Genomic DNA, 57,827 nt, shown 5'->3' on the forward strand with positions numbered 1-57,827 from the left:
ACTGCCTATTTATTTTTGTAACCATATTCAGCAGAAACCCTTGGTACAGAGACCCTCTATCCGCAACCCGAGGACGCGTTCGGTGGCTTTGTCATAGGCCCTGCAGTTTGATTCTAGAGGAATCAAAACCGAACCGAATATATATATCGAAATTCACCATTTTGACATTTAAATTAAATTTGGTTGAACATTTGAGATTCAAATTATACGTAAATTTTAATAAAATCCTTAAATTATTATAAATATATGATTTTGAAGTTATATTAAAATTTAAAATAGATTTTAAATTTCCAATAGGGCGTTTACATTTGTTCAACTAATAAGAATTTCCAATTGAAACCATTGAATTTTTAACATTCTGAACATTATAAAATTGTAAACTGATTCCGAATCGTCTTGTACAATCAATTATTATTTACTTTTTGAACCTAAAATTACAATTCAATTTAAAGAATAATTAATTAAATAATATTTACATTATATAATCTAAAATTGTTTTTTATAAAAAAATTTAGATTTTAAGCGCTTCTAATTTGTAAGAATGAGAATGTGTTCATTAAAGCCGAAGGAGCTTTAACAAAGGAGAATTCACAATCATCCAATTACTGTTGTCAACTGATATAACTGTTTTGTAGAAAAATCTTGTTTTTGTCTTGAGAATTCAATAATTTTGGTTTTGAAAACTATATTATTCGGGTGAAAACTCGTTTGTTTCTTAAATTAATTCAATTGTTTTTAATTTATAATTGAAACATGTTTTGCCTGAAGTAACAACTACTATATTTTTTATAAGATTCATCTTTTTCGTAGAAAATTATTATTTTTATTTTTAAACACCAGAATTTGTTAGAAAATTGAATTATTAGGTTAATAAAACAGGTGAATCCTCATAAAAAAATATAAGAGTTGATATTTCAACCAAAAAGATTTTACTTAAAAATTGGAAGCAGTTGAATTAATTGTTTAAAAAACGAATTTTTAATAAAACTTTTGAATCCTGATCCTACACAGATTAATTTTCAACCGAACAGTTGCATTGTTGCTTAAAAAGGATAAAATTTATAATTAAAAATGATAACTCTTCGTACTAAAAAGACGAACTTTTAAAAAAATAGTTTATATATTATTAAAGAAAGATTTTTCAGTAAAGACAGAACAATAATTCTAACCAAACTATTAAATTTTGAAGTAAAAAAGACGAGTTTTCTTTAAAACAGTTGTATTTTACACTCGAAAACATAAATCTTAAACAAATAGTTAATTTACTTACTTGATTCAAAAAAGTAAATCGATAATATTATGCTTAATGATATTTATAATATTTTTAAAAAATTAATAATAATAAATTTTAACGCATACGTGTTAATTTACATTGAAAAATCAAATTTATAAGTCACTATTTCACTATACCTAAGCAGTTGGCAAAATTTGTGGTTAGAATTGTTAAAAATATGTTGCAATCGTTTAAAATCTCTTCAAAAGAAAATAAATGAATTTATGCCCTGAAGATCCGCAGAAATCTTTTTTCAAAACGGAAAAAGAAACAGGAGAGAGACAAAATAGTTTTCGAGTCCCCTGATATAGGTCCACCGTCAACCTCAAACCTGGCACTAATTCCAGGTTTTACTGCCGTTATTTCTCATCACTGTTCGGATCCTGTTAATGGTTTCATTCTCGTTTCACTCGAGACTGTTTTTTTCTAAGTCTTATTTTAATATCTGGCATGAGGACTTAAATTAAATTTTTTACAGAAACCTTGGATACGTAAGAGTGCTGAAGACGTGTGGAAACAGCATTGGCAGTCTGTAATAAGAAGAAGGGCCGAAGGATATCAGCATGCTCTAGATGCTTTTAAGAATGATCTGAACAAATCTGTTCGCAAACGTAGGCATTAATTGACGAAAAATGTAATTCAAATATTTTGAGATGAAATTTTCTGCCAAATACACACGATCCAATTCCTAATTTTTTCAATTATACAACCTAAGTACACTCGGTCTCCAAAGATGAGAGCTGCAAAGATACGAGCGTTTCACAGAAACAAGCGTCCCGACTCCTAAGGTGCCAATGGAATTGTTTCCCTTCTACCCCCGCCCTATGTGAGAGTCAGGCCCGAGAAAGTGTGCGCTGCCTTGAACTGGCGTGCGCCTGCGCGTAGTAGGGCAGTATGTATTCTCACGCATTACCCGCGAAATCGTCGTGGAGCGAGCACTCCTTGCACGATCGTATCTTTGGAGGACCTTATCCTCGAGCTTCTCGCATCTCTGGAGTTCAATTTAAATTTCAATTACTTCTAAGTTACTTTGACGAGTTTAGTGAAGCGGTGGGGTGGGGTTGATGGACTTTGCCATAGAATTATGATATATCTATTATCTTGCCAAAAAGTTTCGATGCCATGATTTTTTGCAGATTATAGCGAAAATCTCACCAGAAAGAATTTCTAAGAATACTGGACAAAGTACATATACACACTGTTTAAAATTTTCTAAAAATTCTGAAACATTTAAGGTACTAAAGTAACTGAAATTTACGAAATCCGGTTGCTGAAAACGAAATGCAGTAACTTTTATAGTAAATTTATAAATTTTTATTTAACTTTAGAAGCGGTTTTTGAAAATTAAAAATAGTTTCCTAAAATCCCTAAAGGGTAATAGGAATAGAAATTCCATTATTGTCGTAAAAAAGTTGACTCGTTTTTTTAAACTTGCATTTTAATGCTAAAACTCAAACTAAAATCTTTTTTGGTTGAAAATTTAAGAATTTTTTCGAAAAAAATGTGTATTTATTTAAAAAATTCACCTATTATAATATAAATTGCATGTTTCTTCTATCAAAATTCCACAATTTGCTTTAAAATTCAACAATTGGGTTAAAAGGTCATCTTTTTAGATAGAAAATTGGACTATTCTCTTAGAAAATTTCTTACTTATTTGAAAATATTTATTGTTCAGAAAAATGTAGAGAGTTTAAAAGAATTCGGTGAATTCAGAGAATTCAGAAAAGTTCAGAGAATTCAGAAGATTTCAGAGAATTTAGAGGAATGAAGAAAAACTTAGAAAGTTCAGAACAATTCAGAGATTGTGAATTCTCTTTTGTTAAAGCTCCTTTTGGTTTTTACAAACACATTCTCATCACGTATGTCGTGCTTGATACTCTATATGTAAAAATTCGAATTCTTCTAGATTATGTTCAACAATATTGTTTCAAATGATGTTCCTCCTTATTTTCCATTAAATTTTTATCTTCGCTACGCACCCTTTAAGAAAAAAATTCTCTAACAATCGCTTCTCTGGGAATCGAACCACAGAACTTCCGATTGCCGATCGGAGGCTTTTCCGATTAAGTTATTAGAGAGATCGAAAGAAAAATCTTTTGTCAGAAATATATAAATACATAATTATCGATAGCAAGTATTTTGCTGATAATACAGAAAGTCTATGAAATTACTTGTATCGCCTAGCTTGAGATAACGTTCATTTCTAAAAAAAGATTTTTCTTCCGTTTTCTCTAATAGCTTAATTAGAAAAGCACCCGACCGGCGATCGAAAGTTCTGTGGTTCGATTCCCAGTGGAGCGATTGTTAGAGGATCTTATTTCAGAAAAATCTAATTTTAAAATTTTTTAAATTTATTTTCCATCTTGTCAAAATATGACGTTAATTATATTCTGTTATTTGCAAAGTTAACTTGATCGATATTGTTGATTTTTATTTGCGCAATGGTATGGTGACATCTATACTTGTCGATAGGAACTACTCTGATGATAATACAGAGTTCCTACAATGTTATTATTTACGATTTAAACTAAGAATACGCATGACACCGTAAAGTGGTTCTAAGAAAATGTGTAAATATAATTTAGGCAAACAATGTTGTTAAATAAAACGTTATAGCAGCTTGTGCCGTTTTTCAAAAAGCTAATTAATTTATATTTATTGTATTTTTATATAAATTTTTGGGTCAACAAGTTTAATATTTTAATTTTTTTCATCGGTTATGTTACTGATACAAACTTTTAATTGTTTTATTTTTTACGAATAAAACAAAAATTACGCTTATCATTAAAAATAAATAATTATAAATTAATTGATATTTTTTGTTCACAAATTTTGTCAATCTTTTTCCGAACGTTGCAAAATTTGACTTCATAAAATTCTTAATTTTTCAAAATTTTTCGTGCGATTGAAATTTGGATTTTTAATTTTTCAAGAAAATTCTAAATGTCGTCTTTACCACTACCCTAATCCGCATCCGCGAATCTTGATCAAATTTCTCGATTTCCCTCGCATAGATGTAAACTAAGATTTAAAGTGGTCTTGAAATAACACAAAATTGTTTTTAAACTTTTCCAGTTATGCTTCGACCTGGTGTCTACTAACATAATTTAGGGATTTACATAAATCAGATATTGCATTTTGCGCAACATACAATAGAAATCTGAATAATTTCCTGCATGATTTGTCTTAAATTATGGTGTTTCTAGAAATATCTTCGTGTAGTTAAATTTTTATTGGTGTTTTCACAGGTTTGCAATCGTCCATTCCAAGCTTTGGTATAACCTACTCAAACTTATTTTCTTTTTTGTTCTTTCAGTTTTATTAGAACTACTATAGAGCAACCTTAAATTTTTATTTTAACATGGTTAACACGGAGGAGATATAAAGAATTATTATTTTTCTAGATTAAAACTCCTGACTCGAGGTTTTTACTGTGGGTAAAGAGCAGCCTAATTGGCCTGTAGCTAGATATTTTAAAATAAAATGTTGAATTCCGACTATTCTCAGTGATTTTTTAGGTCTTGTTTTAACCATTTTTTTCACTCCCTTGGCGTTAGTGTAATTTGTGAGTTCGGTTTCAGTTTCTGTATTGTTTATATTATTATATTTATCATTTGCATTGATGTTATTTTCATTTTCCCCGTAGTTTCCCGTTAGTTTGCGTATATTTTCAAAGTTATTTGCTATTGCTTCAACTTTATCTTTGTTATTAAGAACTACACTACCATCTTTTTCTAGAGGTGGTATGAATCTGTTTTATTTTCCCTTAAAGATTTTAGCCATTTTCCGTAGGGAGCAATCCTTAATATTTAGTTTTTCAAGTTTTGCAGCCCAGATCTTATTTCTATCTTCTATTATTTCTTTTTTAATATTTCTGTTGACTTTATTGAGAATTGGATTCAAGTATTTGTTTCTTGTGACTTGGCATATCTTTCTGAGTTTCTTTTTTCATTTATTTTACGCTCTATCAGTTCAGGAGGGGGGTATCCATATTTGGTGATTTTAATTTTGGGCATGTGAGCCTCTATTGCTTTGTTTATTATTTCTGTAGGTGTTTCTACACTGCCGTCAGTATCGTGTATAGTTTAAAGTCTGTTATTGATTTACAAGTTTTTGTCGATGTCTGTTTTGAACCTGCTCCAGACAGATTTCTTATAGTTAAGTGGTAGAGGGCGATGTGTTTGTTAGAGGGTAAAGTCGTGTGAGTACTCTAAAGTAGGGGAATTTTTCTCTATAAAATTAAAAAGAATAAACCCTTTTAAGATTTTTGTTATAGCAGTCTCAACTTTTCTGTTTTGAATTAAGGTCGCCTGCTGCTATTATTGTGCTATTTAGCGAGTAGATGTGCGCTAGATCTTCTCTGTATAATTTTTTAGGAGCATAGAGTACGATTATCATTAAGTTAGTTTCAAGTTTTATGGAATGGGTTGCGGTAGTTTTCAGCTCAGTAAGATTAATTTCTATGAATATGATGAGATGTTCTTGAAACAAGGCTACCCCCAGAGGCTTTCTTGCTATTTCGGTTCTTTTGGTAACATTTATACTATGAAGGAGGTTTCTGCTATCTTTGCTAGGGAATCATGTTTTTATAACTATGAGTATGTCAGCGTCATATGTTTGGAAGGAAATGGTTAACTTTTGTATTTTATTGTTCAGGCTATGGGCATTCCAATAGACAATATTGAGGTTTTTATATTTTGACCTAATTTTCATCAACTTCTTAAGCAATTTGTAAAATTACTAGTACCCTATCCATATCTGTTTTAACGGCTTCGAGTCGGTCTCTTGGATTAGTAGCGAATATTAGTAAATTACACAGGTGGGGAGTAGCGGACATCCTTCTTCGTTGTCTCAGCATTGGGAAGTTGATCAAATTTTGATCGGGTACCAGATCCCTACTCGGTACCGGCAATGTCCTTTTATGTTGTATTAGCTTTCTCCTTTTCTCTACCTTTGCAAACTGTTCAAGATAAATGGAGCATAATCTGTAGTTCGCTGTGCGTGATCCGTTGCTATTAGTGCATTGTGGGTTGCTTCTTTCAGGTTTGTCGCAGCTTTCTGTGAGATGGATTTGATACATTTCACACACCCGGGTTCAAGGTTGCAGTATTTTGATCCATGTCCTAGGGGCCAGGGGGGTTTTGTGACGGATGGAGGTCCCATGGAACACCAAAGCTTCCTACACGTATTTTGACCTCCTGAATCCGAATCCTTTGAGGAATGCGTAAAAGAATCTCTTCTCCCCGGTGGTAAACGTGTAGTGCTGTATTCCCTTTTTTTGTCAAGAGCATGCATAGGGTTTTCTCGATCAGCAAGATTTTTGGTACTGAAAGAGGGATTGATATCCGGATGTACTGGGTAACAATAATTGTAGGTGGTCTTCTCGTCTTCATTGCTGCAGATGCCATCATCTTCTTGTGGTCTAGTTTACCCGCCTGGATTGCTGTTTTCCTTTTTTTTGGAGCTGTCCACTAGGTGAAAGTCACTGGTATTTACAGTGTCTCTTCTTCTTTCATGATCTCAGAGTTGTCACTGTTTGGGTGCGCGACACATGCCTTCATCTCCGGCGCGCGCCAAACGCTTCCGTAACAGTGCTGTTGGATTTCGAATTTATTTCTTTGGTATGTATTTTCCACAGCTGTACGATCAGTATCTAAGCATTGATCTCTACTCGAAATGATCGTTTGCTCAATGCCCTTTTGGACCCAGCATTTGCTTTTTATAATCTTTGCGGGTTCGCGGCGGCTCTAGTTGTGCAAATAGGAGCCGTCGCAACTGCGCGTTCGCTTACGATGCTGTGATCCATTCGCGGTCTAGTTTAACTTGTAGTTACTTTAAAGATTAATGACAACCACGTATAACAGTAGAAATATTTAAGCGTTATTACATGTATAGGTTTAGAGACATTTGTCTACTTTGGACCTTTTCAAACCCAAACCCGATACGAAGTTATCGAAAGGTTAATTCCAAGCTCGTGCTGCTTATTTTAATTCCTAAATTAATTTTATTCAGTAAGTTTCTTCAAAATCAAATCCCTTTCTTTGAAAACAGCCCTTGATCACTAGACGATCTTTTTATTTGTCCACGTTGACATCAGCATCTCGTTTTATTTTAAAATCCCTTTTCCTGATCACTAGATCCCTTGATCACTAGACGATCTTTGTATTTATCCACGTTGTCATCAACATCTCGTTTTATTTTTAAATCCCTTTTCCTGTAGGCAACTTAAAGATTGACCATGCCTTGTTTTTATTAAGTCAATCCATCTCTTCTTCAGTTGCTACGAACCATTTGTCTCTGTCATCTTGTCCTACAATGTCTTCAAAACCTTCAGATACATCCTCTATATATGTTTCTGCACTCAGAGTCAATGCTGCATAATTAATTAAATATTGTGGTCTTTTCTTTGTTCGAGAACTTCTGCGAGGTTTTGTGAAATCTTCTTGATGCTCTTACGATATATATAAGTTTAGAAATTTTAATTCTAACTAATTTAAGTCTGCATATCCAGAGTTAAAATTATTTTGATTCACACATTTGCATAGATTTAATCTGTGATGCGATTTCCTCTATGTTAGCAGGGATTAATGCATTTGTCGGCGCTCTTGAATAATCATTAAAACATAAATAAATTTGAATTTAAATATTTTCCAAATGTGCAAGCCACAATAGATTAATTAATGAAAAATAGGTCAAATGAATGATTCCGTTAAATTTTACTTCGACGATTGAGAGGAACAGGATTTGTACTTTTTATTTTCCCAATGAGAGATTTTTAGACGGAAGAAAAATCGCGGATTAATAAAAATAAAGATTTTTAATTCTTCTTAATTTAACGCTTATTACCGAATTCTTTTCAAATGAAAGATCGTTGAATCTAGAAAAACACAATATTTTTTTATATCATTGTACATGCCCATATTAATACCCATGTTCCTTTTTTTTATTTTTTTTATTTTTTCATTTTCATTAAAAAAACTTTAAATCAATTTTTTATTAATCTGCAAAATTATACAACTAGTGACACAATTGGAAAATCTTCGATTACAGCAAAAATATAAACTAGTTACAGATCATAACAAATGGAAATTCCTGGATTTCAAGGAATTCTTGAAATTCATGGAATTCGTGGAATTTTCGAAATTCATGGAATTTAAGGAATTTGCTGAATTTATGGAATTTAAGGAATTCGCGGAGTTTATTGAATTCAAGAAATTCGCGCCATTGGCTGTAGTCGCGGAAGTTACGAAATTCGCGAATTCATGTAACACCCGCAATTCACGAAATGCACGCGATGCGCAGAATTCACGAAATTCAAGGAATTAATGGAATTCGCAGAATCCATGGAATTGCAGGAATTCAAACAATTCATGGAACTTGAGGAATACGAGGAATTCAAATGATTCACGGAATTTATGGAATTCAAAAAAATCTTGGATACCCATGAATTCCATAAATTCTGAATTTCAGAATTTCGTTAGATTTTATGAACTCATTAAACTTCATAAATTCTTTGAATTCCTAGAATTCCTCGAATTTCATGAATTATATGAATTCCGCTAATTCCACAAAATCCGTGAATTAAAGGTGTTATAATAATTCCACGAATTCCGTAAATTCTGTGACTTTCACGAATTTCTTAAATTTAATGAATTCCACGAATTTCTTAATTTCCATGTATTCCTTAAATTTCATAAATACGCGCTTTATATACTGTATACTAACAAAAGTTTTAGCGCTGACAGAAATTTTTTTGCCAGGAACAGGACTTTTTTATAAAATTCCAATACATGTAAGGTTATATACCATGAATTCCTATAATTATAATTCCTCATCCTCTTTGGCTGAGGATAAAATTCGCTGCGAGTAGCTTTTCGTTGCTTATTTTACTTGATTGCCCGCCGATCACTATATGATAAGGTCACCATTTCGAAATGCCCCTTCCCCCATAAAAATCGGTGATTCCTTCGACATAGTAAACTTTATTATAAAAACTTATCCAGCTTGTTTAAAAAACAAACCCGAACTTCAAACGGAATAATCCGCTTTCATGTATGAATATAAACAACCGAACCATATGGAATTGGTTAGCGAATTTTCTGAAACGGATTCTTCTCAAACTATATACCTGCCTCATCATCCTATCACCCGTATTTTCATATAGATCAGAATTTGTTAATAGACCTAACTTTAGTTATTTTACGTTGGCGCATGCCGCAATTTGTCTTCATAAGCGACATGAAGAAAATTTTCCGACAAGTTAAATGAATAAAGGCGGAAGAAGGATTCCACTGAAGAGCTTTTGATTTTGTTTTAACCTTCATTTTGAGTCCAGTGTGAGGGAGTTGTTTGCAAATAGCTTTGGACTGAATTCGGGGGGATCCAAACCTAAACAGTCAGGGCCGCTTGAACCGTTTCCAATGGGTCAGCAGTTCTAGAAAAACCAAGAGAGGGGGGGGCTGAAACCTATAGTTTGGAGTAATAGTTGAATCTTGTGGATTCAGGAGAAAATAGAAAGTACATACAAGTCATTTATAATTTGGCTCAATTACATTGGATCATTCACAAAACCTTCAAATTTAATTAAAATACAATTTAAGACACAAGCAAAATTTTCTAAAAATATTTTTATTGCATTTTTCACCAATTAGAACCGACCTTTTGATCGATTTACATATGCCGTTAGCTGAATTCGATATTCTTGTAGCCTACGCTGATCTTCTTCTACTTTTCTTAATTTTTCATCCTCAACATGTTCCTCATACACTCTATAAGCACGGAGATATATCCAGCGATTCTGTAAAAAAATTATTCTTTCATTTCTCATTTTAGGTATTAAAATAAAGCTCGAAAAAACAGTCGAAATTCGAACTACGAGTAAACTGAGACTATGATTGGAATCCCAGTAGTAATGAGAAATCACTAGTTTATTTCAAGAAGTTAAGTATTTACTTTATGAAATAAATAATGGTAACTGAGTTTCTTTTTTGAATAAGAAACGATTTGGTGATATGCTAGACTTATTCTGTAACTGCAACTGTGACAATTCTTACTTCTTTAGTTACTTTCGTGATGTGGGTCACCCTTCACGAAAAATATAGTATTTTAAGGAACTTCGTCAATTTAAAAGGATTTGATTGAATCTCCACAAATTTCAAGGGATTTCTAGAGAACTTTAGGGAATGAATTTGAAATATGTTATTTTCAAGAAATTTTAAATTATTTCTAGAGATTTCTACTTACAGTCGAATCTCCCTTATCCGAGCTATTGTGGACCGGCCCCAACTTGGACAATCGTAAGACTCGGATAAAACGGATTTATAAATAAAAGAAAGTCTCAGTACAATAAACTGAAATTATATTCAAATAAATATTCAATTTGTACAACTACATGCTTTAAAAAATCAAAATTTATTGCAGGTATCATTGCAATTCCTTAATAACATTCAAGATACATTCCTCCTGCATCGATACACTTAGTCCGGCGCGTCCGCCACTCGTCAAGAGCCCGCTGGAAGTCGGTTTCCAGAATACTGTTGAGAGCCTTTGTTCTCGAAGCTTGAACCGCCTCAATGGAATCAAATGGACGTCCTTTGAGCTCTCTTTTCATTCGGCGAAACAAGAAAAAGCCAGGTGGAACCAGGCCTGGGCTGAAGGGGGGGGGGGGTAACGTTGCCACGCCGAATTTCGCCAGCAGATGTCGCACAACAAACGTACCGTGGCACGGCCCGTTGTCATGATGAAGTTTCCAATTCTTCGCAATGGCTGGTTTTGGACTGCTGCTGGTGAAATTCAGCCTGGCAACGTCGCCTCGCCCCCTCCTTCCCCCTACAGCCCAGACATGGCTCTACTTGACTTTTTCTTGTTTCCCCGAATGAAAAGAAAGCTCAAAGGAGATCGATTCGACTTTATCGATGCGGTTCAAGCGGTGACGACAAAGGCTCTCAACAGTATTCCGGAAACCGACTTCCAGCGGGCTTTTGACGAGTGGAACGAAGAAATGTATTTTGAATGTTATTAATTAATTGTAATGATACCTGCAATAAATTTTGATCTTTGGAACTAGGCTCGATACTTATTGAACGGACCCTGTATAGTTTTGTTCCAGCCTCGGATAATCGCGAACTCGGATAAAGCGGCCTCGGATTTTTGTTTGGGACAAGCTTCCACATTCTTTTTCATTATTCGAGTGACAGGAAATATTTTATTGCGTTTTTCGTATCATTTTAAAGAAGAAATTTTTGACTTGAATTTGGCATAGTTTCCATTTTTTCATTTACTAGCCTAAATCATACAGAGATTAGAATTTGAGAATCTAAAATTTGTCACAAGAGGAAAATAGGTCGGTTTTCTCACATTCTATATCAATCCATAATTGTGAAGTATACTTTAAGTATTGTATTCTTCTAAAATAGGCAAGAGTAACAGTTCTGGATTATTAATTAATTAATTTGTGCATACACAAATTGCCAGTTCATGCAAAGGCACAGCTATCATTAAATAAATAATAAACTTTAATGTCGTGTATAACTCTTATTAACTTATTTATTATTTGTGAATATAATGACTTTAAATATTTTTGTATTCACAGCTCACATTCTCAATAGTGCCGCTCTTAATAGTGCTATTAATCCTAATCCGGCTTGGGCTCTACCCCCACTTCAGTGCTTTCCCCTACTCACCCAAAGTTCGGATCCGACTTTCTCAACAATGCCGCGTAATGCTTTTAACATCGATTTTTTTATAAACGGAATAAAACATTATTTAAGATACAAATTAAAAAATTTTAACAAAAAAAATAAATTCTTAACAAAAAAGTACCATAGTTTGTATTTCAATTATAAAAGATGAGATTCATTTGAAGCAAAAAAACCCTTTTATTACGAAAAAGCCGCATTTTCAAAAAATAAAAATTTTTTACTTAAAAAAGAAATAAAAATTTATCTAAACATTCGAACCATAAAGCCAAAAAACGAATTTTCTCTGCAAAAATTGAATTTTCAGACCAAAATATGACTTTTATGTTAAAAAATTAATTTATTCGACCAGTTGAATTATCAATTGAAAGATTATTTTTTAAAAAAATAGTTAAACTTGAACCTAAAATATGAATTTTTAGCAAAAGATGTAAATCTCCACAAAAAAATATGATTCCTTAAGAAAGTGATTCAACCAACTCTTTCCAACATAAATTCGAATATTCAAACAAGGCATAATAATTCTTAAACAAAAAGTTGCATTTTCGTAAGAAAATTATAATTTTCAAAAAATAGTTGAATTTTAAGTTAAAAAAGATTCTACAAAAAAAATTTAATTTTTAATAAAAAAGACGACTTTTGAACCAAATAGATAAGTTTTTAACAAAATAGTTGAATTCTCCACCAGACAGTTGCATTTTTATTGAAGAAAGCTGCATTTTCTCTTAAAACAGATGAATTTTTATTTATAACTTTTTTAGTGTTTGAATCTTTATTAAAAAAAGATTCCACTTGCCTTTTTGAGACTTGATTTTCTGCTAAATAGTAAAATTCTTCACAGAAAAGTATGATTATTTAAAAAAATTATTCAATTTTAAACAAGCAGTTCCATTTTTGTCCAAGAAAAATAAAAATTCTACTAAAACGTGTGGATTTTTAAATTAAAAAGACAAATTTTCGAAAAAGAGGTGAATTTTCATCCAAAAAGATTTCAGATGACTGCAACACAAAAATAGGAATTCAAAGGAAAAGAAAATTTTTTCTCAGGAATAGTTCAATTTTCATTAAAACAGTTGCATTTTCCCATGAAAGATGCAATATTTATATTGAAAAAAGCGAAGTTGTAAATCAAAAAGTCAAATTTCTAGAAAAGTACTCATACAAAAAATATTTCTGTTGATTTATTAGCAGCAAAATATGAATTTTAAACAAAAGGTAAATTTTTTACAAAAAGAGCTGAATTTTTTAAAATCAAAACAGTTCAATTTGCAAACAAAAAGGATGCCTTTTTAAGAAAATTATTAAATTTGAAGCCAAATAATAAAATTTATAAATATAAAGATAATTAAAGTACGGTCCTTTATACGCAATTACACTTTCAATCCTGAACTAGGCATTAATGCGAGCGCGGTACTATTAAGAAAGGGCTTTCCAAATTTGTTCGCGGCACTATTGAGTAGGTGGACTGTACATATTTTTTAAATGCAAAAGTAGGTAAAGAAGTAACTAAGAAAAAGTTACATAAAGTTAGATTTTAAAACAGCAGTAACGAAAGAGATATCTATTTCCCGTTTAAATGTAGCTTACCCAACTTATCATATTTAGGAACAGCACACGAGAAAAATAAAGCCATACAAATATTAAACTCTACACGGAGAGAAGTTTGGTAGAGCCGTTCACCCAACACGTACAATTTTCGCGCCTGTCACACAGTGAACAGCGCCACTTCTGTTTAGTACAACGACTCCACTGATCATGAAAAACCATTACCCCGAACAAGCCGAACCGCTTGATCAACAGTATAGTCGAGCCGTTCTGTAAGCGCGGAGGTTGTGGCATAGTCCTGCGCTTGCGCAGATTACGAGAGTATAGCACCCACATTTCGGAGCGGCTGATCTTCGTAAGTTCGGGGTAACCAAACCGAAGTGCAGCAACTCTCTCAAAACTAACGCGACGGTTTTACATAAATTCTCTTCGTGTAGGTTTTAGAGTGTACTTACTTTAGATTCACAAGAATAAGAATAAATATCCTTTAACCATTGATCAGGTTTAACGAGAAAACGCTCGAATTTTTCACCATGTGGACCCTCTACAATTCTGTATTCATGAAATTCTCTCTCTTGGTATGTTTGAAACGAGTCTTTGAATGGGATAACATCATGAGTTTTAAAGTTGACTTTTGTAAGAACCAAGCCCTTGCTTTTGTGCACAATGTATTGTTCACCGGGAGCAAGTGGTCTCCCATCTACATAAAGAGGAACATTACTTGGAGATTCTTCACTGCTATTAGATGTAGTTGAACCTGGTTCTGTAAAAATACAATACAAATGCATGAAGTAGAGCAAGATCGTAATTTTTCATATCACATACTAATTTACATAGGTCATGCTGAATGTTTTTAGATACTCAAAATCTGGTGGGCCCACAGAAGTCAGAGTTGATGAATTAGAAAGAGCATTGCTGTCACTTAATAGTAAGAAATTATAGAACACTTTAGTTAACTGGTTTTAAGGCGGGATCGGGAAGAGTGTTAGTTTGGATCTGTCACTTTACGGTGATCGTGTTCAAGATGCGCGATTTTCGAGAAATAATTTTCCATGGGTACTAAGTTTGGTTTAAATCAAGAGCAATTTCATATTTGGAGGACTTTGCCCCATGACATGCATGTCTTTAATTTGTTTACTGAATTTAGACGTGAGAGGCAAAGTCTAAAAGATAAGTCGTGGTTGGTTCTGCGATTGATACAATCTTTAGGATCGCTGTTATTTCCCGATAAGTGATATTACGGCCTTTTTGACTAGGTTCTTCACAGTGGCAAAATTTTCAATCGTCACTGCAGTAGAAGGACACCCAGAGCGCGTCTTATATTTCAGACTTTACCTTTAACTTCTAAATTCAATAAACCAATTTAAGACAAATGTCATCGGACAAAAGTGCCTAAAATCCCCCACTAAGCTAACCTTCAGTCTTCCCGCTTCAGGCTCTAGATCAGTTAACTGGAGTGTTCTATACTACCCTACTATTTAATTGTAGGAACGCTCATGCTAATGCATTACCTTCGACTTTCGCAGGCCTTCCTGATTGTTAATATCTAAAAACTTTCAGCTTGACCTCTGTATTGAAGAGCCTAGAAGTCGTACGTAAATTTCGTAAATTACTTTACATGTTAAGGGTAGGTATAAGATTAAATAAAAATTAGGATTCATGGTAGTATGGTCCGCCACTACTTCGTCAACACCTCTACTTCTACAAGATAGTTTCAAGTCAGCAAATCACTACAAAACAAAAATTACAAAGATTTCTTGGTTAAGAAGCTGGTTGCAATCGCAATGTAGTGCTTACAGTCGTACCTAGTGCATTAAATTAAAAAATGAGATGTTGCTTTATCGAGCATTGTAACAGTATTTGTAGTTCGTCTACAAATTAAGTAAGATGCTTTTCTGATATTTTCAACTCACCCTCCCTCATATAGTTTGTTAGCTAGTTAGCCTATTGTGCCCTGTCTGTGTTAATTCTCAATGCCGTACTCTAAATCTGACCATCGTCGTCGAATGTTTTTGGCTCTCGGTGCTTTCATTGTTACCAACATTCTGAGAATATAGCTCTCAAAGTGATCCTCACCCACTCTGCCATTCGACAATCTCTCGAGCAGGCCGCAGTTGAAGAATACGTTCAGACTAGGGTGGACGGAACAATCCCTCTGAGGTAATCTGTTAGATGCACAAATTCGAAGCATTGTTCTGGTGTGTTATCTAAGTGTATCTCTGTGTGTGTTTATTATTTGAAAGCGTCGAGCGACCATCCAGCGTGGTTCCCCCGTAAGAGCCCCAAGCGCCAAAAGGTCGCTGACTCAATTTCGAGTCTTTTCAAAATCGGCTTTAATCTTCAAGGCTGGGCCCTCGACAAAGCATATTTATCCTTAGTACAACACCAGCTTTTTCTAAGGGGATCTACAGTTTGAGTTGGGTTCCGAACCACCGAAGCCCCAGTAAGAGAAAATGCAAAAATTTGCATTGGTCCCGGCTTAGGGATCCAACCCCAGTCTTAATAATTCAACTCTTTTGTCAAAAATGCGTTTTTTTAAACTTAAGGGTTCCAAATTTCGAATTAGAAAATCATTTATTACGAAATCACAAGTTTTATCGATTGCGAAATTATAATGTTATTACGTTCGATATGAGTACATTGCTGAAAAAAATATTGTGTAGCAACAAAAATTTCCTTACTGGAAATTGTGTGCAAAATTGCAATACTTTTTTAGCCCCTGCTAGTAGAAGGGATTAATTATTAATTTTTTTTAGTTTCCTTCATACTCTATATAAACTATATTTAAGCCATAAAAATCGCTTAATGGAATTTTTCGTCGTTTAAAGTCTTTGATTTTTCAAAATTCGCTCATAAATTTTGTAAAGTGTTTTTTTAATTGGCAATTGGGGAATGTTAGTCATATAATGAGAGGAACTTAACACTCAGATATGAGCCAAAAATAAGAGGACGCTGTCCACCCACACTTCTTTAGCTACAGCCTCTCTTTTGTTGTTGTTGTAAATTCAACTATTTCAATTAAAATGAATATATTTTGTTAACGGGTCCTCTTTCTTGGTAGTAAATTAATCCTCTTGGTTAAAAATTTATTTATTTTGTTAAAATATGATATATTGTTCAAGAATCATCTTTTCGGATAAAAATTCAACATTTTTTTTATGAATATTTGTTTTTTTTATTGACTGGAAAGACTTTTTTAATGAAAATTTGACTCTTACTGGAAATTTGTCTTCTTGTCTTGAACATTTTACTCACAAAAAAATGAATTCTTAACAACAAATGTAATAGTTGATATTTTCACCAATATAAGGTTTTCATTTTTGATAAAAAAAAACAGCTTAATTAAAGCACGAAAGAAAATTTGTTAGCAGGAGTTAAATTTTCAAATGAGAAAGATTTTTTAGTTAATAAAGAAAACGAAATTTATCAAAAAGAAATAATTTTCGGGACAAAAACAGGAGTTTTTAACAAAATAATAGAGTTTTCAACAAAATGGATGATGCAACAAAATATATGAATTTTTAATAAAGAAAATTAATCTTTAAGGAAATACGGACATTTTTTTACCAAATAGTTAAATTTTCAAGAAAGGGTGTTAATTTTCTTTTTAAAAAGATATCAGTTTGACAAAATATTTAAGTTTTCAAACCAAAATATACAATTTTCTACAAAAAAAAGTAGAATTTTAAACCCAAAATTATACATTTTCTACAAAAAAGATCATTTCGAATGAAACGGTTCAATTTTTGAACAGATAGTCAGATTTCTAGTTAAAAACTTTATTTTTAAATAATAAAAACGAGTTTGGAAATAGAATCGTGAATCATAAACCAATCAAATGAATGTTCACAAAATTATTATTTCTTTTTTCTTCTTCAAAATTTAATTATTTTGTTGAAAATGCCTATATATTATTGAAAATTCTAATTGGTACTTGAAAAATCATGTACTTGGTTCAAAATTCGTTTAATTTAGTAGAATTAGTAATTGAGTAATTTAATTTAGTAGAATATTTTACTATCTGAAAATGTAAGTATTCTATTTTTATGTGTATAATTTATCTTTTTAGTTGAGAATTCATGTATTTGGTTCAAAACAAAAATTTTTTTAGTTGAAGTTTCATCATTTTAGTTGAAAATTAACTTTTAACATTCTTTTTTTGTGAAAAATTTACCTTTTTGTTAAAAATGTAATTTTTTCGTTAAAAATGTTCTGTTTTGTAACAAATTTAACGATTCTATTTTTTCTTGAAACTTCATTTCTTTGTTCGGAAAAAATTATTTTGTTAAAAATTCTTTTTTTTTTATATATAAAACTCATCTTTCGGGATTAAAATTCCACTCTTTTGTTAAAAATTCTTATTTTTCGTTGAAATTGATTTTTTTAATTGAAGCTGTAACTGTCACATTTTTGTTTGAAACATTATATTTTTAGTTAAAAATTAATTCATTTTGCGGAAAATTGCTGAAAAAAAGTTGAAAATTTATATACTTTATTGAAACTGTATCTTTTTGGTAGAAAATTCATCCATGAATATGAAATTTAATTCAATTTTTGAGAATTAATTTTTTTGATTTGGTTAAAAATTTTGTTGAAAACTGATATTTTTTCAATGAAAATTCATGAACTTTTTTTGAAAATGAGTCTTCTTTCGTAGAAAATTAATCTCTGGGGTTGAAAGTTCAAAGAACTATTTGCTTAAAAATTCATATTTTTGGTTAAAGGTTCATCATTTCAGTTAAAAATTACTTTCTTAGGTTAGAAATTTATCTTTTTGATTTGAAAACTGAACTAAAAAAGTATGGTTGATTTTATAACTAGAAGAATTTAAAGATTGGAATATTTGAGCAACCCTGAATAAGGAAATGTTTAATGCGAATAATATGTTTTTTTATTGCTTTTCACCTTTTAAATTAAGCGCCCTTTCCAATTTAAAGCGACAGATTTTCCCGCGAAATTTAAATAACATAATTATTATTAATAAAGATAGATAGTACGATTTTTTAAATCCTAATTCAGAATGCTTATAAATGCCTCAAACGGTGAATTTTTAATTAAAAATGTGATAGTTGATATTTCAACCTAAAAGGATTTGACTGATTGGTTTTTAATTTAAAAATATCAATTGTCAACCTCAAATAGAAAATTTTTATTTTTAGTTTAAAAAATGACTTTTCAAATGAAAAAACAACATTTTCAATCAAACATTTTAATTTTCAACCAATGATATTAATTTTTAACTAAAAAACTGAATCTCTGACCAAAAAATGAATTTTTAAGAATGCATTTCAATGTTCAGCCAAATAATGTAATTTTCTACACAATTGTGAATTTTCTAACCGAATCTGTGAATTTTCAAAAAAAAAGATAATTTGAAACCAAGGAGTTCCATTTCAAAGCCAAAGAGACGAAATTTTAGCAAAATAGAGAAAATTATTTTATAGCAAACAAAATTTTTCAGTCGAAAAAGAAAAAAGCTTTTAATCGAATTCTTGAATTTTCAAAACAAAGTGGCGATTATTCAACAAAACAGTTATATTTGAACCAAAATGGATAACCATTTAAGAAATTAGTTGAACTTCCAAAAATATTATTAAGTTTTGAACTAAATAATATTTTTGACCAAAAAAGATAAATTTTTAATCAAAATTGCTATGGCAGACTTTCGAACCGAAAAATGCAAGCTTGAAATGAAAAATAATTGAATTTTATTATTAAATTCTATTAAGTGAGTTTTAATTTAAGTGGAAAAAATGAGAGAAAGAGGAAAAACTGTGAAGCCCTTCATAATTAAATAGAAATCAGGATCATTATTAGACTGAAGAACAATATTTTAAATAAACATTCAAGTTAATTTTTAGTAACTTCAAGATGTAGGGTAAGGAAAAAAAGCAAATTTTGGTTAGAAAGTAAAGTTAGTTTTGCATTTTGACCTTTTCAATTGTGGACTCCATAAAGTGTACTAAATAATTATTCAAATTGAAAAAAAAAACTAGAAGGCCCTGGACCCTTTCAAAAAAATTGACGAAATTTTAATTTTTAAAGCCTATATAAAAAAGTGGGTTTTTTAGAAAAATCCATTTTAATTCATTTTTCACTTCAACTCGTGCTCAGTCAGTCAGTTTTCGCGATTTTTCAACAAGATTTTCAGACAATATAGTTCGGAATGTTCTTCGATTGATAGAGTAGAAGAAATTCAAAAATTTATTTTAAAAAAATTGTTATTAAGTTTTTCTTTCGTGTGGCGCTTATCGCACTTCTCTAACTTCCAGCGTTTCGTTTATCGAGCGAATTTTGAGCAACAAAAAACTTCCAGCAAGAAATTTGTTAACAACAGTACAAAGAAGTTTTCTGGAAAATTTTGGCTCAATCGAATCGATATTCAAAAAATTATTAACGTCTCAAGTTGACAGCGGCAAGGCTCTCGGCCGCGGGCTGTAGCGAGTGTCTCAGATCCGATTTATAATACAGTTCCTCGGCGCCAAAAATAAAAACTAATCAAGTAATCAGTCAGCATCAAAGTATTATACCTAAATGAATAATATTGCATAATGTAAACTAATTTTTTCGTTTAATATTATATCAAAAAATCTTCATTTTATGACAAGAAATACTAACGGTCTATTACAACAAGAATGAAAAACAATCGCTATAGTTTGCGCGCGACTCTTCTAGCCGCTATCGAATTGAGACGTTAATAATTTTTTGAATATCAATTTGATAAGGCTGAAATTTTCCAGAAGACTTCTTTATCCTGTTGTTAACAACTTTCTCGCTGGAAGTTTTTTTTTGCTCAAAATTCACTTGGTAAATGAAACGCTGGAAGTTAGAGAAGTCCGATAAGCGTCACGCATAAAAAAATGTACAATTTATTTTTAGAAAAAGCCAGTTTTTTGCTTTAATCAGAAAATTAAAAAAGCTAAAACTTTTTGCAAAAATTCTACATCTAGATATAGTCATTAAATATTAAAATTCAAACATAGTCTTAAAAGCCTCCAGGGGCCTTCCCACTCCCGGCGAAATAAGTTTATGTGCCCTTATTCGATCCGGCAACTAAATTGTGTCCGTCTTCAAACATTTTGCAAAATAATATCAAAGAAAATTTTTTTGATAAATTCTCTTGAAACATCGATATAAACTAGGTAAATGATTTCCGTCGTCAACAATTTTCCGAATTCCAATAGTAGTAAATTTTATTTTAAAAATCTTTTTAAAATTCGAGAAAAATTGGATATACGGTGCAAGTCTTGAGAAATTTCGAAAAATCTTAATAAAGAAATTATTTGTTCAGCAATCCGCTTTAAAAAACGATAAAAATTTACTAGATTGTTTCCATTAGGGTGGTCCTTATCTGCAATTTCTTGAATTTCATAGCCCCCCCCCCCCCTCCCCCGCAGTTTTTAATTGTAGCGTCCAGAATATATGTTTATTGCGCGACTCACCTGAACAAAGAAATGTTGAAAAAAATAAAATTGTTTTCACAGTAAAAGCGTAATGTTTTGGAAATTCTGTTTATTTGTTTCCAGATTATCTATTATCTAAAGTCATTACTAAATTGTAAAATTGTTTGTCTTTCTTAAGTGTTTAGAAATTCGTATGCAATCATACAAAAATATTTCGTACTATTTATTTTTTTTTAACCACTAAGATTCGTATTTGTTTAAGTCTAAATTATTTCAAGGTATTCATTTGTGCAAGGGACTGTACTTGAATTACGTAACAGCTACACCTGAAAATTATCTTTTTGGTTATAAATTTTCTCATTTGTTTGACAATTTGGCAATTTCTTTAACTAGACATCCTTTCTAGTTGGAAATTCAACTGTTTTGTAAAAATGCATATTTTTGGGTTAAGAAATCAACTGTTTTCGTAGAACATTGACCTTTTGTTTAAAATTAATGCTATCTTGCTGATAAGTCTACTGAAATTTATTTGGATAAAAAATATTTTTTCTACAAATTTGTCTTTTTGATATAAGAGTTCATCTTTTTTAGTAGAAATATTGCCTTGGATAAAAATGTAATTTTTTGTTGAAAATTCCGCAATTTCCTAAAAAATTCACTTTTTGTTTAAAAATCGTATTTTTTGGTTGAAAAAATAATTCAAATCTTTTTGGATAAAAACTTAAATCTTTTTTTTTTAATTGAAATTTCACCTATTTTAGTAGAATTTTCCTTTTTCGCAGACAAAAGTGCAACTATTTGGTTGAAAATTTTAAAAAATGGTTGAAAAGTCATTCTTTTTGGTTGAAAATTCTGCTGCTTTTTTGACAATTAAACTATTTTGCAGAAAATTTACTTTTTGTCTAAATATAGTATTTTGAGATTAAAAAGAGAACTAAAATCAATTTTAGATTAAATATGCACTATTTTTTGGGAATTTCTCCATTTTATTCCATACCAATCCAGTTCAATCCACTCCAATACCATTCATTAGAAATACACTCCAATCCACTATAAGCCAATGAATTCCAGTCCAATATAATCCAATTCTTTTCAATTAAATTAAATCCATTCTAATTCTATTCAATTGATTCAAATCCAATCCATTAAAAACCACTTTAATATATTTTATTCCGTTCGAATCCCGTTCAATACACTCAAATCCACTCCAATCTCATTCATTAAAAAACAAACTCCCATCCACTTTAAGTCACTTGAGTCCACTCCCATCTACTCCACTCCAACCCAATCTACTTCAATCTAATTCATTCCACTCCTCTCCAATGCAATGAACTCCAATTCACTCCAACTCAATTCACCCAAAGCCAATTTATTCCACTTCAATACAATGAATTCCAGTCAAGTTCAATTCAATCTAATGCAATCCTTTGTAATAAAACAAATCTATCATAATTTAATCCAATTTATTCAAAACTAATCCATTCAAATCTACTCCAATCCATTTTATTCTATTCCATTCCCTTTTAGTCCACTCCAATAACTTTCATTTGAAATACACTTCAATCTAATATAAGCCACTTCAATCGAATCTATTCCAATTCACTCCAACTCAATCCACTCCAATCCAATGCAATGAATTCCAGTCCAATTTTATCCAATCCAATCGAATCCATTCCAATTCAATTCAATCCATTCTAATCAAATTAAATCCAAGTCAATTCATTCAAATCAAATCCATTCTATTACATTCCAATTCACTCCAATACTTTTTATTCCTTTTAAATCTCGTTCAATCCACTCTAATTCACTCCAATCCCAATCATTCGAAATAAGGTCCAATCCAGTCCCTGACACTCTAATTCACTCCAACCTAATCCACTACACTCCAATCTATTCCAGTTCAATTCATTCCAATCCACACCAATCCAATTCAATTCTCGAGACGAAGGGCGAGTCATACATTATTTGTTATCACGCCAATTAGCGCAAGTGTGCGTCTACATACCAACATTGGGGACACTGAACCCATCGTACCATAAGGTATAGATGTACCTAAATCTTCATCAGCCAATCAGATTTAGGTCTCAGATACTTTATAGTACACTGTACCCTAAGTAAACAATTTTATCGCATATCCTAAAAAGTGCTATTTTAGGTATTGTTTTCACCTGAGTAAAAATGTTTCGACTTGAGTTTGACTTGAGTGCGTCTCCAAGACATCGATGTCTGGTTGCGACTCAAAATTAAATCGAGACATAAGATTTTCTCTTACTTTCATGGTCACGAGAGGTAAGACGACGGTGGCTTGTCTCTAGTCGAGCCTTGTCTTGGTTGAAACGGTCGGCCTAAGCTTGTCTTAGGAAGAACCTTTTTCGACTCAGAAATAAGAATGAAATTAATAAATACAAAATTTGTAATTATTACATTAGTTATTTTTAATTTACAATTTCAGAATCTGCCTGTCTTTTCGAGTATAACCCTGCAAAATTTTCTTTAAAAAAATTTAAATTGTACCTTTCTAGAAGGATCAACTAAGCCGTTAGAAATACTTAAAAACAAACATTTTCCGAGGGGCTATTCACGTTTCAACAATAAGCGATTCTACTTTAACGCGTAGAAGGTGCAGTTTAACGGTTAAAATGGGACGTGCTCTTACCGAAAAAATGTTTCGCGCATGCGTGTGCGCATGCGTATGCGCATGCGTGGAATCGCATCATCGCGCTTATAAATTGCAATCGTCTTCGAGCATTCTCCCGTACTTCGCGACAAGTCGGTAGAATTGGAAAAAATGATCAAGATTGAGCTCGTACGAAAGCGTCTGCTCTCATTATGGACAAAACAACTTCGCCTCGATGTTCGTTCTGTTTCATTCGCACTTGTTAAAATAAATATGTACAAATTCTTTGTTTTGCATTTAAAATTCATCTTTTTTTATATCAAACACATCTTTCCTATCTAATGACGCCATTTTTTGTCGAAAATTCACCTTTGCATGTTAAAAATTATACTATTTTGTTTAAAAAATTGTCCTTTTCATCGAAAGTTAACTTGCTTTCTAAAAAAGTTCGTCCTTTTGGATTGAAAATTCATCTTTTTTATTTACAAATTATTCCTTTTTTTTTAATAACACTTTATGAAAAAAATAGTCTTTTTAGCTTTAAAGTACAACTATTTGGATTTTAATTAAAATACAACCTCTTTTTGGTCGAAAATTCAAACATTTGGTGGAAAGCTCACTTTTGCAAATTAAAAATTCAAATATTCTGTTCAAATTTATCTTTTTCGTCAAAAATTAAACTGTGTTTAATAGGAGACTCTTCCTTTTGGATTGAAAATGCATCTTTTTTGTTCAAATAGTCATCTTTTTTATTTAAAAATGAATTTTCGTGTAGAAAATTGAACATCCTCCGAAAAAGATTAATCTTTTTTGGTTAGAAAGTTCAACTGATTGCTTTTTGTTCAAATTTAATTACTTTTTGGCTTAAAATTTACATCTTTTGTTTAGTAATGACATTTTTTGCCGAAAATTTACCTTTGCGAGTTAAAAATTCGACTATTTTGTTAAAAAATTGTCTTTTTGTTAAAAATTAAACTTTAAAATTAAAAAATTAAAATTTAACCAAAATTTTTTTTAATTTAAAAATTAAACTTATTGTCAAAAATTAAACTTTCATAAACAATTAACATTAATTAATAATAGATTTAATGTTTTCACGATGATTAATTTTGATAAAAAGAGATATTTCGGATTTCGGTATCCGAAATAAATCTTTTTATCAATAATAAATTATTTATCTGATATATTCTACTTACCAACAGTGTAGATGAAAAACGCTGAGATTACCAGCAGATTTGGAATGATGATCCTCATTGCCCCAAAATACAGGGGGGGGGGGCAATTTTTTAAAGTATTTTCTGAAGATTATAGCTGTTGGCGAGTGAAATGAACGTTGATTTTGGCGGTTTATATACTGAAACCCTTATCTTGTTTTTTCCTTGTTTTATTTTTTGTATACATTTCTTTCTTGCACGTGTAATGTTGCGTGATCTTGATAGAAGCCTTCAGTTATTTTTCAATATTGTTTACAATATTTTGCTTTTACTAAATCTTGTAAGAAGATATTGAAAAAGCAGTCGAAATGTTTCAGTTTCATTTTTAAAAAAAAAATTATTATTGTGAATGTGTTCGTTAAAGCCGAAAGAGCCTTAACGACAGAGAATTCACAATCATCACATTACAGTTGTCGATGATTAGACCTAGAATCTTAACAAGTCTGTGCGAAAGTGTGGGCGAAATACAAAGGCCAAACGCGTAACGCAAAATAAATACATTCTCGAGCGCAAAGCACAAGAAAAAAAGACTCGCGTTCCTCAGACATGCGAGTACGTTTATAAATAACTAGCAGGAAAAATTTGCTTGCTGTGCTGTGTTTGCTGCGCTATTTTTTCTCTTGCGCTTCGAGCTCACATTTGCGCACAGAACTCTTAAAGCTGTATGTCTAATCATCGACAACTGTTATTTAGTGATTGTGAATTCTCTTTCGTTAAAGCTCATTTGACTTTAGCGAACACGTTCATATCACTTATCTGTATTATCTTCAACACAAATATATAAAATAAATATTGTATTTATTTCTTTACCACAAGTTTTTATGATTTAGAAAATATACATCAATTTAATTTGTTTATTTTCAGCATCTCGCTTCTCTGAAAAGTTAATTTTTTATTTTTAATGTATTTTCAAATTTTTCTTTCCGATGCTTGTGTCTTTTATCCAAAAGTGTTACTTTTTTTAAATTAAAACTTTTTCCAAGAATATAACAAAAACCAGACTTCCTATCAAAGTTGATCAATTTTGCCTAATTTTGAATGTAGACAATTATTTACCTTTAAAATTCAAAAAAAACAATTCCAACTATTTTAATCTGAGATTATTGAATTGAAAAGTACCTTAGATTAAAAGCAAATATTTTTTATTATAAAAATAATTGGAAACCTCAAAAAATTAAAACATTCCAAACTAAATATTTTCGAAATTAAGCTTTTGATAAAAAAATGTTTAAAATTGAATTTTGGGTAATTTACAGTAAGTTTACATATTTACATCGAAAATTATCATAATTAACGGAAAATTTGTATAAATTTCCAAAAATTTATAGACATTTTTTAACAAAATTTTAGACTATTTATGGTAAGTTACCATAAATTACTGTAATATTATCATAAAATACCAAAGAATTTCATGAATTTCTGAAAATTTATAAAAATGTTAAAAAATTAATGGTGGTTAATTTATGGTAAGTCACCATATTTGTTTGTAAATTTACCATACCGAAAATTATCACGAATGACTGAAAATTAACATAAATTTCCGGCAATTTATAGACATTTTTAATTTGAAGTTTGGGCAATTTATGGTAAGTTACCATCTTTTTTTGTAAAATGACCATACCGAAAATTTCCATAAATGACAGAAAAATACCATAAATTTTCGGTAATGTATAGACCTTTTTAAATTGAATATTGGGCAATTTATGGTAAGTTATTATAAATTACCCGTAATATTACCATAAACTACCAAAAATTTTATAACTTTCCTGAAATTTATAAATATGTTTAAAATTGAATTTTGGGTAATTTATGGTAAGTTACCACATTTACCTTCAAGTAAAAAATTTTATTAGGATAATTTTCAAACCTTTTTGCCGTCTAACAGAATATTTGACAAAAATTTCTAAAAATAATAGAAAGATGATTCAAATTTTGAAAAAGCTATAACTTTTTAATTTTGGTCTAATCGAAAAATTTAACTGACATAATTTTTTTATATATTTCATATCTAGTGAGAACTTAAAATGAAATTTTCTAATCTGTCAGAAAAATATTTGTTTCTATTTTTAAACATATTTAAAAGTATATAACTTTTCTAATTTTCATCGAAGAAAATACTTCTAAAAAAAATTTCTAAATGTTCAGCAAAAAAAAAAGGAAAATCAAAATCTTCGACCAAAAAAAAATTGTTTACAAAGTTATTTAACTTTCAACTAATACAAATTAATTTTACACGAAACAAGAATTTTCAACCCAATACTTAAATCTTCAACTGAAAAAAGATACATTTTTAATGAAAATTATCAATTTTCAAATAATGTAATAGTTACATTAGGCATTTTAAAAAGTCATTGCTCAAATTTAAAAAAAACGAATTTTCAATCAATTTTTAACTAATAAGATAAATTCTAACTAAAATTGTTAATCTTTAACAACAAAAGATTAATTTTCAATTTTCCGACAAAAAGATAGATTTTTAACCAAGAGCATTAATTTTCCTCGAGAAAGTCGTATTTTCAAAAATATAGTTGAATTGTCAAACAAATAGTTCATTTTTCCTGTTTTTAAAAGGAGCACTTTTTTGAAGACGCGGTATTATCCAAAACATTTCTGGTAATTTTTGGCAATTTTTTAAGTATTACCAAAAATATACATTATTATCAATCTCGCATTTTTTTAAATATTGAAATTTCTGATTTCCAAAAAAGCAGTGACTATTTTAATGATTTTGTTAACTTTTTCGCCTTTTATATAAATGAAGAGAAGGTTACAGAAATGAAAACAATGAAAAGCCAAAAATTTATTTTAAAAAAACAATGGTTTAATAGTATAATAACGCAGTATAAATAATTATATAAAAATATATTATGAATAATAATATAAATAATAATATAAAAATATTTTAAAACCCTAAAAATAACGCAATTAGATAAATTTTTTGAATATTAAGAATTAAACACTGTTTTAATCAAGTTAAATAATTTATAATTGTTTTAGGCTCCTGAATATTTATATGGGAGCCAGTACTAGGTATATCATGCTGAAACTCAACAATCTGTTTTAAATGTTAAAAAAACCTCCATAAGTGCAAAATTCTATTTTGCGAATTTTTGACGCTCAATATAATTTTTTTATTTTTTTAAATAGAAATTGTGTTTTTTACATGCAGTATTATTTTCTACTGAAAATTAAATATTTTAATCAATTTTTTAGGCAATTTATTGCTACTTTAAGCAATTTTCTGTTATAATAAAATAAAAAAGTTTCCGTTTTTTCATAGTTTTTCGACTTATTATTAACTCTTCAGTTGGAACGAGACAATAGTCAATTAAATTTAACAGATATAAATGTTTGAACCATTTATTATTATTTGTTACCGTATCCTCTTGAGTAAGGCTGGAAGGTTGAAGTTTTTTCTAAAATCTTTCCATTTTTTTCTAGTTTTCAATTAATTGTTATTAATTCATTAAAGCAACAGGAACAGCAACGAAAGCACGATGCTCTCCCATGGGAGAGCATCGTGGATTCGTTGCTGTTCGAGTCTGCTCAAATTTGTTTGCTTTCCTAAAGGCGCTGTATAGGTGCCGAAACATTGGTCATTATTTTTTACAAATTTTTTTTATCGAGATTTGATAATAATCATAATAAAAAAGGTGAACGCAATAAAAAAGAGAAGACAGAGAATTAAGTTTTTTGTCTTCTCAGTTTTCTTTCCTCTTATTTATTTTTGACCAAAAAAAATATATAATTTTTTTCTTTTTGAGGAAAATTGTTATCTTTTTTTAAATTTCTGTAGGAACATTTTATGATTGTTTCCAAATTTGGTGTCCAAATTTGGTCATTAGATTCTTGGTCTTATTTTTAGGAATTCTGCGAATTAACTTAATTATTAGACGTTAAATAGAATTTCAAATCTAATTTTAATCTCACTTAAATTTGTTAAATTTTAATTTAGAGTAAGGTAGTAATTAATTCAAATTAAATCCTAATTTTTTTATAATTTGTTATTCTTTTCAATCATATTTTATTTGCATAATGCCAGAAATTGGCGATAAATATTTAGCTTCCACTCGATTCACCTAATATTAAGGATACTGAATAAAATTTACAAAAATATCTTTTTTTCTCTTTGGAAATCTTGTCAGACTTCATGAGGATTGCAAAACGTCTAAATATAATTTTTTTCTAAAAAAAAACACATTTGTTATTTTTCCGAAATTGAACAAGTTTAAGAGGGATATAAATAAAAAAAAATAATAATTTTCTCCTATGTTCATTTGAAACAAGAAGTAAAATTGGTAACCAAAAATTTCAACAAATAATTCCTATTTATTCTATTTCATGAATAAATTATTTAAAAATCAAATTAATATGGATACTATATTAAATTCAATTAAAATTGCTTTAAATTCTAGAATTGAAACTGAAAATATTGCAATTTCAACCAAATTAATTAATTTTTAATCAAATTGTTGAAGTTCCAGTTTAAAAAATTTAATTCTAAAGATTAACCTATTTTGTCAAAAGTTTCCCTTTTTTTAATTAAACAAATTTGTTAAAAGTTAAACTACAATTTTAAAAATTCCTTTTTTGCTCAAGAATTCCATTTTTTATTTTAACGGCTTCGTTAAAATTTGAACCATTTTGTACAAAGTTCTTTTTTTTAAGATTCATCATTTCAGTTAAAAATTTAATTCTTTGATTGAAAAAAAATCTTTTTTAATTTTTTTTTTGGTAAATATTAATTTTTGCTTTGGTTTGAATTCTGGAGTAGAAGGTTTTCATCATATTTGAATAATTACAGCCTCAACAGAGATAACATTGGATCCACAAGAATCTGGTTTTCTCCAAATTGTGAGCATTTCTCAAAAAAAAAATTTCAATAACATGCATATGTGTCAAACGTTATCTTTGCCAAGGCTTTAAATTTTGAAATGACTTTAGAATCAGTAAGTAAAAAAAAAGTTAAAAAAATGGTATGCTTATTAATAAACATTTGTCAGGAATATTAAATAAAAGGCAAGCTCAATTCGCTATTAAATATTATTACTAAAAAAGTCCAAAGATATTAAAACTTTTCATTTTTAACCAAATAAACGAATTAAAAAAAAAGTTGATTTTTCAACCAAAAAGATGTATTTTCCACGAAAAAAAAATTAATCTTCTAACAAAAAGTATATTCTTTACTCAAATAAATGACCGTTAAACCGAAACGTTGAATCTTTTAGAAAATATACATTACTTTTTAACCAAAAAGTTTAATTTTTAACTTTAAAAAATACATTTCTAAGCAAAAAATTAATACTTAGATTCTAAGTTAAAAAAATTATTCTCAACCCAAAAAAGCGAATGTTCAGCAGACTACTTAAATTTTCAATCAGAAACATAAATTTTCAGCGAAGAAGATTAATATTTTAATAAAACAGTTGAGTTAGAACAAAGTAAACGAATTTTCAAAGAAAAATTATTTTTAAAAGTTCAGTTCAACTTTCAACCAAGTGGTTGAATTTTAAACAATAAAAATAAATTTAATTCTTTTTTACCAACAAGAAAAATTGTTAACGGCAATGCATAATTTTTACCAAAAAGACAAAGTATTTTTAATTGAAAATCAAATAGTTGTATTATAAATCAAATTAATTAATTGTTAACTTGAAAAAGCAAATTTCTATAATAATACATTTTTAACCACTGAGATGAATTTTCATCGAAGAAGATTAAATCTGTAACCTAAAGTTTTAAACAAACAAAAAATAAATTTTTTAACATGAAGATTATTTTTCTACCAAGAAGACGAATTATTTTAAACAAAAAATGAAATAACTAAATTCTACATTAAAGAAATTAATGGCCAAACTAAAAAAGAAATTGATTTTTTAACAAAGTACATAAATTTTTAATCAAGATGGTGAATTTTTAAGAAAAGAGATGAATTCTTGAACAACAAAGTCGAATTTTGAAAAAAATACTTATATTTGCAACCAAACTGTTAAATTTGCAGCTCAAAAAATTAACTTTCATTAACAAAAAAAATAGGTTAATTGCCAACCAAAGAAATACATTTGTAACTACCCTGATGAATCTTTAACTCAAAAAAACAATTAATTTGTAATCAGATAGTAGAACTTTGGACTTAAAAGATTAATTTTTCACCAAAAAGACAACCAAAACTTTAAACAAAAAAATTTTAACGATAAAGATTATTTTTCTGCCAAGAAGACAAATCATTTTAAACAAAAAATAAAATGATTAAATTCTAAGTTAAATAAATTCCTAAACGAAGAAAAGACGAATTTTCAACCAAATTCTTAAATTTTTAATAAAAAAAGGTGAATTGTCAACATAGAATATGGATTCTTTAACAAAAAAGGTGAATTTTGGAGAAACTACTTATATTTACAACCAAGCGCTTAGCTTTTCAATTCTAAAAAATTAATTCCCATTTTTTTTAAATCGTATAATTGCCAACAAAGGAATTTAATTTTTAACTACGATAATGAATCTTTAACTCAAAAAAATTAATTTTGAATCAAATAATAGAATTTTTAACCGAAAGCTGAATTTTCTACCAAAAATACAAATTTTAAACTCACGATGAAAAATTCTCTACTAAAAAAATTATGAATTTCCTGTAAATTTTCAAAATTAACTATTGAAGTATTTATTATTTTTTTAAATACTGAAAAACATTTTTATAATCAGCAGCAAAAACTTTTTCTTCTTTTTTTTAATGGGCACGTTTTTGAATTAGTTTTTTTGCTGAAAATTCGACTATTCTATTTTTAGTTTAAAATATATCTGTTTTAGGTAAAAATTTAACTTTTTTTTTTTTAGTAGAAATGTAATCTTTTTGGTTATAAAATTATCTGTTTTTTTTTTTTAATTCAACTAATCTATTTTTTGTTAAGAAAGTATTTCTTTGGTTAGCCAAAAAATATTCAGTTGAAAACTCGTTTTTTGGTTGAAAATTCGTTTCTTTCCACTTGAAAATGAATTATATTAAATGAAGATGTAACTATTTCATTTTTGCTTATAAATTAATTTTTTCACTTAAAAATTAATTAATTTGTCTAAAAACTGGTTTTTATGTTAAAATTTAATTTTCTAACTGCAAATTGAACTTTTCTATATATATATATATATATTTTAAATTTATCTTTTTCAGCTAAAAATCTATATATTTTATTGTAACTTTATTTTTTGGGTCTAACTACTATTTTTTTTTTAAATTTCTTTTTTTGTGGTTGAACATTTATTTTTTTAGCATTTTATCTAATCTAATTTTGGTTTAAAACTGATGATTTTTTAGATAAAAATTTACGTACTTTGTTGAAAAAGAGTTAATTTAAAAAATGTTTAAGTCACGACTCCATCTAGTCTGAAAAGACGTTAAGAATTTTTATTATTCTCTAGTGATAATAAAGATTGCTTGAAAACTTTGAAAAATAATTTAAAATGTAAAAAAATTGTCTTTAAATCGTCCAAGTTTTCCTAGGAATTTTAAGAGAATTCGCTTATTCACTTAAAACTTTTCAAAATTCTTTGAGAGCTTCTAAAGTTTTTATTTGAAATTTTCATAAAAAATCTGCATTTTTGCATGTTTTACAGTTAAAAGTTATTTTTAATCTCTTTAAATCACATTAAAAAATGTTCCCATGAATCTAAAAAAAAATTGTTTAATCTCTTCATAATTGTTAAATCTTCTAATATTTTTAAATTATATACATTTTTTGTGCAAATTTTTTTCCAAAATTTTCAAAATTTAAAAAATTGCCCTAAAATCTTCCAGATTTTAATTTGACAATTTTAGAAATCTTTTGAAATGCTTTTAAACATTTTTTAATATTCTCTAAAAATTAATTTAAAAAAAAAATCATTTCAAATTGTCTTAGAATACTCCATTTTTTTCAAACATTTTTAAATCTTCAAAACCTAAAATAATTCTTCTGAAATTAAACTTGATCTACTTAAAATTTTCCTAGAAACCTTTAAAAAATTTATTCTTAAAATCTTTCAAAATTATTTAAAAGCTTCTAAATTTTTTCGAATACTTCAAAAAAAAAAAATTTCCGCAATTTAATTGTTTTCATCTTTCTGAAAATGTAACAAAGATTAAAAATAATAGTGTAGTGGCAAAATGTGGAGAACTTAATTTTTCCCTTTATGAAACAATCATTTATCATTTAAGTTAAAATAAAATAAAATTATTAAAATTATATTATTTAAAAAATTTTCAGAAATATTTCCAAGTTTTACTATATTTTTATTCTCTTTAAAACTGATAAATTCCTAAATATCTTTGAAACTGACTCAAATGCTTTCAAATTTTCAAAAAAATTATACATTTTTTAATCAGAATTTTAAACATCTACTCTTTTCATTTTTTTCTTCCCTTTTCATAACTTATTTTTAAGATTTTTTAAAAACGCGTATCTGTACTTTTTTTTAAATGCTGAAATTTTTTTAAATCTTTTTAAATCAACTTCTATAATTAATAATCGAATTAAAAAAGAAGATAAATTTTTTATAATTTACTTCAGATTTAAATTCTTTTCTAATCTTTTCAAAATTTCTAAAATTTTGAAATATCATTTAAAATAATTAAAAGTTTTCCTGAAAAATTTTTTTATCAAAAAAATTGTCTTAAATTCTTCCATATTCTTTAAACCACAGCAATAACAAATTTAAAAATATTACGGGTTTGAAAATGTTTAAATCAAGTTTATTTATAATCTGTTCAGACTTCTAAATATTTATGTCAGAGGAAAACACATTTTTTCGAATTTGTATGCATATTATCCACAAATTTTTTCGATTTCAGAAAAAATAATATATCTGTTTTGGGTCAAAACTTAACTATTTGTTAAAAATCCGGCTTTTTTTGTACAGAATTACTATCGTTAGTAGAAACTTCACCTTTTTGGTGAACTTTAACCATTCAATTTTTTTTTATTAAACTCACCTTTTTGATCGAAATGTAATATTTTTCGTTATAAAATTATCTTTTTTATAAGAAATTTAACTAGTCTACTTTTTCTTAATAATTTATTTCTTTGGTTGAAAATAAAACTTGAAACACACTTTGTTGAAAATTTCTTTTTCTAAAATTCTACGTATTCTAAATTTCGTTGAGATCTTCTTTAGCTGAAAATCCTTTATTATCTCCTTTATTTTCAGAAAATTTTTTTTTTAGAGAAAATTATTTTGTTTCGCGGTTTTTTCTGAACATAAATTAATACTAAGTCACTAAAAAATGAAATTTTTATCAATGAAATTTAAAATTTCTGAAAAGATGTAGGTTGAAAGTTATTTCAATGTTTAAGTGAAAATTATAATTTAATTCCTTTTGTTTTCAACAGAATAATTTTGTATTAGCTGATACATTTTTTTCACAATATTAATTTACAGAAAGATTAAATTTTAATTTTTTTTAAATTAAGTACATGAATCGAGAATCAACTTAAAGCTTATGTTATTGAATATTTAATATACTTTGTATAATAATTAAAGTTTATTTATGTTTAAAATACCCATATTTCAGTTATGTCATTTTCCAAATACTTCTGATGTTGCGAAATGAGTCTCTGAATACAATTTTCAAAATTATCCGCACATATGTTTTTAATTTTCTGGAATTGGTTTAAAAGGTTATTATTAATTACAATTTTCATAAAAATAAAACGTGAAATTTAATAGAATGATTTAAGGCTGTTGGAACGGTGCGCACAAAAATGGCGAAATCCATGAGACACTCAAAACTTACCAGCGGTCAGTGATAATTCGGTTTTGAGCCTTTAAAAATGCACTCAGAATATTTCCCCGTCGCCGAAAGGGATTCCATGGTTATAGGATATGCGCTTGCTGTCTGATTTTTTGAAACAAATCGGGTAAATCTAAACAATGATAGTAAATTGGTTAAGTGGTTGAGAAAAATATACGAATGGAGACCAAAGCGACCGACAACTGTTTGGCGCTGATCGATCAACGTTACTTGATTGCACTACAAATCATGTGTACTGTCGGTAAGGCTGCTGCTCTTGGCCGGAATTTTAAATTAGAATAAAAATACGATTTGTGTTCTATATATTGTAATTGTATTTAATAATATTTTTTCAAGTTGAAAAATGTATTATTTATTGATTTATTTACATATATTGTTGTATTGTAACGTGCAAAACACATATGGAAATAGCGCATTACGTAGAATCGTATGAATAAGGTAAGTATTATACTGACTACTCTCGCTTTACAGAACACTAATATTAATCGCATACATTTCTTATTGAAAATAACAATATCTGCAGATTTTTACAGAAATTTGAAAACGTTCGTCGTTTCAATATCGTGATACATAATGGAAATTATTGTACATAGCAGGCGTCGAATTTATTAACAAATTTTTGCAGGGAAAATTTGCAACAAATAAGTAAATAAGTACATTACCGGCGCTTACTTTTTATAAACTATTTGCTACGCCCTGATTCATTATTCTTAGATACCGAGACAGTGCACTCGAAGAGATTCAATGTAAAAAATTAACTGTTTTATTATTACTATTATTATTTTATTCATTTAATTAAATAATCAAATTAATCAAATTAAATAATTCAATCAATTAAATAATAGTAATAATAATACAGCAATTAATTTTTTACATTGAATCAATCCGAGTGCACTGTTTCGATATCTAAGAATAATGACACATTATATGTTTTCAAATATTTTGAAAAGATATTGGCAAATACGTAATTTTCTGTAATAATATATAAGGGTAAGATAAGAGAGAGGTTTCAGGAAAATATTTTAAGTAGGTATATAATATAAATAAAAATTCAATACTATTGTTTGCAAAAAAAACCGTTTTATTTAATTTTTTTATTAAAGTACTCACAATAAAAGACGTGTAAGGATATGGGAGACAATAAACGAATACACCCATTTTCTCGTTAAATAAAAGAGTAATTTCCGAATTCAGTCTATTCAAATTCCATTCAAATTCAGTCTATTTTAATCCTGTATTATTTTTATGGGAACATTTCCTTTGTCTTTGAAAGCACATGTTATTTATTTAGAAATCAACCATTTGAATTAATACGTTTATTCTCCAGGAAACTGATCAACAACTACGAGGTATTTTGAAAGTCACATTCTTTCAAATTTTGACATACAGATGGCGTCGCAATGTGAGCGGTAACGAAAGAAACGTTACCGGTAATGACGGTGATTTTTCTGCTGAAATTACGGAGAATATTATTGCGACCCAACTCTACCTATGCCAAATTCGTCATTTTGTGGAAGATACTTGTCAATCCGAACATTTAATTTTAAAAATTTCACAATGCATCGTAAATTTTAACGTACTATTATAATTGCAAAAATTTAGATAACATTTTCTCTTTTATTAATTCTAATGTGAGATTACATTAAGGTTACTTTAGAGTTACTTTACGGTTACTTTATAGTTGCGTTGTAGCGTTCATTCGGTCCGCCAGGGATGTGAGAAGTAAGCAGTGCTCCTAATTTTGGGAACTTGATGAACTGCGCTTGAGTCGCGCCAGCTACTTCATTGGTTGCTGTTAGCGCACATATTTGAAATTTTATGAATATTAAATTTAATATTTAAGATAAATAATATTTGGGAAATGCATCGTAAGTAATTTTCTAATCTTAAACTAAAATTTTGGAGTGACAGGCGAAAAAAGTGATATTATTGCTAAAACGTTAGTTATTCTGATTTAAAAAAAGCAATATTCTTAATTTATTTTCAGTTATTTAAGTGATTTAGTTTTAATTATTTCAATTATTTTTAATTATAAATCTTAACTCAAAAAATTGGATTTTTAACAAAATATTTCAACTTCTTACAATAAAAGGTGCAATTCCAATTAAAGAAATTATGAAGCTTTCTTTAAAAAAAACTCTTAACCAAATAGTTGAATTTCTAACAATAACGATGAGTTTCCAATCAAGAAGATTAATTTTCTAACAAAAAAGACAACTTCCAACCAAAAAGATGAATTTTCAAACATTTTCAACTGAAAAATATGATTTTTAAACCAAAAATGGAATAGACAAAAAAAATTAATTTTAAAAAAAAAAGGACGAACTTTCAATCAAAAAGATGAATTTTCGAATAAAAAAAGATTAATTTTTAACCAAAAAGTGAATATGTTAATTTTCAATTATCAAAATTATTTTCAACCAACAAGCGAAGAATTTTCAAAAAAATAGTTCATTTTTTAACAAAACAAAAAATAATTATTGTCCAAAAAATCCAATTCCCGTGAAGAAGTTGAATTTTCAACTAAATAAATACATTTTTAATCAAAAACATTAATGTTTCACGAAAAGAATCATTTTTAAATAAACGTGTATATGAATTTTCAACAAAATAGTTGAATTTTTCAAATGTAAATTTTAAATAAAACATGAAATAGTTGAAAAATTCCGCGGAAAAAAATGTTTTCAAACACACAGGACGAATAATTAAACAAAATAAATCAATTTTCAACCAAAGAAATACATTTTTAACAAAAATTATTATTATTTCACCCAAGAAAATGAATTTTCAACCACAAACATTAATTTTCTACCAGAAACAAAATAAATCAATTGTTGATCAAATAGTTAAATTTTCAATTGTAAAAGTTCGCTATTCAACCAAATGTCGAATAATTGATAATAAACATTTAAAAAGAAGTTAATTTCCAATCAAGCGAAGAACGAGTTTTCAACAAAATTTTTTAAACAAGAAAATTACTTTTCTACCAAAAACACTGATGTTACCAAAATACATGAATTGTTTAACTAAAGAAGATAAACTTTGAACTAAAAATGGAACAGTTAAATTCTCAATTAAAAAAATTAATTTTTACCGAAATACTTAAATTTTTAACCACCAAGATAAATTTTCTTTTTAAAACACGAATTCTCAACTAAAAAAAAGTAACTTTTAAATACAAAATTAAATTTTTTAAATTATTATTTCTGTTTTCATATTTTTCATACTGTTTTGATATGTTTATATTTCAGCTTATCTTCTTCCTCATTTAATTCTTCGAAATTATAATTTTATTGTGAAATTTGATTTTAAGATCGCGCGCTTTTCATCATTTCTGGTTCCGTAAATATATGACCTATTATTATTAATTCTTTACTATAACTTGGCTCAAGTAATATAGTTTAAAAATGAAAAATCATTTTTTTAAGGTTTTGCAATGGTACTCTTTCCGGAAATTGACTTTACTTATATCTTGATTTTCGTTTGTATGCATGAATTTAAAATTTGAGAAAAATATATTTTAAAAAATGTGAAAAAACTCCCAGTTATATGTGATCATAAAAAATAATAAACAAATAAATTGAATTGAAAAATTGTAAACACTCTGGGCATGTTTTTTCTTTCTGTTTGTTTTATAGCTTCTTCGTGAACGTGCCCGGCGTTGTTACACTTTTACAATTTAAAAAATTGAAAAATTGTGAGTACGAAATATTTCTACTTCAAATCACTTTTAAGTCGTGCTTACAAAACTCTCACTTAAATTAATTTTTGTATGAATATGAGGAATAAAAAAGCTCAGTACAAAGCAACAATCCACAAAAATCGAATTTTTCAGGATTGACAAAAAAACGAGTTATATATTCTATTTTGCAATTTAAAATATTTGCAACTGGGATATGGACCAAATGAATGGATTCAGACAGAAATATTATATTTAAAAAATAATTTAGATTAGACAAATTTAAAACCTACGCTTAATTTTAAGATCCGTTCGTGTGACTCAAGCAGTCACAAAAAGTAGCGTATGCGCATGCGTGAAAAGAAGTATCTCATTGGTAGAGAGAAGAGAATAATTGTCTATCCTCTTGAATGTCTCTTCATTACCAATGAAAAAGGCTCTATGTAACGTAGTTTGAAATATAAAGAATCGACTCTAATTTTTAGTAATTTTGGCTGTCGAAATAATCTGAATTTTGAAAAAGTTGTCTTCGAATACTTGCTAAACTACCTGAGGGGCGACCTGGTTCACCCGGGTCGTTGACTCGCCATTTAGAATTGTTTTCATTATTTACCAAATTTAAATTTTTTAAACTTCTCGTAGAATACGTATTATACTACCTGGTGTTCGATCTGATGCACCCTGATCGTCGACTCACCATTTTTAGTAATTTCAGCTGTTGAAACATTCTAAATTTTGAAAAAGTTCTCGTAGAATATTTGCTAAACTATCTGAGGTGTGACCTGGTTCACCCGGTCGCCGACTCACTAATGGTATTTAGAGACGTATTGGCTATTGGCAAACCTAATATTTTCATTTTTAACCCAGGCTAGTTTTCTCTGAAATTTACAGGTTCTCACGAATATTCATTTGTGTTTACCGTGTCATAAACATGGGAAACGGACAGGAGCAAGGCTTGCGCCATGCTGCCATTCAGCGGTGAACCATGCTTTAGCCAGATATTTCCAAGTGTCTTGCCATGCTTGAGCCATGCAAGCTTTTTTCACCCGGGAGTTATGGAGAAAATAATTTTTTTTAGGTTTATAATACTTAAAAAATAATAATTTATAGCTTACGTCTATTTGGTTACATTCAAAGAGATGTGGAGTCACTAAGATATACAGCTGAGCAGAAATAAGACCACTTTAGCCGCCATGTTACTTTTCAAAATTTTGACCAATCAGGTTTCGCGGGTTCAAAGATATAATAAAAAAATCTGCCCGCTTCGCTGGCACATTCTCATCGCGCGTCTCGCGGATTTGAGCGCGCCTCCGGCGCACTACTGTTGGTTCTCGCGCTTCGCACACACTTGCGCACAGACTTTTTAAACCTAAAGATCCAAGCTTTGGCAACATTAATTTGGTAATTGTAAATTCTCTTTGGTTAAAGCTCCTTCGGCTTTAGCGAACACTCTCATCACGTGTTTCGGCCTTCTCACTTGAATTTGTCCCTGAAATTGTATATTATTTACAAAAATGTATATGATTAAAATGCATAACATCCATTGCTATTAAAACAAACGTATTTTTATTGTCTTGTTTCAAAAAAACGCATTCTTTAACAAAAATTTGTTATTAAACACTTTACTGCAATGTTATTTTTACGATTTAAATGTTACACATACGATCTACATAGCAGCGTTACAATTTTTTAACTTTTCAATTATATCCCTAACCTTAGACTTTGTCAATTGAATTTTCTACCGCATCGTGTTCTACATCGCAGTTGTGGTGCCCTATTGTCTCTCAATGCGTCTAGAGTGAAGAGTCTGGTTACAAAAACAGTCCTACGAAACTTCGATCATTCAGGTTGGCGGTCAGAAGGGTGGCGATTTGTTTCAACCGTGTGTCATAGTTGGTTGGTGTTTTATGCTCAGAAGGTAATCAACCATTAGCAGCCTTTTTTTTTGAATTTTGTAAGTGCTATTACTCTGGTAATTTTTGGTTTTATGGCAAAAGTAATTAGAATAAATTGTTCGCATTTTTGAATGCTATGAACATCCGTACAGAAAAATTTTGAATGAAAAAAAATTGGTACCAAAAATATTCAAAAAGCGCTCATTTTTTGAATTTTTATCGAAAATGGCTGGCTAACGAATTTAACCTATAATTTAGGACACTGAACGATTGTACCAAAGGCAAATCTAATAGATCAATTTTTTTAAAGTAATCGTGTTCATAGACAGGCAGACAGGCATACATACATACATACATGCATACATACATACAGACGCATTCATAAAAACCTGTTTTTCGGATTATGGGGGTCTAAAAACGAGAAAATTTCACAAAAACGGAGAGGGGATCAAATTTTACACGAATCTAATACCTTCTCCGGTAAAAATGTAAAAATGGATTTAGATATCAGCGCATTCTCTAGAGAAGGTAGTATATTAGCTAAGAAGTGTTTTGTGACTGGATGCGATTCTAGGGTGGACACATAGATCCGAAAAAAATTTTTATTTGTCTACCGCAGGACATACAAGCACGGCGGCCATAGGCAGAAGCTATGTGGGCAGACAATTTTGATTATTTTTTTCGTAATTATTATTCATTTTTATTTTATAATAATACATGAAAGCCGTTTAGACAAAAGTCTTAAAAATGCAAGAACAGGATAAGATTTTAATTGCTACTTCAGTAATGAGGTCATTGTAATTACAAACAGTGATGTGTTCAATAATAGTGGAAAGTGATGAAGATACTAAACTTTAGTCTGCTACTAAACTTCCTATTTCCGCCATATCTGCCCGCCAATTCTACTGTTCACTCACTTCCACCTACCTAGTTTCAGTGGGTGAAATAGTCACCCTTGGAGTGACCTTCACTCTTCACCCGAGTGATCACTGAACGGTTCACCCGAGTGAAGCCCAACACTCACCTATCATTGTGGAACGGCTCCGAGTGCACCCGGGTGGTCCCCTAAAACGCACTCCTAATAAAAATAATAATAATAATAATAATAGTAGTCCGGGCTTCGATCCCTGAGCCGGTACGTCTGGAAATTTTTGTATGTACCTTTACCGAGGTTCTTGTGGTTCGGAAGCCACCTTAAGCTGTAGGTCCCCCCATCGTGTACTTGACTGCAACCCAGTCCGTCAATGAACAGGGTAAAACCCAGGCTTTCTCCAATATAGCGGGGCACACTAATCTCATCGAATCATTTGATTGCATTATAAAAATGCGTCCGTGACTGATGATATATGCCGGGACAGACCCGTGTTAAATAATCAAAAATAATATCCAACTCTAACCAAAAATGCATTCGACATGTTGAGCAGTAACCATCTTAAGCTTGTGACAAAAATTAATTATTTAAACCAATAATTTTTTGTCGTAATAATAACAATGATCTACTAAAGAATCAAAATATATTTTTATCACATTTCATGCAACATTCCCATTGATCTTTCAGTAATGTCAGAATGTCTGACAAACCTGGCAGTGGTGATGGAGTAGGAGGTGGCCGTGACCGTGCCATTCGCTCATCTAATGGTTCCTTTGTTAGAATGGACGCTGTTAATGAAGATGAGTACTTCTATAATCAGGTTGGTAACAAGTAATTAATAAAAAATATACACTCTAATTCTTTAATACTTTAGAATTGTAAAGCATATGCTTCATTAATTTGCAATTGGCAATAGGCCTTTTTATCGTAGACGTCACCAGTGCGCACGTAACGGAATTTTACGTCATTTCCAGATTTTTCAAGCAGTTTAATTTTGAAATGTATATTCGTATATATTCGTATATTCCTGAAACGATTATACTAATAAATTTTCCTTCTTTCATATAACACAAAAAAATCTAAGGTTTCCATTGGAAACCATTTTTGGTTCAAAGGAGCTGCAACAAAAATGAACCCCACTTGCTGAAAAGGAACCCAAAATAATAAATGAGTTCTGAATGATACAACATTTGGGGTTCTAAAGGATCCCAATTGTAATTGAGCCTATTTCGAAAGAAGCTATTTTTGGCTTTGCCCACTTAGATATTATGTTTAATTAATAACACAATATTCACCTTAAGCACACATATAATCGAACTCTAAAAGGCATAACTTAATGATGATTATTAAATTACAAAATAATACCACAATGAAAATAGATATAATGACTTGATAAATATAATTTGCAGGTTATGTTGCAAAGTTTTCAACATAAAGGCGTATTCATATGCAAGCAAATTTTCTTCTCGAGTCATCGGTCGATAACAGTAAATAGATTCCTAACTTACCAGTCCTACTTTGCAAGCGTTTGGTTTGTGAACGTGTCTTAATGTTCTTTTCGAGAGCGCTCTAAAGGAACTCTTTCGGCTCTCTACAGATATCTATTGGAGCTCAAGTTCTAAATGAGACCAACTTTTATTTGAGCCACAACTTTAGTGAAGCCCTAGTTTTTTCTGTGAAAGTGGTTATAAATACATAATTATAATATCCCTGTAGACGGACTTGCATTAAAAAGTATTGAAAATTTCATGCATCCAATGGTAACGTGAGAAATATTGAATACTTCTGGATCCCGTTTTTGTCCTCCCGTTTTGAATTTTCACAGCAGTAGAAGATATTTCTTTAGTTGAATCACAAAGCAACCAAGAAATAGAACAATTGTAATCCCTTCTAATTCAGCACAGATTGCAACTTTTATTTACTGTTTTTCGAATAATAATGAGGTAAAAAGCTTTTTAATACAGAGCACCGGTCGTTTTACGATGTCAGGATTAATTTCCGCACAGATGTTTCTGGTGAAAAATATTTTTTTGAATTTTTTATCATGATTTTATATTTTTGTAATTGACATTATTTAAAAAATGCAAACATTTTGCGATAAAGAGATGTATTCTTGTATACAATCCTACTAGATTTTGCAATGTTCATGCTTTTGAATTGAATTCTAATGCTTCAAACGAAAATGATGTTTTTAATTTATTGGAGGTTACGTCTGGCAGCTCCGATCGGCTTTAAAAGGGATTGGAATCGTAGTGTTTTCGCTGCCTAATAAGGATTAAAAGACGCAGAAAAGAAACGGCATTCTTAAGAATTCAAAATTTTGAATAGCTTTTAATGCCAGGCTTCTTACCGGGATAGTTTTCCGTGATCAAGTGAACGCATTAAATATATTTTATTTTTATAAAAACATTTAGGAAGTTCTAAAACCCGATTACCGTGATTAATTTAATATGTAAATAAATATTAGTGACGATATTATTGAGTGAAAGAAAATATTAACACATGCTGAACATAACCTCAAATAACCTTTCTACTAAGTCACGTTTTTTTATTTTAGAATCGTTTACTGAATTTCAGCCATCGTTTAAGGGCTTAAACCACTGTGGAATTTTTAAAAAATCAAATTTTTTACCTAAAAGGTTTTTTGTGGTGGTAAAAATATACTAAAAGATGGAGGACGAAAAAATTGTCGGTGTCCACGTCCAGGCCGTGAACACCTTAAAATAGGCGCCGACTGAGAAATGATGCACAGGCGCCATTTTGTCTTGAACGAATTTGAATAAAATATTCTCTAAACTTTTTTTATTAATAAAAAACATATTTACAATAAAAAAAAAACACTTTTCTTATTGCTTCTTATTTATTATACCAAGTTTTTTTCTCGATATGGCGCTTCGTGTTAAAATAAGTTAGGAAATTAAAAAATGTAGGTAAGGGAGGAATGTAGTCACGTGACCTACTCGTCACATGGCCTTAAAGTGCGATCCAAAAGTGAAAAATAATATCAAAATAAAAAGAAGCATTAAATCGAATAAAAATTTTATGAAAAGTTAATATTAAAATTAAACGCAAACATTTTATTAATTATTTTGCTTCAGCGAAAACATCAGTTTAAAAACATTCGCGAGGAAATGAATAGCGAGCTCTCTTTTCACGAGGAACAAATCACACGCCACCAGGAGGCAATCAATCGCCACAAGAGGATATCGACAACATGGGAAAGCACGAATAAGGAATTAAGTTTACAGAATCTACTTTCTGTTTAATTAAAGAACACAGCAAGTTTTAAAATATCATTGTTTAAAAAACTTTTGAGAAAACTGCTTCTTCGTTGTAGGATACATATAAACTTGTGTGAGCACGTTTGTGTATGTGCTTTCACTTATGAGTGTAAAACGCATTTAATCATTTTATTTCTATCTTTAGTTGATAATAAAAACAAATTTATGAATATAAAATTATTCACTAGAAAAAGGTAATTGCAGAAGTTGGCCTTTGAGAGTGGCGTTCCAGGCCTGTGAAGATAGCACCCAGATTATTAATTTTATAATTGATTATTATGAACAGATATTTTTTAAGCTAGTCAGATCGCCCATTAGTGGAACAAGAATTTTGAGATACACCCTTATGTGGAACGCAAAAGAAGCCAATACGAGGGTGGGGTGAATAGTTTCCAGCCTGATAAGGAAAAACAACTTTCTTCGTTTTTTTTCACTTCATATTTTAACATAATCTCCCTCAAGCTTAATACATTTCTCATAACGGTGCTCTAATGCAGTGATGCCATTTTTATAGAACGGTTCATCAATTCCACCAAAATACTCATTTAGAGCATCGACCACTTCCTCGTTCTGAAATTATTTACCTCCGAGCCATTTTTTAAGGTTAAGGAACATATGATAGTCGCTGGGGGCCGAATATGGTGGATGGGAGAGCAATTTCAACTTCAGTTCGTTGACTTTAGCCATCGCAACGACCGACCTATGGGGAGGTGCGTTGTCGACGATTTTGGATCGACTGTTAGCAAACGCGGCACCCACCTAGCACAGTGCTTCTCCATGCCCAAATGTTCATGTAAAATATTGCGTACACGCTCAGTTGACACCCTAGTAACCTCAGCTATCTCACTTACCTTAAATCTGCGGTCCTCTTATCACCTTTTTTTTCATTTTTTCGATCATTTCGGAAGTTGCGACCTCAACAGGGCATCCTGAACGTTGTTCGTCAGATGTGCTCGTGCGACCTATCTTAAATTCAGAAACCCACTGTTTAACCGTCTTTTAAATATAGGTATTTAATGGCCGCACTAAGTTTGTATAATCAACAAAAAAACTAAAAAGCTTAAGAGTCGCCGGTTTAAGGTTTTCTTAAGAGCACGCCGACTTGTCAGATATCCGCCAATTAACCTCTGATCAGGTTGAAACTTGACAGAGGTCTTCAGAAAACTTCAGAGGTCTGCATCTATATTCATAATCTCGTTTTGGGCGGGATTTATCCCTACTTTTAGCTTTCAACCAATCAAAATGCTGACGTCACTCACTTTTAGTGTCGAATAACCAATCACAATTGAGGTTACTTTGCTCCTTTGATTCTATACATTCATAATAAATTCCAGTTTAAAGCCATTTGAATCTTCCCGCCAGAGAATTTACTGGTTCTGAAATTATTTGGTGAAAGGGTCTTAGCACCTTGGAGTTTTAGTTCATAAAACGGCGCATGTCTAGAGTTAGAAAGTTCTCAATTACAGAGATTTGGAGAAGGTAACGGAGGACGTTGCCGTATATTACCGAGAATGCGAGAATTTATGAGAACTTTCATTTTTTTACTATTATTTTGTTGTTTTTCAAACTAAATAACGTTTATACTGGTCGCCAGCCAGCAGAAAAGTCATTAGAGTAAAAGAAATAGATTACTTTTCTTCCAATTTTCCACTCTCTGTCTCTTTTACTCTCATGACTTTTCTGCTGGCTGGCGACCAGTAGACAGCAGAGATGGGTTGTGACATGTCACTCGAGGTTTTCTATGTATAATACATAAACGACGTAATATACGTAGAAAATTGTAGAAAACTATGTATAATACATATCAAAGACGGCGAACGTTATTTATTTGGGCGGGACTGCATTTGACAGACTCGAACAATTGACGTAACCTCTTATAAATCTGTTCAATAATTTAATTTTAATTTTAAGAATAAAAATGTTAAGAACAAGTGTAAAAAACATTTCAGGAGTGGAAACCATCAATTTCGAGCGCGAACGATTAATTACACTCGTGTTCCACATGCTCGAAAACGTTGCGGATTATGAAGGACAATAAACACGTATATTATTATTATTTTTTAAGTAATTTGTTTAGGAATGTGATAAATAATGACAAACACTGAATTAATTGCTCAATATTAGTTATTTCTATAAGGCAATCGGGTATTTTTAGAGTAAATAATTCAAAAATCCCGCCCATATAGTCACGTGCTCAAATTTAAAATACATTTGTAGAAAACTGAGGACGTAATATACGTAGTAATATGCATGTCTAAAACCATGTAATATACGTAATGTATTATACGTATCAATCACTGGTAGATAGGCATGTAAACACATCTTTATCGGTTATAATCTATATAACAGTTCGTTGATCAGATTGGAGAATTAATACCAGGGTTGTGTACGTTATTTACTCCAGGTAATTTACGTGGATTTCTACTAAAATTTACCACGTAATTTACGTCCGAAGTTCTTTACATTATGTAAATTATTGTAAATTACGTCAATATGAAACTTGCGAATATTTCGAAGGCTGTGATTTGTCTGATCTGATATAAGTACGTAACCTCTGCGTGTGGTTTGTAGTCTGTAGACCTGTGCTTGCCGGTCGTTTTTCAATTATTATTTCAAATTTTGAAAATTAAGGCAAGATGAAAAATAAAAGTTTCCCGAAAAGAAGAAATAAAAAAATATCAGTAAACATTTAACAGTGATGACTACCATAATGTCAATAACACTAATCAATAATTAGTGATTTAAAAGTAAAATGATATGATCTAGAAATATTTTATGAATAAAGAGTAATTGTATGACAAATTAAACTTTTATTATTGTAATTTAATTGATTAATTACGAGTTTTGTATAGGCAAAAAACGAAATTCAAATTATATTTAAATTTAAATTCTCATTGATGTCCAACATCTAAACATTAATAGTATAATTTTATGAAAATGAAACAAGTCTAATTCATGGAAAAAACAACTCAATTTAATATAGTTATAAAGATACTTTTTTATTGGTATTAACTTTGCGATAAGAAATTCTTTTTTTTTTTACATGAAGTACACATATCTACACGACAAATTTTGCTTTCACTCTCTCAAAACTTAAAGCTTTCCATGGGGTCTTTGAAATCCTCGTAGAAATCTTCTTTCTCATCATTGTAACTGTTTGTTAGTTTAATATCCAGAATCCACAAATTAATTAAGGTTTGAATGAGGTTATGTCACGTGCAAGGAAATTCAAAAGTTCAAAACAGACAATCATTATCTTTGTTATGTAATTTACCGGTTTTCTACGTAAATTACTTAATTTCGGTAATTTACGTAAAAAACCTCGAGTGGCGCGTCACTTCGCAACCCTGATTAATACTGTAATGAAAGTTACTCAGTCTGATAGACATTCTTAAATATGCGCTCTATCTAGTTTTTGGAGTGAAAAAAAAGCAGACTAAAGATTAAATATCATTGTTGTGATTTAAAACTATTCTTTGTTGTTAAGTCATTATCTTACTCGGTCTGATCAATATTCTTAAATAATATTCTTTTTGACTAATTTATCTTTTTCAATGAAAAAAAAACAATTTTAACAACCTTTCCATATTATAACACGAGATTTAATAAAATGATGCGTCTAATAAATCCAAATTGGCGACAAAATGTCAATTTTATAAAAGATGCTCCAAAAAAAACTTCAAATTTCGATGTTTTCTAAAAATTGGAATAACTCTGAAAGTAATTAAATTTGTTAAATGTACATTATCATTACCAACATTTAGTAAAATAATCCCTAAGTTACTAAAAATCTTGACAGGTAGCATTCAAAACCATTTGAACTCAAAACTTTACATCAGGCCCATGCATTGCCCCCACTTTTCTATTCTCTAAGCATCCGGAGAGGTATCGCAGTTCAAATAAATCTAATAGATGGTGCTCCGATCAGGTAAGCCTGTATTTGCATCTTTTGCACTGTTTTGTATTGGCAAAACCGGAAAATTTTCTATTAAAAGTGATTTATTTGAGAAAAATATGTAAAATTGAAAGTTTAAATTATAAGAACTTGTAGCCAAGTAAATGATTTATTGTGTTGAGAGTTTTTTCTAATTGATAGTGCAAAATAATGGGATTAAAATGAGTAGCTCCGGGTTGTACGTCTGGCTTTACCAGCAATTCAGTAAAGTTTCATTTTTTTCTTGTGCCAAAAGATCCCAAAGAAATTAAACGGTGGCAGCAGGCTTTTCGCAGAGATAACAGAAATCCAGTTTGTGAACAACACTTTTGGGACAGTAACATAATTTGGACGGCAGAAGTTAAAGGCCCAGACGGAAGTGTAGTGTCCACTGTTTGTTAATTTCGTTTCTTATTATTTTTCTATATTTATTTTGTTTAACTAATTCATTTTTAACAATCTAAATCGATTATTAATAAAAAAAAGATTCCGTAGGAAAAATCACACATATTTATAAGAACTCATTTGTAGTTAAAAATTTGTTTTAAAAATATTTAAGGGGTATAGAAAAAAGTTTATACTGAGGAAAAAAATCATCTATAACAAAACTCGTGGAATTCTAAACCAAACAAAAGAATTTTCAACTAAAATAATAAATTTTTAACCGAAAAGATGAATCTTAAATTAAAGGAGACATTTTCAAACAAATATTTAAATTTTAAACTAGAAAACAACATTTTTAACAGAATATGAACTAGTTACATTCTTAGTAAAAAAGTAACTTTTATCTTTACTGATGAATTTTCAACTAAAATGTTGAATCATCAACTGGAATAGTTAAATTTTAAACAAAAATATGAGTTTTTAACTGAACAATGAATATTCAACTGAAACAGTTAAACTTTCAATAACAAAATATGTTTTACTAAAATAAATCAGTTGTCAATCAAAACTTAAATAATTAAGCTTCAAGTTAAAAAAATCAATGTTGAACCAAAAAAGGCGAATCTCAAACTAAAAAGACCATTTTTCAACCAAAAACTGAACAATTAAATTTTCTGTCAAAAAATGAATGTTCAGACAAAATATGAATTTTAAATAGAAATAATGAATCTTCAATTTAAACAAATTAATTTTCAACAAACGAGTTTATTTTTCAACTAAGAAAATTTATGTGTACCCTAAAAGATGAATTTTTAACTAAAATTATGAATATTTCACTCGTAAATACTTAAATTCTCAACGAAAAAGAAGAATTTTTAAATAAGAAGATTAACTTTCAAAGAAAAAACTCATTTCCTACCGAAAAAGTCAATTTTTTAACAACATATGCGAATTGTTCACGAAATAAATAAATTTTCAATTTTCAATTAAAATTCCGAAGAAGGGAACAGAGATTTTTGAAACTCCTTTCTCCTAAATCTCAAGGGAAATTTAATTTATTTGCTAAGATTCCCTGTCCTATAATAAAAACAATAACTATTTTCAATCATAGGCTCTGAAACTGTAGACAAAATAAATGAACTATTTTTAATTCAATTTTCGGTCATTTCGTGGTTTTTTCCAAGTCCTTTCCAGTTTCCTGCTCAAGTCGCCACCCTGATTATAAACAAATTATATATGATTATATATTTTTTAGAGAGTGGAAATGTATAGATGAATTGATAAAAGAGTGTATTATAAGGCTAATGATTAATGATTAAATATTGTTATTACTATTATTATTATTATTAGTCAAGTAATATTATCAATCAATTTTTTATATTTGCAACAATTACAGTTGTTTATAAAATTATTTAATTAATTACATTAACGAAATAAACAATGGAAAAATATGAATAAAATTCAAACTGTTTTCAGAATACTCAACCTTATATTCAATTTTCCTAATATTAAATTACATGTTTTGATGCATTTTTTGGCTAACTAGTTACAGCTGCTCTTATTGTTATTGAAAACGACGTTATTCCTTTTATATTTATAAAAAGTATGAAGTTTTTAATGAATTTTTGTAATTTTGCTGTACGTAACAATGGCTAAACAGGCTTACCTGATCGGAGCACCATCTATTGGATTTACCTGAACTACGATACCCCTCCGGATGCTAAAATAACAACTACTATATACACATACACGGGCGATGCATAGGGCTGCTTTACATTTATTTCAGTGAGAAACTTAAATTCTCGTAAATTCCTCACAAACAAATCGCTTGAGAACTTACCGGTAAGTTACCGGCGTTCCTGATGTAAGTTACCGCCTCTCGAACTCTACGCATGCCGTTACCTGCATAAGGTACTATCAGCCCCATGCATCGCACCCACTTTTCTGTTTTCTTAAGATACGGAGGGGAATTGTCGGTTAAACTAATCCAACAGATGGCGCCACAAAAAGTAGGTCTGTCTTTTTCATTGAATTGCATTAAGAAAAACCAAAAATAATTAAAAACTTGATGCTGTTCGCAAATAAACAAAAAAAAATAGATAAAAAAGTAAGTCTATCTATTACTAATTATTTAAAAAAAGAAAAAGTCATGAAAATATGTAGTTTAATATGAATAAAATTCAATTTTGAGATACATTTTGAAAGAAGTTCGAACTTTATATTTTTGTGATTTATTTTGCTCATGTTATTAATTTTATTATTTGTTAAAATTAAAAAAAATATTTTTTGTTAAAATTATTAGTGTATCTAATGAAAAAATTAATAATAGTAAAGACCTCAATGACAAAAATATTTAAAACATGTACATGATCAGAAGAATTAGTAAAAAATATATGACGTAGATTGTGTATTAAGGGAATAATTTGGTAAAAAGTCAATGAAAAGTCTAATAAATGAGAAATTGGATTTAATATTATTTAATATAATGCATATATTTATTTAAATTGAACCGAATATCATATATAAATTTATACAGTGCAATCATTTATTTGTCGCTTAATCTTGAAACCTTTTTTCTCGCTGCATTCAACGCCTAATAATTTTATTTAAAAATTTTAATTTAAATGAGATTTTGCATTAAATAGTAAACTATATTACTGCAAACCTCATATCTAAAATGAACAGACTATAAACTATTAAACTCTATAAACAAACCTACCGCACTCATAACGGACAGTAGGAGGAAATTCACTTTTTTCGTTCAGCTTGACGCTTCGAACTTTTGTCTTCTCTATTTTTTTATTAATAATTTTTCTACTCAAAGCATGGAAAAACTGAAATTGTGTACAAAACAATTTTTTACGCTTTGATAACTGATCAAAAAATTTTATATTGTCTTGAATTAATGTTTAGGGAATCAAAAAATACAAATAATTTGTTTATCATTCCATTTATTTGTTGCAAACAAATTTTATAAACAAATTAACAAATAGTCTTATTATCAGTAAAATTTTTTGATGCTAAAAGTGCTTCACATTAATGTAGGAATGACATTTAATTACAAAAATAATTTAAAAGTTTATAATAACTATTGTCAGGAACAATTTTTGTAGCAAAATATTATTATTTGAAATTTTTCAAATTATTCTTTCCTCAAAGCGCCAGGAAGAATTCAAGTATTCCCTAAAAGAATAAATATTTAATAATATTTGATAAAATATAACAATTTAAATTTTTGTTAATACCTTAGGTAAAAAAATTAAAAATTTTGGTCCTCTCGCATAGAATTTTTTTTTATACTGAAAATATTTTAAGCTGTTGGGCGAATGACTGCTAGTCACAACAATATTTAGGAAGTTAACAATAACCATTGTTATAAATAAATCTCGTGACCAAATATTCAAATGTAAGGTTTTATAAAAAATTTTATTTTCTTTAATCGCTACAATGGCTACGGATATTCCTAAACAATGTATCTTTGATCATATTTAGTGGAATATAACAACTTACATGTTTATAAACATTCGTCCAATAGCTTAAAACATTTCCAGTGCAAAAAGAAATTTCTATGCAGAAGGGCAAACATTTTAAATTTGTTTATCTAATTTGGTTACAAAAATTTAAATTAATATATTTTATCAAATATTATTAAATATTTATTATTTTAAGGAATACCTGAAGTAGTTCTGGCCATTGAAAAAAATTATAATTTGAAAAATCTCAAATTCTAATATTTTGACACAAAAATTGTTTATCACAGTGGTTATTATAAACTTTTAAATTATTTTGGTTATTAAATGTCATTCCTACAATAATGTGAAGCACTTTTAGCAAAAAAAATTTTTCACCGGTGATAAGACTTTGTTGATACTTTGACTGGTAAAGTTATTAATAAAAAAATAGATGAGACAAAATTTCGGAGAGACAAAATCTATAGAATTTAATGATCTTTAATTTAAAACAGACAAATTCAAAATCGCAAGAAAATTCAAGGCTCTGGACATTTTTGAATGAAAAAAGTGCATTTCCTCCAACTGTGCGTCATGAGTACAGTTTGTTTGTTTATAGATTTTAATAGCTTATGGTTTGTTTATTTTAGAACTAATGTTTTCAATAATATAACTGATTATTTATTTCAAAAGCTCCTTCAAATTTAAATTTTTTAATAAAATTATTAGGGGCTGCATGCAGCGAGAAAAAAGCTTTCAAGATTTAGCAACAAATAAATTATTGAACTGTATAAATGTATATGTGATGTTTGGTTCAATTTAATTAAATATATACATTATATTAAATAATATTAAATCCATTTTCTCATTTATCATTCGTGTCATTGACTTGTTACCAAATGATTCCCTCAAATTACTTGATTTGAAACTTGATTCGCTCAAACATTTTAATTACAAGTACCACTACTTTTTAACAATGTTTCCTTCAAAACTGAAAATTATTAAGATTTTAAAACTACAAAGATGCTTTACTTTGCAATTCAAATTGTAGTCTTATATATTCTAATTATTATTAAATTTATATTGGATATAAGTAATATATTTTTTATTAATTCTTCTGATCATGTATATGTTTTAAATATTTTTGTCATTGAGGTCTTAAATATTATTAATTTTTTCATTAGCTACATTAATAATTTCAACGATTAATAATTTTGTTTAACTAGAACAAATAATAAAATCAATAATATCAGCAAAATAAACTATAGAAATATGAAGTTCGAACTGCTTTCAAAATGTATCTCAAAATTAAATTTTATTCATATTAAATTACATATCTTTATGACTTTTTCTTTTTTGAAATAATTAGTAATAGTTACTCTTATTTTTTCATATATTATTTTTTGCTTATTAGTAAACAGCATCAAGTGTTTAATTATTTTTGCTTTTTTTAATGCAATTCAATGGAAAAGACAGACCCACTTTTTGTGGTGCCATCTGTTGGCTTAGTTTGACCGACATTTCCCCTCCGAATTCAATTCAGTCACTAACTTAATATCGAATTATATAAATACATTTACATGATATGGATTATTTATTTAAAACTTATGTTAAAGTATTGTTATCAAAACATAAATTAGAAATAAAAATAATATGTAGCATAATATATGGAATATTTAAATTAGACTATATGGCTTTTTAACCCACAGATTTGACAAAAATAGTTCTTGCAAAAATTATGATTGTAAACTAAATTTTACTCAATTTACAAATAGGCGTGCGCTAAAATTATAATCATATGTTTTGTCAAATAAACAGTAACGAATAATAAAATAATAATAGACTATAGTTCAAACATTAATACAATACTTTTCCAACAGTTGATTATGATAGCTATATACATTTCACATCATACGTCTTTTTTATTGGCGTGGGTTAATGTGGCGACGTTCTGAGGAAAAACGGGTTCCTAACCTTACTTTCTTCTGTATTTGATTTCGCTTCAAAATATAAAAAAAGTTCTCAAAGGAATTTTAATTACATATCAACATAAGCTTCATATCCCAAATATTTAAATTATATTGTTATAGTCATAAATATGAGTACTTCGCATAATCTTGAATTTGAATTCGGTCCCATTTGTCGCGTCTACAAATTATGATCCACATTGACAGTCTTTCTCCTCGTCCTGGTGGAAAACGGTAAAGTTTAAATTCATCCTCGCTCCTATTTTCACAAAATGGAGCAATTCAACAGGCCAGTTTTCCTTTTATTAAACTTAATTTTAATTAAATTATACGACATGCTTATCGCATTGCTTCCCGCGAACTGTCCAGGAACCAATATGGCGGTTGGATATTCCTGCTTAATATAGTACTCTACCTCGTATACCCCTGGAAAATTCGTCATTGTTTGTCATTTTGTGAAAAAAATACTTGTCTATCCGAAACGTTTGATTCTAAAAATCCAACAATGCATCGAGTACCGACTATTATTTCCCGAAACATGGCATGTATGAGGTAAATTTAATTAATTCTTATTATCAAATCATATCAACATTTGATTTATCATAATTTCTGAGTGAATTCGAATTCCGACTTTTCCTTTGAAACCGGCACTTGCTGTACATTCTGCAAACGGTTCGTCATGTTTGCTCGTTTTTCCTAGACTTGCGTTGAGGATATATCTCATTTTATTTATATACGAGAGTAATTTTTGAGTGTTCAATCTTCTGTCTTTCTATACCGGCTAATTATGTAATGATCAATCTAACTATATTGAAAATTCATACGCCGTAAACGATGCAGTGATCCCAGATCTGAAACGAGACGTGGTCCAATACTATCACAGGTCTATGTCCGTGTGATTATATTCGGAGACGATGAAAAAAATGACTGGGTTGCGCGCGCAACCCATTTATTCTCTTCTAAATTTGAAAACTCGAAGGTGCACGATTGCCAGTCGGAACATTTCGGCGGTTCTATTTATATCTCTATCTGCTTTGAAATAAAATGAAGAGATTGGGATTTTCATAATTTCAGATTTCGATGCTGGCGATTTTCATGATTTGACTACTTCGCACGCCTCTTTATATAAGTATATTTTGAGGTTACGTTATTTCAAGTATAAAATATAAATTATATAAATATTATAACTTCTATATATATAAATATGTATATATTATTATTATTATTATTAATGATAATACTATGATTGTGTTATATTATAATAGTATTATTTATATCTTGATCTGCATTTGTATGAAATTAAAGAAATTGGCGATTTTGGAATTAATCTCGTTTGGATAAAAACTCAATTATTTGATTGTAAAATTAATTATTTTGTTCAAAATTTAACTATTTTGTAAAAAAGTCCTATTTTCTATCAAAAGTTCAACTATCTTGTTAACATTTTTATTTATTTTTTTATTTGAAGGTTCATCTCTTTCGTTGAAAATAGATTTTTTAAACTGACAATTAATCTATACCATTTTTGGTTAAAAAATCATGTATTTTGTTACAAAGTCGCCTTTCTTTGTAGAAATTAAATTGTTTTATGAAAAATTTATACATTTTGATTAAAAATTACTTTCTTCGGTTAAATTATCAACTATAAATAGTTTTTCGCTGCAAAGTCGTTTTGTTGTAAATGCAACTATATTGTTAAAAATTGAAATCATAATTTTTGGGTGGAAAATTCGATTATTCACATAAAATTGAACTACTTCGTAAATCAATTAATTTTTTCTTATTAAGGATTCATCATTATAGTTGAAAATTCAACTGTTTGCCTTTAAATTAGATCAAAAATTCAGCTTTTTGTAGATAATACTCTTTCTGACTTTAAAATTAAATAATTTCGTTGAAAGTTCATGTATTTTGTTGGAAATTGACCTTGTTTAGTAGAAATGTAATCTTTATGGTTGAAAATGTATCATTTTTGGTCAAAAATGCAATTTTTTGGTTGAAATATCAACTGTACATCTTCTTGGGTTTAAAAGTCGATTATTTCACTAAGAGTTGAACTACTTTGTAAAAAAATACGTTTTTTTTAACAAGGTTTTTTAATTATGGTTGAAAATTTAACTATTTCGTTGAAATTTTAACTCTTTGATTGAAAACTGATATTTTTCGCTTAAAAAATTCAACTTTTTGTACATATTTCGTCTTTTTGACTTTAAAATTAAATAATTTCGTTGAGAATTCATAAATTTTGTTTAAAATTGGTCTTTTTTTGCATATCATTAATTTTCTTGATCGAAAATTCATCTGATTGGTTGACAATTTAACAACTTTGTTGAAATTCAATTTTTTCTGTTTAAAATTATTTATCTTCATCTGAAAATGTAACTATTATAGGATTGATTAAAAATTAATCGTATATATTGGTTAAGTCGGAAAATTATTTTTTTTTATAGAGCATTAATCTTCTTAGTCAAAAATTCACCTTTTTCATAGAAAATGTCACAATTTTGTTGCAATTTCGTTGTTTTTTTTTCTTGTTCAATTCAATTTTTTATCACAGTTTTTTTCTGGAAATTGAACTATTCTATTTTTGGTTGAAACTTTATTCTGTACATTGTATTAGTTAAAACACCAATTATTTGACAGAAAATTAATTTATTTGTTTTTCGATTATGATTTTTTTTAATTGACAGAATTTTAAAACAAAATGTCCTAAATTTAATTTGAGGTATTAAAAATTAAAAAATAATTGATTTTACAAGATGATTCTGAATCCGTGCAAAATTAAAGAATTAATAAATATTAGTTTATAAAATTATTTTCAATTATGACTTCAAATATTATTTCAGTCTAAAAAAATTTTATTTTTAACTTATTCGATTTGAAATTTTTTAATTAAAAAAAGAAAATATCGTTAATTATTAGCAATATTTGACCGTTCATTTAAAACAATCCATTATAAACAAGTATTAAAAACTATACAGATTTGTAAAATGATTTGATGAAACAAATCAATCCTTTCTTCGACCGTTGATATTTATTGATTTCAAATCGTAGATCTCAAATTATTTATGTCTTACGGTCCAATCTTAAATCGAAAAAATAAATAAGAGTCAAAAAAACATGTTCTTCGAAACTCAGATATTTATTTAATAGAAAAAACTCCTTTCAAAACTTCCTGACGTTTCAGTACACATGCGTACGTTTTTCAAGGGTTCTTAAACCTAAATAATTATATTAAAAATTAGTAATTTTAGTACGAACAAATATGATGGATAATTACGTAGATTTAAATACATTGTTACCTGAGTTGATGATAGTTTAAATAGTCAAACAGATCAATTTTCAGTCAAAAAAAAAGGAACATTTCAGTCAATAGTTTTAAGAAAATTAATTAAAATTTGGTCATTTTTTGAAGTCTCAAAAAATTTTTTCGAGACTTCAATCGATTGCAACTACATTTTTTAAAAATTGTACGAGAAAACAAAATTGGCGTAGGTTAGGACGGACGAACAGAAATTGACAGTTTTAGAAATACATGAAGAATACGTAATGAACGATGATGTAATAGGCAAGATTCCATTGAAAACCACTGATGTGGAAGCGCGTAATTGAGTTTAAATTTGAAATAAGAAATTAAAAAAAAATTGTTTAATTTTTTTTAAAAATGTGTATATGTACACATCCACACATATGCATATATATATATATACACACATATAGCATACATACATGTACACATATATACATATAGAGATGATTAATATTAAAAACATTATTTTATAATACTCTGATAAATTTTATTGATATTTAGAATTTCAGTCTGTAAATTAACAG

General features: G+C 29.0%; 3 protein-coding genes across 6 annotated transcripts in view; 2 read left to right on the forward strand and 1 right to left on the reverse strand.

Moving 5' to 3' along the window:
- Positions 1-9,919: 9,919 nt before the first annotated feature.
- LOC117173107 lies at positions 9,920-34,690 on the reverse strand. Of its 4 annotated transcripts, XM_033361494.1 has the most exons (5): positions 34,516-34,690; positions 34,283-34,381; positions 24,735-24,969; positions 13,974-14,281; positions 9,920-10,073 (listed from the first exon to the last, which is right to left on the reverse strand). In XM_033361494.1, exons 3-5 carry the CDS (start codon positions 24,790-24,792, stop codon positions 9,924-9,926), a joined length of 516 nt encoding a protein of 171 aa, XP_033217385.1. In that variant the 5' UTR covers positions 24,793-24,969; positions 34,283-34,381; positions 34,516-34,690; the 3' UTR covers positions 9,920-9,923. The 4 variants fall into 4 exon arrangements, with proteins under 4 accessions (XP_033217385.1, XP_033217384.1, XP_033217386.1 ...); XM_033361493.1 differs by lacking the exon at positions 34,283-34,381; XM_033361495.1 differs by lacking the exon at positions 34,283-34,381 and having other exon boundaries at positions 24,735-24,981.
- Positions 34,691-41,675: 6,985 nt separating this feature from the next.
- LOC117173921 (ATPase inhibitor mai-2, mitochondrial-like) lies at positions 41,676-44,244 on the forward strand. The gene is made up of 2 exons (XM_033362568.1): positions 41,676-41,798; positions 44,077-44,244. The coding sequence occupies exons 1-2, from the start codon at positions 41,676-41,678 to the stop codon at positions 44,242-44,244; spliced, it is 291 nt and encodes a 96-aa protein (XP_033218459.1).
- Positions 44,245-54,400: 10,156 nt separating this feature from the next.
- LOC117172637 (ATPase inhibitor mai-2, mitochondrial-like) overlaps positions 54,401-57,827 on the forward strand; it is a 24,490-nt gene continuing 21,063 nt past the window's right edge. The window contains exon 1 of the mRNA XM_033360744.1: positions 54,401-54,545. Coding sequence (XP_033216635.1) covers positions 54,499-54,545 — 47 coding nt within the window. The 5' untranslated portion in view covers positions 54,401-54,498. The remainder of the gene's footprint in view (positions 54,546-57,827) is intronic.

This window comes from Belonocnema kinseyi, chromosome 5 (genome assembly GCF_010883055.1).
Source record: "Belonocnema kinseyi isolate 2016_QV_RU_SX_M_011 chromosome 5, B_treatae_v1, whole genome shotgun sequence".
NCBI classification, from domain to species: domain Eukaryota; kingdom Metazoa; phylum Arthropoda; class Insecta; order Hymenoptera; family Cynipidae; genus Belonocnema; species Belonocnema kinseyi.

Coding starts and splice junctions, on each gene's coding strand:
- LOC117173107 (XM_033361493.1), bottom strand. CDS start 24,792: ATGAGGATCATCATTCCAAATCTGCTGGTAATCTCAGCGTTTTTCATC. Junction 14,282..24,734: donor GTTTTTCATCTACACTGTTG/GTAAGTAGAATA, acceptor GTATTTTTACAG/AACCAGGTTCAACTACATCT. Junction 10,074..13,973: donor CTTATTCTTGTGAATCTAAA/GTAAGTACACTC, acceptor ATTTTTTTACAG/AATCGCTGGATATATCTCCG.
- LOC117173921 (XM_033362568.1), top strand. CDS start 41,676: ATGTCTGACAAACCTGGCAGTGGTGATGGAGTAGGAGGTGGCCGTGAC. Junction 41,799..44,076: donor ATGAGTACTTCTATAATCAG/GTTGGTAACAAG, acceptor ATTTTGCTTCAG/CGAAAACATCAGTTTAAAAA.